General features: G+C 33.6%; 2 protein-coding genes across 13 annotated transcripts in view; both read right to left on the bottom strand.

Moving 5' to 3' along the window:
- LOC143229963 (uncharacterized) overlaps window positions 1-232 on the bottom strand; it is a 26,099-nt gene extending 25,867 nt beyond the window's left edge. For 2 of the 9 annotated variants that reach the window (XM_076463525.1, XM_076463349.1), the window contains exon 1: window positions 90-215. The gene's annotated coding sequence lies outside the window, so the exon portion shown is untranslated. Of the gene's footprint in view, window positions 1-66 lie in introns of all 9 variants that reach the window. The other 7 variants (XM_076463194.1, XM_076463272.1, XM_076463121.1 and 4 more) reach the window with 7 other exon arrangements.
- Window positions 233-27,836: 27,604 nt separating this feature from the next.
- Window positions 27,837-71,728, bottom strand: LOC143228504 (uncharacterized). 4 transcript variants are annotated; one of them, XM_076459961.1, is made up of 5 exons: window positions 71,118-71,728; window positions 64,457-64,563; window positions 42,495-42,678; window positions 38,747-38,831; window positions 27,837-33,637 (listed from the first exon to the last, which is right to left on the bottom strand). In XM_076459961.1, exons 3-5 carry the CDS (start codon window positions 42,534-42,536, stop codon window positions 32,535-32,537), a joined length of 1,230 nt encoding a protein of 409 aa, XP_076316076.1. In that variant the 5' UTR covers window positions 42,537-42,678; window positions 64,457-64,563; window positions 71,118-71,728; the 3' UTR covers window positions 27,837-32,534. The 4 variants fall into 4 exon arrangements, with proteins under 4 accessions (XP_076316076.1, XP_076315893.1, XP_076315941.1 ...); XM_076459778.1 differs by lacking the exon at window positions 38,747-38,831 and having other exon boundaries at window positions 71,118-71,723; XM_076459826.1 differs by lacking the exons at window positions 38,747-38,831; window positions 64,457-64,563 and having other exon boundaries at window positions 71,118-71,726.
- Between the last annotated feature and the right edge of the window lie 361 nt (window positions 71,729-72,089).

Below are 72,089 nucleotides of genomic sequence, written 5' to 3'. Positions count from 1 at the left end.
AATATATTATTGTGGTGATTTATAAAAAAATTAATTAACAAGAATCAAATGATTAACGCTAATTACAAATTATATCCTAACTCACGTACCCCGCCTGATCTTCACAACTTTCACCTTTGAATCAGTTTGGCCAATGACAGCCAAGTAGCTTTTGTGACGACTCCACATAGACTACATTTTAAAGAAGCATCAAAAACAAATTAATAAATGTGTTTCTTTTGAATGAACCTATTTGTAAAAACTATGTGATTTGAAAACAATTAATAATTACAGATTGTTTTTTTCATTTCCAAACTGTGATACATGCACATAAACACACAAAATTTAAAGTTTCGATTGTTTCAGAAGGTTTTACGTTAAGCTATTGTTGTTTTGAATTGAGCACAACGCTATCCGTGCTCTACCTCACCAGAAACCCGATTTTTAGCCTGGTTGGTCCGCAGACATACCGCTGAGCCACTGGGGGGCAAAAGCTACATTCCCAAGGTGAGGTTCGAACTCACAACCCTAGCATATCACACGAGCATTGTCTTTTAAGTACTGTACGCTAATTAACTGCGCCATTGGGAATTTATTCACATACTCCTAATCAAATAAGTTTCTACGCATAGCCGTGATGGGAATTCGAACCTGCGACTTTCTTATTACTAGTCAAGCGCCTTAACCACCTGGCCATATCGAGCCGAGAAACTTTATTTACCACTTAAATGTTCTCAATAACACATACATGTAATTGTTTCGTGTATCCTGGAGCGTTCCTTAGGTTGTTACGGTGGGGACACACGACTCCTATAGTTAGTTATTGTTAATAAAAGAACTTATTACATAATTATGTGTTGTTTGTAAAGTCCAGATTTATATACACCTCTTGAAAATCGAACCTTTTTACGTTTATTTATAATAGTGTTGGTTTTCAGTGACTTACAGCTACATTATGGCAGGTTACATGATCTGAGTCTGTGTAGAATGGGGCATTTCCTAGTGGTAATAATGTTTCTTTCTGTAATATGTTCTCACTATGCACAGAAAGTTGGCATTTTTACGTACGTAGATGTTTTTGCAATATGAAAAAAATGACAGATTTTATTGTACAAGAACTCTAAAGTTAAAAAGCGTGTGTGAATACAGCTAAGAAGGAATTGAACGTGGGCTTCGTTTTCTACCTGGTAACAACCTAACGATGACCGAAGAAGGTCGAAACGTTGTTCGCTCTTCTATGTAAAATCGGCCTGGCATGGCCGAGCGCGTAAGGCGTGCGACTCGTAGTCCGAGGGTCGCGGGTTCGCGCCCGCGTCGCGCTAAACATGCTTGCCCTCCCAGCCGTGGGGGCGTTATAATGTTACGGTTAATCCCACTATTCGTTAATTAAAGAGTAGCCCAAGAGTTGGCGGTGGGTGGTGATGACTAGCTGCCTTCCCTCTAGTCTTACACTGCTAAATTAGGGACGGCTAGCACAGATAGCCCTCGAGTAGATTTGTGCGAAATTCCAAAACAAACAAACAATCTATGTAAAATATTTTCTCAACCCAAACGAGCCGTTTTTGCATATAAATTTCTCAACAAGTGGGTTTCTCGACATCACTGATTATGTTGATAATTGCTTACCAGACAAGAATACTTTTTATGAGAAATGAATTTTGCACTGACTTTCTTCACTTGAAGCGTTTTGAATTTTTATTACAAGGTCCATCTAAAAATACGAGTTTATTATATTCAAAGTGACTGTACAGTATCTTGTGTGCTGATGAAGTTGTGTAGGCTCATACATGGCCTGGCATGGCCTAGCGCGTTAAGGCGTGCGCATCATAATCTGAGGGTCGCGGGTTCGCGCTCGAGTCGCGCCAAACATGCTCGCCCTCCCAGCTGTGGGGGCGTTATAATGTGACGGTCAATCCCACTATTTGTTGGTACAAGAGTAGCCCAAGAGTTGGCGGTGGGTGGTGATGACTAGCTGCCTTCCCTCTAGTCTTACACTGCTAAATTAGAGACGGCTAGCACAGATAGCCCTCGAGTAGCTTTGTGCGAAATTCCAAAACAAACGTTAATAATGTACAGAAACAACAGTACAAGTTATTATTTCTTCTCTTTCTTAATTCCAAAACAAACGTTAATAATGTACAGAAACAACAGTACAAGTTATTATTTCTTCTCTTTCTTAATTCCAAAACAAACGTTAATAATGTACAGAAACAACAGTACAAGTTATTATTTCTTCTCTTGTTTAATTCCAAAACAAACGTTAATAATGTACAGAAACAACAGTACAAGTAATTATTTCTTCTTTTCTTAATTCCAAAACAAACGTTAATAATGTACAGAAACAACAGTACAAGTTATTATTTCTTCTCTTCTTAATTCCAAAACAAACGTTAATAATGAACAGAAACAACAGTACAAGTTATTATTTCTTCTCTTTCTTAATTCCAAAACAAACGTTAATAATGTACAGAAACAACAGTACAAGTTATTATTTCTTCCCTTTCTTAATTCCAAAACAAACGTTAATAATGTACAGAAACAACAGTACAAGTTATTATTTCTTCTCTTTCTTAATTCCAAAACAAACGTTAATAATGTACAGAAACAACAGTACAAGTAATTATTTCTTCTCTTTCTTAATTCCAAAACAAACGTTAATAATGTACAGAAACAACAGTACAAGTTATTATTTCTTCTCTTTCTTAATTCCAAAACAAACGTTAATAATGTACAGAAACAACAGTACAAGTTATTATTTCTTCTCTTTCTTAATTCCAAAACAAACGTTAATAATGTACAGAAACAACAGTACAAGTTATTATTTCTTCTCTTGTTTAATTCCAAAACAAACGTTAATAATGTACAGAAACAACAGTACAAGTAATTATTTCTTCTCTTTCTTAATTCCAAAACAAACGTTAATAATGTACAGAAACAACAGTACAAGTTATTATTTCTTCTCTTTCTTAATTCCAAAACAAACGTTAATAATGAACAGAAACAACAGTACAAGTTATTATTTCTTCTCTTTCTTAATTCCAAAACAAACGTTAATAATGTACAGAAACAACAGTACAAGTTATTATTTCTTCCCTTTCTTAATTCCAAAACAAACGTTAATAATGTACAGAAACAACAGTACAAGTTATTATTTCTTCTCTTTCTTAATTCCAAAACAAACGTTAATAATGTACAGAAACAACAGTACAAGTAATTATTTCTTCTCTTTCTTAATTCCAAAACAAACGTTAATAATGTACAGAAACAACAGTACAAGTTATTATTTCTTCTCTTCTTAATTCCAAAACAAACGTTAATAATGTACAGAAACAACAGTACAAGTTATTATTTCTTCTCTTTCTTAATTCCAAAACAAACGTTAATAATGTACAGAAACAACAGTACAAGTAATTATTTCTTCTCTTTCTTAATTCCAAAACAAACGTTAATAATGAACAGAAACAACAGTACAAGTTATTATTTCTTCTCTTTCTTAATTCCAAAACAAACGTTAATAATGTACAGAAACAACAGTACAAGTTATTATTTCTTCTCTTTCTTAATTCCAAAACAAACGTTAATAATGTACAGAAACAACAGTACAAGTTATTATTTCTTCTCATTCTTAACCCCTTCAATACTAAGTATTAAGAGATTTATTATAATTATTTGTTGGAAAATAAACAAACTTCCTCAAGTACCTAATTTTATATATTTTATCAAGCTATATATCAAATATGTATTCTCAAGACGGCTGGTGTGGGTATTAAAACTTTAATTAGAATAAAGTAGAGAGCAACGTTTAGGCCTTCTTGTGTCATTTTCAAGTTAACAAAGAGAATTTACAATTGACCGTTGTCGGGCACACATCTTAGGGATGGAAGTGTATGGGATTGTGTGAAGCGTTCCATTTGAATGTTAGGTTATTAACCAGTATAGATATAAAAGCTTGCATTGCTGCATATCATATGTTCCTGGAATCAGCGAAGAAAAAAACGCAACATTTGAAAAAAACAAACAAACTTATAACTAAACACTATATTCTAGTAAACTTTTTTTTGGAAAAACCAGGTGCATAACTAAAGTCCATACTATTTGAAAACTACAAACACAACACCAACATTATTTATAAAACACAACGTAACAGCAGCCACAACTTCTCTATTGGGAAAAAAAACAGAAAACCTTTCAGTCTATGAGTCACTTGTCTTTATTGTTCTTGCTTTTTATTCTGTAGTGTCTGTTTCTGAACCTTTTTCTTCTTCACTGGGTTGATCTCCCGACTTTTCGTTCAGGGAGCCACCACCTGGGTTCTTAATTAACAGGAAAGAAGGTATATCAATCTCCACAGCGTTTACAGCGAGTTCACGATCTAGTGAGCATGGCTGGATTGGCCACAACCTCTTAAACAAACATACAGAGATTAAATGTGCATCTGAAATATATATATATATCTTAACATAAAAATGAATGCTTTAAAAGGAACTAGTAGAGATAACCTTGTATTCAATTGCAGTTCACTGCCACCTTGCACAAAGTTTTATCATATCTAGGTAACCATTGGTATACTTTAACACGCAGAAATGAAATTATGTATCGGTTTATTCATTATGACACGATAGTCATGAAAAATGACTATGGAAAATAATAGTAAGTCTCCCAAATAATCACTAATACTCTGACATATTCATTTAAATTTATACATTCTGGATGAAAAAGGATACCTTATAAATCTAAATCATAAATGTTCTTACCTTTCATAATTACAATCAGTTTTATAAATTGGTCAATCTAGAAATATCTAAAAAAATATAAACACTGTAGAAACTATTGATACGCTTACAACACTTGGTCTCCTGCTGGTACATTGGTAAGTCTACGGGTTTACAACGCGAAATTCAGGAGTTCGATTCCTCTCGGTGGAGTCAGCAGGTCGCCCAATGTGGCTTTATTATAAGAAAACACAATACTTGTGTATACGAAAGTAGTTTGGAGGTGTTTTTGTCAGTCATCAACTGACTGAAGCATAAAATGTATTTGATTCATTAAGTTGTATCTCACTCGCCAACCAGAAAGTTAGTCTTTATTTACCTTCGTCTCCACACTGACTATATCCTCTTAACTTCAATACAAGAAGATAAAGTTCAAGGAGCTGTATATGTTCTTACAATAAAAATAGCAGAAAAAGAACCTCACTTATCTATGAATGGGCGACATTATGTACGTCATTGTACGAAAACCAATAATGTTAATTCAATAATGAAATTCAAAAACAAACATAGGCTCATACATCAGAAAATAATTATAGTTTTCAGTTTCTCTTTTTAATGCTCAGCTAAGAAAATTTGTAATTCAATAACGTAACTTTATCTTTACGATATAATATTTATTTTGCATGTAAAGTATATCTATTATAAAGAGCAACATAAGCTACAAAATATATAAAACCGAAACTCATGCTTCAGATAATACAGATCATAATGTTATGAAACCAAGCATACATAAAATATTACTGTACATTTCTCTGTAGATCACTAATAATCATGAGGATCAGCAATCTGACTGTGTTGTTTATTAGTAGCAGTTATTTTGATTGTTATTAGTTTTATATTTCTGTGGGTCTTATGATAGGCTTGTTCCCATTCCAAAATATTAGTTCACCTGTTATAGGATACTATATTTGGATTGTATGCATTCCTAAATATTAGCTTGACCAATTGTTGGAAGAGTTAGTTACATGCATGTCACGTGAGATCTTATCAATGCAATAGAGATAGTACTGTACATAGGCTCCACCTTTTAACTGGATTAAACGACTGATCGGAACATAACATATTAATGCTTTAATGCCATCTATTGGTGTGAATCAGTAATAGTAGTCTCTGAAGAAAACTTTAAGGGAAAATATGAATTTTAGTTTACTTTATGATTTTAAAGATTCAGTTAAGCTGTGGATAATTTCTTTAAAGTTTGTCTTGATTTCATTTTTATATTGTTATTGTTAGTGTATTTCTATTCGTTATGCTCGTTCAAGTTGTTTTCAGAAGACACCAATGAAAGTGACTTAGGCGTATTGTCAGTCATCACCATTCAACTTATAATTCACAATAGAAAATGTAAATAGATTGTATTTTAGAAAGTTGCAGACACCTACAAAACTAGGTTATCAACACTCTCCCTGTCCACTTCAGAATATTTAAAATTATTACCACTAACTTATCATTACACCAAGAACTAGAAAAATATATTTTTTAAATTCTTAACACAAAAGCTACAAAAATAGAATAATTAATCACATTAATTAGTTGAATATTACTGTTAAAAACTGTTTCATTCTTTCACATATTATACTTTAAAGCATTCTTCAAAATTAGAACTATAAGTTTGTTGTTCTGGTCAACTGGAATGAGGTCAAAGCAGCTGTTCGATTATAAATACTTGACACTGATGCTCTGACAAATAAATCAGGGTAGTTCTATGACACTTTTGTTAATTCAGAAGGTGGAACAGTGAATAGAGAAAATATATATATATTTTTAAACTTTATATACATAATATGTAAAGCGACATGATATTTCGGTGAGAATACGAGTTATCATTTCCATATTAAATGATAGACATTTAGAAAGGTAGTTACTGTTTGACAGACTTGTAATAATCATCTCTGTCAGAAATATGACCTCCAATGTTGTTCAATAGTTTGTGTATTTCAATCCATTTCAATCAGAAATGTCACTTTCCCTCGTTGGGACAGCGGTAAATTTTCGGATTTAAAAAACTAAAATAAGGGTTTCAGTTCTCCTCGGTGGACACAGCTGATAGCCCGAGGTGTTTTTGCTATAAGAACACACACAGAGAAATGTTATTTACATTTAATAAGGTTAAAATACTGTTATACACTATTTTTCTCCTTCAAACCCCCCAAAGACCGAATAAAAATGTAGTGTTACAAAATACAATAGATCTAATACTAACGTCTTATAACAAGTGTAATTAATTATAATTGTGCTTTGCCAGCTTGAAAACGAAGTTCACATAATAGTAATTGTTAATGTAAAGAGTTTTGTTCTCTTAAAACAAGATAAAGTAAACACTAAATAAAGTTTTAAGTATCAACAGGCTGCTTGGTTTATCACATGTTCTTCAACTTGTATGAAAACTAACTTGCACTTAAATAATATATATATATACACATATATATTAAGTTATAATATTGCCTCTTCATAATCAAATTTTTGTTAACTGTACATTATTAAAATTGTCCATTTTTACTAACCCTTTTTTTTCTTAAAAACAATTTTTATTTACAAAGTCTATATTCATTGTTAAAAAATAAGTTAACTTTGTTGATTAATACAATAAGTTATTATTTTTTGTCACCTTCGGTTTGTGTTTACAATGCATTTTTTAAGAAAGCCGAAATTTTATAGAAGTGAGTCGGACTTAGACACTTCTGTTCGCGTCGAGAAAGAGACAATAAAGTTGAATCACGGAACATAGAAGGTATAAAATAATTATAATAACCTAATTTTATAAGGTTACTATTAAAAGCTTCTGTATTAACTTTGTTTAAAAATACGTTTCAAAATATACATGTGACTTTGTTTTTCTTCCGCTGAATTATGTTTTTCAAAACAGCATGTGTGTTGTGTGATGTTAAACCTAAAGTATTTCATATTATCAGTAGTTTGTTCATCTATATGCATATGATGTTTCATATTTTGTTTTATATTATAAGTTGCATATCAAATGAAACTATGATCACATCGAAACAGACACACGTAAATTAATTCTCTGATTTTGTTTATAAAATGATAAATTGTCTCACTAGATAAAACTATTAATAAAATGTTCAGATCGAAATTACAGATACTTTTAGACCACTATTAATCTTTTAGCTCTAAATATTTGAATATTGACATGTTACTCGTACAGTCGTACTTACTCCTGCATAAGGTCGGGCCGGGTGCGACCTAGAGATTAGCTTGTGCATTGGAAGATCCAAGATTCATGTCACGATATACTACTGAATGCTGAAAACTCCGATTGTGATACGTTTTGATAGAAACATAGAATCCCAATATTCGGTTAAGAGTAACTGAATTTTATTATTGATGCCTCTCGATTCCATGAAGGAACACAGGGCCGCAATCTCTTGCGAATTCATTAACAGGCTGGTTTTTAAGTGAGTAGATTGTTAGCCCACCGCACAAACCCCAACCAGGAGGAGAAACCTTAGCTGTCTTTAATTTTGCAGTGTAAGACGAGAGGGAAGGCAGGTAGTCATCACCACCCATGGGCTACTCTTTTACCAACGAATAGTGGGATTGAACGTCACATTATAACGCCCCCACGGCTGAAAGGGCGAGCATGTTTAGCGCGACTGGGATGCGAACCCGCGACCCTCGGATTACGAGTCGCACGCCTTACGCGCTCGGCCATGCCGGGCACGTACTGAATAGACAGCGGTTACTACTGTCTGGCTGTCCTTCATCTAGTAATCATTTACAAGCCAGTGATAGCTATGGCTAAAGTTTTGGGAATCTGTTCTAGTTCTTTCACCCATATATTGCAAAAGATGTCATCAAAATTGAAAATATCAAATACTTACATAAGTACTTTTATTATCACTTCTTAACTTAACCATAAATTGATGTTTAACCCTACAAAAGTACACATGTATTTACTTATTAACTACATACTAAGACATAACCTTACAACAAAAGTACAGTAAACTCTCGTTGTAACGAAGTCGTAGGGACCAAAGAGAATTGTTCGTTACAAAAGAAGTTCGTTATAAAGGATCTTTTTTTCATTCACTAGCCAAGTCTGGTAATGGTAGGCCCTATAACTGACGGCTGTTGCAGTACCGGTAATTGGATTAAAGACTCAGAAGTCACACGTGTTTAAACACTTAAAACACATTTAATGAAATTCAAAAGGACAATTAACAGCTCTTGTAAAAAAAAAACATGTAAAAAAAATTATATTCATAATATAGACATATGTAATTATAATGTACAGGATACAAATACTAGCAAGAACGTCTAACTGGAGTCACTTGAAATATTGCACAATGCTTTTTTGCGAACTGCTGTCCCTCTGGCACTTGGTCACAAAACGCTCCATCATGTTTAATTGAGAGATAAACTGTCCTGCGTTAGCCTGGTGTTCAAGATATCTCTGAAGTTGCAGGCACATCTCACGAGCTGCAGAATGTGTTGGGATGGGGGGTTCCTCATTGTCGTCATCTTCACTTTCACTGTCATTTTCTGGTGTCTGTTTATTTTGCACCATGGCCACAATATCACTGTCTGTCAGGGGCGCGCTAGTGATCAGATCATTATCAGCAGTCTCGTAGTCCTCTGCTATGCCATCCACCGTAAACCCAGAGTCATTCAGCCGTGTCAAGAGCTGGGCCAATGGTATGTCATCCTCGGGGTCCTCACTGTTTTCTGCTGGCTCTGGAGAGGAGAAGCCACAAGTTCTGAAGCAATTGGCTATGGTTGATTGCTTTACCAATGACCAGGCAGAGCGTAGCAGTCGCATGGCTTCAAGCACAGTCACAGTGAAAACACTTTTATTGTCTATTGAATCAATAAGACGCTGTAGCAGTAGGGTGCGGTAATGATGTTTTAGATTGGTGATGATGCCTTGGTCCATGGGCTGTGTCTTGCTTGTGGTATTGGGAGGCAGGAACACCAGCTTGATGGCCTTAAGTCCAGTGGGGTTGGAGTGGGCGGGGCAGTTGTCAATTATCATAAGGACATTTCTACATGTATAATGAAAAACACAAAGTATTGTGAGAATGACAACATTTTCAACTGTAACGGTGATCAATAAATAATACAATCACAAAACTATAATGAAAAACACAAAGTATTATGAAAATGACAACATATTCAACCGTAACAGTAATCAATAAATAATACAATCACAAAACTATAATGAAAAACACAAAGTATTATGAGAGTGACAACATATTCAACCGTAACAGTAATCAATAAATAATAGAATCACAAAACTAAAATGAAAAACACACAGTATTATGAGAGTGACAACATATTCAACCGTAACAGTAATCAATAAATGATAAATCACAAAACTATAATGAAAAACACAAAGTATTATGAGAGTGACAACATATTCAACCGTAACAGTGATCAATAAATAATACAATCACAAAACTATAATAAAAAACACAAAGTATTGTGAGAATGACAACATTTTCAACCGTAACAGTGATCAATAAATAATACAATCACAACACTAAAATGAAAAACACACAGTATTATGAGAGTGACAACATATTCAACCGTAACAGTAATCAATAAATGATAAATCACAAAACTATAATGAAAACACAAAGTATTATGAGAGTGACAACATATTAAACCGTAACAGTGATCAATAAATAATACAATCACAAAACTATAATAAAAACACAAAGTATTGTGAGAATGACAACATTTTCAACCGTAACAGTGATCAATAAATAATACAATCACAACACTAAAATGAAAAACACACAGTATTATGAGAGTGACAACATATTCAACCGTAACAGTAATCAATAAATAATACAATCACAAAACTATAATGAAAAACACAAAGTATTATGAGAGTGACAACATATTCAACCGTAACAGTGATCAATACATAATACAATCACAAAACTATAATGAAAAACACAAAGTATTATGAGAGTGACAACATATTCAACCGTAACAGTGATCAATAAATAATACAATCACAAAACTATAATGAAAAACACAAAGTATTATGAGAGTGACAACATATTCAACCGTAACAGTGATCAATAAATAATACAATCACAAAACTATAATAAAAAACACAAAGTATTGTGAGAATGACAACATTTTCAACCGTAACAGTGATCAATAAATAATACAATCACAAAACTAAAATGAAAAACACACAGTATTATGAGAGTGACAACATATTCAACCGTAACAGTAATCAATAAATAATAAATCACAAAACTATAATGAAAAACACAAAGTATTATGAGAGTGACAACATTTTCAACCGTAACAGTAATCAATAAATAATACAATCACAAAACTATAATGAAAAACACAAAGTATTATGAGAATGACAACATATTCAACCGTAACAGTGATCAATAAATAATACAATCACAAAACTATAATGAAAAACACAAAGTATTATGAGAATGACAACATATTCAACTGTAACAGTGATCAATTGCCTCCAAAACAAAGATTGAATTGTATTCAGCGTGTTCGAATCGCTGTCACCAATTATGCTCGCCCTTTCAGCCGAGGTGATATTATAACGTTACGGTCAATCCTACTGTTCGTTTCTAAAAGAGTAACCCTAGAGCTGACGGTTGGTGATATTGACTAACTACCTTCTTTCTAGCCTATTACTGCTAAATCAGAAACGACTATCTAGGACATATAATTCTTGGGTTGTTTTTCACGAAATTTCAAACAAACCAAACCCAAAGAGGCAGTTTCACATTATATGCCAAATACGTGAAATTATGGTTCTTGAATGGCAAACTTACCATGCATTTCACGAAAACAAAATTCTTTTAACACATAAATCAGTATTTAAGCAAACGAATATATATATACGTATATAAACAGAAAAAACTGTTTTATATTGAAGTTAATACAAAAATTCAACCAGTTAACCCTTGTCACACTGAACATAGTTGTTGATAAAAATGTTAATAATATGTTCATGTGTGTGAAAAAACAGCAACAATAAAAGTCTAGCTTGTATAAAGTATACAAATAAAAGTATACATGTTAAACACAAAATACATCTAATACGCTTTCTGGGCCATCGTTTATGCCACAATGGTTTAGAAACTAAATATACGAAAAACGTTTTAAATTCCTATATAATTAAATAAGTAATAAAATGTGCATATGACTCCTTTTAACAGTAACTTTTAATTTGTATAGTGTCATCTGGTAGCAGAAACATTTTAATACTAACAACCATCTAATGAAGGCTATTTCAAATAATTATTTCTTTATATATTTAAAATATTTTCGTGGGTAGGTGTAATAAATATAGCCATAAGTAAGTTTAAAGACACCGGAGATGAAAGTTATAGCTTTTTAGACCAGTTCGGCTTGACCTTGGTAGAAAAAAATATTATGATACTGGTAATAAAGTAGGTGATTATTTTACTGTTGTGACCGCCATTAAACATGACATGACGAGTTCTTCTAAATATTTCAACTGACTAAACTCGCTCGTATCATTTAAAAAGTAATGTTCGCACTAAGTTCGTTTATAAAGACATCAGGTTAATTTGTTTGTCTTGATTAATGTGATAATTTTCCACGCGTGCTCTGTCCAGAAACGTATTGATTTCGTTCGGAATTGAGATGGGATTCGTTTTCGTGGTTCACTTCAGGTGTTTCACCAAAGGCATCGAAAACACCTCTTCTGGTGGTCATTGATGTTGTTTGTTAGTCAGCACAAAGTTTCGCAAAGGGTTATCTGTGCTCTGGCCACTATGGGTGTCAAAACCCGATATATCGCTATGCGACCACGGGACTCTTCTGGTGAACTTTATTCATTTGTTAAATGAACGTTACTCCAATGTGAATATGCCCTTGGACTTAAGTATTTTGTACTGGCTAGGTTATTATGCATGCATAATCAGGTTGCGAGTTGGAATCCCACCTATTCTCTAGTTTCACTTCTTCAGAAATATAATACTTTAGGATAGTGTGCAATATTTTAAACATTTCTTCAATTCATATCAAAATCATGTTACACATGTACGTAGTCGATCACAACCTAATTCATTTGATTCAACGGTCACATTGTAATGTCGATTATTAAACTACTGCTCCTAATACCTCTACTACGTCGTTATATTTAAGCCTGTTTTTTAAGCATATGTATTGTTCATTTTACACAAGTCCAAACGTTTGATGTGTCTTTATTATTAATAGTTTATTTTAAAATCGACAAAGATTAATATTATAAACAGCCAATCAATCAAAAAGATTTTTTGTACGTCCACTTCCTTCGAATATTTGGACTGTTATTGACAACAACGAAATACGCGAACATTTTTTTATAACGCCGTATTCTGAAATTGTTGAATGATGGGAGTATTTTTTATGTAAAGCTTAAAAATGATTGGTTCCCGTTTTTCAACAATGTAGTTATTTTATTCGTTATTGCAGTCTTCACGTTGCTTGTATAGGTGTCATTTTTAAGCTACTTAAACATTTCATTTGAGTACTAATCATTTAATCTTCTTAATTTAAGTAGGTTTTATAAATTTCAGTCTTTATGTTACTGAAGTCATAGATTCTTGTACCTCACGTCAGTTCATGAAGATGACGTCATATGCTGCTCTTGTTTATTGGGCTAAATATGATTACGTGACTACCCTTGACGTGTAGTATCGAGCCGTAGGATAAAGCCAAAGGAAGTTCTGTATTGTCTTGTGTCTTTATTTTCATTTAAGCATGCGGCACATTTTAACAAACGTACATTTGTTTCAACAAATGCAACTTTTTCCCTTTGGATAACTTATTACAGCATTAGAAATTCGGCTTCACTGTGTAGGTTGTGGGTTTAAGAAATGATGGAGTTGATATTGTACCTTCCTCTCAATCTTGTAAAATGAATTAAAACTTCATCGTATCAGTCACTATCGAAATTTTGAAGTTCTATCATACCAGATAGACTAATCAAGCATATATATATTGTTTGGTTTTACTTAAAACTTGATTTTATTACCTTACGTTATCTCTCAGAGTTTTGAAACGACTTTCACGAGTTTGTATTGATGATGTGCATAAATAACTTCGTTTTAAGTGATTTTAAGATAATGAACATGTTTAAATAACCCCTTATAGTCGCTGTCAAATGGTGATCACCATATAATCTAGTGATTTTAAGTTAATGAACATGTTTAAATAACCCCTTATAGTCGCTGTCAAATGGTGATCACCATATAATCTAGTGATTTTAAGTTAATGAACATGTTTAAATAACCCCTTATAGTCGCTGTCAAATGGTGATCACCATATAATCTAGTGATTTTAAGTTAATGAACATGTTTAAATAACCCCTTATAGTCGCTGTCAAATGGTGATCACCATATAATCTAGTGATTTTAAGTTAATGAACATGTTTAAATAACCCCTTATAGTCGCTGTCAAATGGTGATCACCATATAATCTAGTGATTTTAAGTTAATGAACATGTTTAAATAACCCCTTATAGTCGCTGTCAAATGGTGATCACCATATAATCTAGTGATTTTAAGTTAATGAACATGTTTAAATAACCCCTTATAGTCGCTGTCAAATGGTGATCACCATATAATCTAGTGATTTTAAGTTAATGAACATGTTTAAATAACCCCTTATAGTCGCTGTCAAATGGTGATCACCATATAATCTAGTGATTTTAAGTTAATGAACATGTTTAAATAACCCCTTATAGTCGCTGTCAAATGGTGATCACCATATAATCTAGTGATTTTAAGTTAATGAACATGTTTAAATAACCCCTTATAGTCGCTGTCAAATGGTGATCACCATATAATCTAGTGATTTTAAGTTAATGAACATGTTTAAATAATCCCTTATAGTCGCTGTCAAATGGTGATCACCATATAGTCTAGTGATTTTAAGATAGTGGTTGCAAATCATCACACTTCATGGATTGTTTTTTTCAGTTGGTGATCAAACCTCAACTCAGTTTTAAATGTTAATATATCCCAACTGTCCCGTTGTTTGTAACATATATTTAAAATGAAGATTTATTAATACATTCAACGTATTAAAATTATATTTTGTAACCTAACTTGGGAATTTCTAGATGATGCATTTCATCAAATTGTACTTAAGGTTCCACGAATTACATTTTCATTGTTTTAAGGATCCCATATTATAAAGAATTTATCTTTGTGGGGCATCTTTTGGATGTTTATGGATATTAAGATTAATATTAATCTTTTAAAATCTATTTTATAGCTTAAGAAGTTTTTGATGAACAAACAATGGACACATTTCTGTCGCTGGTTATGTTCATGGTAGAGTCCCTAGTGCAATAAAGTGAAATTTGTTATACTTGTAATAAGACATTAGTATTATGCCTATTATATTTTAAACATTATATTCATTATTCAGGCCCTCACGGTTTTTCAAGCAGAAATGAAGTGTCCGCCATATCCGTCGCCTGGGCCACAACAAACACATTAATAGTCGGAATATGACTTACATAAATCATTTGTTTCAGTAATGGTTGATATGATATTAACACACTTTGGAAGGTGGCGAAGCATCAATATAATCAATTATACTCACCAAAAGATTAGGGCTGTTATATTTTAACACTGCGTTTTCTTTTCACTCCCTTCGGGTTTTTCAAGAAGAGCGTATAATACGTAGCTACGAATTAATGCATGAAATAAATATAAGTACCTGTGTCGTATTCTCTCACACTTTATTACCACTTCTGAACCTCGTAGCGCATGTTAAACAAACTTAATATCTTATTAGCATAGTTTAGTTTCATTATTAAATTATATGTAGACGAAGTATTTCGTACATCACTTATATAGGAAAGATGGATGGAAATAGTTTATTAGAATACGCTGTTGATCAGAGAGGACTGTTAGTGTAAGCTTACAGAATATGCTGTTGATCAGAGAGGACTGTTAGTGCAAGCTTACAGAATATGTTGTTGATCAGAGAGGACTGTTAGTGTGAGCTTACAGAATATGCTGTTGATCAGAGAGGACTGTTAGTGTGAGCTTACAGAATATGCTGTTGATCAGAGAGGACTGTTAGTGTGAGCTTACAGAATATGTTGTTGATCAGAGAGGACTGTTAGTGTGAGCTTACAGAATCTGGATAGAGAGGAACGGTTATGTTAAACTGTTTTTGAATCATTCCAAAAAAGAATAATTGTATTAAATCATTAATGAATGTGGCTAAAAAAGGACTCACTCTTAAATTTAAATTAATTTTAAATATAATTTACGGACTTATGACGCAGAAACCAGTTTAATTTCTTGTGGTAGACATTGCAGACAGCCCAGTTTGGCTTTGTGCTAAATCACACACTGTCACTGACCTTAAAATGTATGATATTTTGAAATATCCTTTACTCACTCAGTAATCCTATACTTATATATGATTAGTGTGTGAATAAAATACATTTCAAAACACCATGAATATACAATTCCACCACTATAAGAAGCGCAGTTTTATTTTTTACACTTATTGATGATGGGTGAAAATCCACTAAACCTTTGTAACTCAGTAAGAAGTGGAAGATTGAATTTTAGATCATCGCACTTTTCCTTTTTAGTATGTTATTTCAAGCTGTGTTACTGAACTGGGACTGTAACTGATTCAGTAACATTAAACAATGTTACTGAATCAGGCTAAAGAAAGATTTTTATTTGAGACTATTACTAAATTTTGAGAAGGATGTGACTTAACCTGCACCACTTGATGTGGCTAGAGAGAGGATGTTATTTTCAAATTGTTTCACTTAACCTGCACCACTTAATGTGGCTAGAGAGAGGATGTTATTTTCAAATTGTTTCACTTAACCTGCACCACTTAATGTGGCTAGAGAGAGGATGTTATTTTCAAATTGTTTCACTTAACGTGCTCCACTTGATATGGCTAGAGAGAGGATGTTATTTTCAAATTGTTTCACTTAACGTGCACCACTATAATTACCAGAGTTAGTGAGATCTTACCTAAGTCTATAGTTGCCAGAGTTAGTGAGATCTTACCAAAGTCTATAGTTGCCAGAGTTAGTGAGATCTTACCAAAGTCTATAGCTGCCAGAGTTAGTGAGATCTTACCAAAGTCTATAGTTGCCAGAGTTAGTGAGATCTTACCTAACTCTATAATTACCGGAGTTAGTGAGATCTTATCTAAGTCTATAATTACCGGAGTTAATGAGATCTTACCTAAATCTATAATTACCAGAGTTAGTGAGATCTTACCTAAGTCTATAATTACCGGAGTTAGTGAGATCTTACCTAAGTCTATACTTACCGGAGTTAGTGAGATCTTACCTAAGTCTATAATTACCAGAGTTAGTGAGATCTTACCTAAGTCTATACTTACCGGAGTTAGTGAGATCTTACCTAAGTCTATAATTACCAGAGTTAGTGAGATCTTACCTAACTCTATAATTACCAGAGTTAGTGAGATCTTACCTAACTCTATAATTACCAGAGTTAGTGAGATCTTACCAAAGTCTATACTTACCGGAGTTAGTGAGATCCTACCTAAGTCTATAATTACCAGAGTTAGTGAGATCTTACCTAATTCTATACTTACCGGAGTTAGTGAGATCTTACCTAAGTCTTTAATTACCAGAGTTAGTGAGATCTTACCTAAGTCTACACTTACCGGAGTTAGTGAGATCTTACCTAAGTCTTTAATTACCAGAGTTAGTGAGATCTTACCTAAGTCTATATTTACCAGAGTTAGTGAGATCTTACCTAAGTCTATATTTACAGGAGTTAGTGAGATCTGACCTAAGTCTATAATTACCAGAGTTAGTGAGATCTTACGTAAGTCTATAATTACCAGAGTTAGTGAGATCTTACGTAAGTCTATAATTACCAGAGTTAGTGAGATCTTACCTAAGTCTATACTTACCGGAGTTAGTGAGATCTTACCTAAGTCTATAATTACCAGAGTTAGTGAGATCTTACCTAAGTCTATACTTACCGGAGTTAGTGAGATCTTACCTAAGTCTATAATTACCAGAGTTAGTGAGATCTTACCTAAGTCTATAATTACCAGAGTTAGTGAGATCTGACCTAAGTCAATAATTACCAGAGTTAATGGTCGAAATAGTTATCAATAAAACTTCTTGACAAGTGATTACAAATTATAGTTTTATTTCTTGCAATGAATTTCTCACCATTTGGTCGAAAAGAAAAGATGTGTATTAAAGATACTCTTTCACATGAAGGTGTTTAGGAAAGAAATTTTAAAAAAACATATTGCTGTCTTTATTATAACTGAATTTAGTTAACATTATTGGTTTTTGTACAATGACGTACATAATGCCGCCCATTCATAGATAAGTGAGGTCCTTTTTCTGCTATTTTTATTGTAAGTACATATACAGCTCCTTGAACTTTATCTTCTTGTATTGAAGTTAAGAGGATATAGTCAGTGTGGAGACGAAGGTAAATAAAGACTAACTTTCTGGTTGGCGAGTTAGATACAACTTAATGAATCAAATACATTTTATGCTTCAGTCAGTTGATCACTGACAAAAACACCTCCAAACTACTTTCGTATACACAAGTATTGTGTTTTCTTATAATAAAGCCACATTGGGCGACCTGCTGACTTCACCGAGAGGAATTGAACCCCTGAATTTCGCGTTGTAAACCCGTAGACTTACCAATGTACCAGCAGGAGACCAAGTGTTGTAAGCGTATCAATAGTTTCTACAGTGTTTATATTTTTTTAGATATTTCTAGATTGACCAATTTATAAAACTGATTGTAATTATGAAAGGTAAGAACATTTATGATTTAGATTTATAAGGTATCCTTTTTCATCCAGAATGTATAAATTTAAATGAATATGTCAGAGTATTAGTGATTATTTGGGAGACTTACTATTATTTTCCATAGTCATTTTTCATGACTATCGTGTCATAATGAATAAACCGATACATAACTTCATTTCTGCGTGTTAAAGTATACCAATGGTTACCTAGATATGATAAAACTTTGTGCAAGGTGGCAGTGAACTGCAATAGAATACAAGGTTATCTCTACTAGTTCCTTTTAAAGTATTCATTTTTATGTTAAGATATATATATATATATATATATATATTTCAGATACACATTTCATCTCTGTATGTTTGTTTAAGAGGTTGTGGCCAATCCAGCCATGCTCACTAGATCGTGAACTCGCTGTAAACGCTGTGGAGATTGATATACCTTCTTTCCTGTTAATTAAGAACCCAGGTGGTGGCTCCCTGAACGAAAAGTCGGGAGATCAACCCAGTGAAGAAGAAAAAGGTTCAGAAACAGACACTACAGAATAAAAAGCAAGAACAATAAAGACAAGTGACTCATAGACTGAAAGGTTTTCTGTTTTTTTTTCCCCAATAGAGAAGTTGTGGCTGCTGTTACGTTGTATTTTATAAATAATGTTGGTGTTGTGTTTGTAGTTTTCAAATAGTATGGACTTTAGTTATGCACCTGGTTTTCAAAAAAAAAGTTTACTAGAATATAGTGTTTAGTTATAAGTTTGTTTGTTTTTTCAAATGTTGCGCTTTCTTCTTCGCTGATTCCAGGAACATATGATATGCAGCAATGCAAGCTTTTATATCTATACTGGTTAATAACCTAACATTCAAATGGAACGCTTCGCACAATTCCATACACTTCCATCCCTAAGATGTGTGCCCGACAACGGTCAATTGTAAATTCTCTCTGTTAACTTGAAAATGACACAAGAAGGCCTAAACGTTGCTCTCTACTTTATTCTAATTAAAGTTTTAATACCCACACCAGCAGTCTTGAGAATACATATTTGATATATAGCTTGATAAAATATATAAAATTAGGTACTTCAGGAAGTTTGTTTATTTTCCAACAAATAATTATAATAAATCTGTTAATACTTAGTATTGAAGGGGTTAAGAAAGAGAAGAAATAATAACTTGTACTGTTGTTTCTGTTCATTATTAACGTTTGTTTTGGAATTAAGAAAGAGAAGAAATAATAACTTGTACTGTTGTTTCTGTTCATTATAAACGTTTGTTTTGGAATTAAGAAAGAGAAGAAATAATAACTTGTACTGTTGTTTCTGTTCATTATTAACGTTTGTTTTGGAATTAAGAAAGAGAAGAAATAACAACTTGTACTGTTGTTTCTGTTCATTATTAACGTTTGTTTTGAATTAAGAAAGAAAGAAATAATAACTTGTACTGTTGTTTCTGTTCATTATTAACGTTTGTTTTGGAATTAAGAAAGAGAAGAAATAATAACTTGTACTGTTGTTTCTGTACATTATTAACGTTTGTTTTGGAATTAAGAAAGAGAAGAAATAATAACTTGTACTGTTGTTTCTGTACATTATTAACGTTTGTTTTGGAATTAAGAAAGAGAAGAAATAATAACTTGTACTGTTGTTTCTGTTCATTATTAACGTTTGTTTTGAATTAAGAAAGAGAAGAAATAATAACTTGTACTGTTGTTTCTGTACATTATTAACGTTTGTTTTGGAATTAAGAAAGAGAAGAAATAATAACTTGTACTGTTGTTTCTGTACATTATTAACGTTTGTTTTGGAATTAAGAAAGAGAAGAAATAATAACTTGTACTGTTGTTTCTGTACATTATTAACGTTTGTTTTGGAATTAAGAAAGAGAAGAAATAATTACTTGTACTGTTGTTTCTGTACATTATTAACGTTTGTTTTGGAATTAAGAAAGAGAAGAAATAATTACTTGTACTGTTGTTTCTGTACATTATTAACGTTTGTTTTGGAATTAAGAAAGAGAAGAAATAATAACTTGTACTGTTGTTTCTGTTCATTATTAACGTTTGTTTTGGAATTAAGAAAGAGAAGAAATAATAACTTGTACTGTTGTTTCTGTTCATTATTAACGTTTGTTTTGGAATTAAGAAAGAGAAGAAATAATAACTTGTACTGTTGTTTCTGTTCATTATTAACGTTTGTTTTGGAATTAAGAAAGAGAAGAAATAATAACTTGTACTGTTGTTTCTGTACATTATTAACGTTTGTTTTGGAATTAAGAAAGAGAAGAAATAATAACTTGTACTGTTGTTTCTGTACATTATTAACGTTTGTTTTGGAATTAAGAAAGAGAAGAAATAATAACTTGTACTGTTGTTTCTGTTCATTATTAACGTTTGTTTTGGAATTAAGAAAGAGAAGAAATAATAACTTGTACTGTTGTTTCTGTACATTATTAACGTTTGTTTTGGAATTAAGAAAGAGAAGAAATAATAACTTGTACTGTTGTTTCTGTACATTATTAACGTTTGTTTTGGAATTAAGAAAGAGAAGAAATAATAACTTGTACTGTTGTTTCTGTACATTATTAACGTTTGTTTTGGAATTAAGAAAGAGAAGAAATAATTACTTGTACTGTTGTTTCTGTACATTATTAACGTTTGTTTTGGAATTAAGAAAGAGAAGAAATAATTACTTGTACTGTTGTTTCTGTACATTATTAACGTTTGTTTTGGAATTAAGAAAGAGAAGAAATAATAACTTGTACTGTTGTTTCTGTACATTATTAACGTTTGTTTTGGAATTAAGAAAGAGAAGAAATAATAACTTGTACTGTTGTTTCTGTTCATTATTAACGTTTGTTTTGGAATTAAGAAAGAGAAAAATAATAACTTGTACTGTTGTTTCTGTACATTATTAACGTTTGTTATTAACGAATAAAGCAGATGTATTGATATTGTACAAACTATAAAGAATAGTCTAGAAACTAGTACAAAATTGACCCTGATTCCAGTGAAAAGGTGAAACAGAGAAACCACGGGTCTCACGACGCGCTGTAGAAAATGTTCTTTATGATGAGTACAGTATTGCTACTGGGGCCCTTTAAGCTATACTTTGTACATAAGATATTGTTAATGAATTCAAAATAACTGTTGGTTTCAGTCAAGATTGTTTGGTGTGACAAGGATTCGAAACCGCGACCCTCAGATTACGAGTCAAGCGCCTGACCAATCTGGCCATACTGGGCCACTTCCGACATGAGGAACAGACTTCTCTTTCTGAATGCCTTTTAAACCATTACTTTATTCCAATTTTCATAGTTCAAAATCAGGTAACTCTGTGGGCTTTGTCATAGCTTTTTTGGCTCTGCAGTTTCTCATAGTATTTATGTTTGCTGTTCGTTGCAATTTCACTTGCTCAAAAACCATCTAGAAGCTATGCATTACATCAATCGTACAATCTATACTGACTTCACTAGTCTTGGATGGTAAGTTAGTTATTTCTTACCCAGCTTTACTGGATACTTATAAATGACTGGTCCATTTATCTTTATTACCCATATCTGTTCAATTTTTGTTAATTCATAGAAACGAGTTTGTTTATGCTACAATTAAATCTGTTTGCCCTGACGATATCACAGCCTTTCCTGATTCTTATTCAGATTTCAAGCATATTATAAAGAAGAGACTTCACGCCAGTTGACAGTCACGTTAAAATATGTAGAACCACCACAGATTTTCTAAATAAAGGCTACTGTTATTGTTCCACCTTTTAATTTGCATTAAAATTAGAAAATTGTCTTGGCTAGCTTCCACATTGGCCACAGTTTCGTCAAACAATTTGTTTTAAAAAGAACTAATTTACAAATGTGTGGCTTTTGTGACACTTAAATTAATCTCAATTGTCAATGTTTTATTCCGAGTCCATATTTACAAAAAAGAAGAAAATTTTAAAGATATTTTGATTGTTTGTGTTTTAGCTTTTTATGCATTTTAGGTCCTTTTAATTGTTTTTTTCCAAACTTTTTAAAGAACAGAAGTGGTCATTTTTATTTGTAATTATACTTTCTGTACTCTCTTTTTCAATTTTTAAATATTTTATTTGTTCGTTGTTAAGTGTCTTTGCCCACACTAGGCTATCTTCTGTGTCCACTAAGAGTAATTGACTACCAGATTTTAGCATTGTACATCTATAGACTTATCACTGTTCCATTGGGGAACACTGTACTTAATAACAAAGCTACACAACTGGCTGTTTGTGCTGTGCTCACCACGGGTATCAAAACCCTGTTTTTAACGTTGCAAGTCTGCAGACGTACTGCTGTGCAATCAGCTTTGTTTTGTTTTTCTACATTTATGCTTTGCACAGTAAACCTCAACAATACTCTCATTTATATACATCACAATATTTTGGGAAATTTTATCAAATAACCAGAAGCACGTGTTTCAATAAAGAAACGTGTCAATGAATTATCTTCAAACTTAAGGCACCTGAATGACTAAATTTACATCAAGAGTGGAGTTTGCGTCAATCATGTTTGCAGTAACGTTTCAGATTTTTGAAATCAACAAGACCAAGACAATAACTCTTCATATATCTTCTAACAGCACAATAGACAAATACTAACATATACGTTTAATAAATTAACTATTTATGGGAATGGACATAGGAAAATGTGCACAGTGACTACTGGGAACTCAAAACCAGACTGTGAGCATTATAACTCTTTCAGAATAAAAATAAATGCCCCTAAAACACCATTTCTACTAGTCACATAAATCACCAAAGTGAACAAACAGCCCCTAAAACTATTTTTATATGGAACTATTCTCCAGATAGCAATGCCAGTAAAATTGCTTGGCTTAATGTATATCAATCTGAAACATAACTGAATAAAACGTGTCTAGTGTTAAAAATGTATTGACACACTCAATTTCTCATACTTGTCTTTAGAATTATCTCCTGTTTTGAGACCAAAATGCAAATAGATACGAAAATCTGTTTTATGGATGATGCAATACTGATTCATGATGTAATGTGACTCATTTATAGGTAGAATACCAGGTTGAGAAGTTAGAGAGGTTGGTGAGGGAATTATTCATATAGAAAGCATCTGCATAGACCGAAAGTGCACCAAGATAAAATTGAGGGAATAGCACTGCATCCACAATAGACTGTCTGGGTATTGCATCAACCAATGTTTGGCTATTACTGTGTTATTACTCAGAATCAGTTTAGATCCCTATCTGCTACAATGTGCATGTGATGCTATCATGACTAAGGATTATAAATTAACTGTATGGAATAAAAGCAGTTTCTTTGAACAGAGAAGGATTTTCGACGAGGCAGATTGCCAGATTTAAAATTAACGAGTCCACTAAAAGTAGAGATTTAAAGATACTGACTGTGGGAGGTGTGGTCGGGATACAGTAGGAAGAAAGATTACACAGCTCCTGAAGATTGTATTCTGAAATGCATGAATCTGCAAAACCACAACATTAACTATAGAGTGATGCTTTTCAAACCACTGGAATGATGATGAGAAAGTAACCAACACCAAAGTGAACAAACTTTCTCCACACCTGAAGAAGTCTGAAAGGCAACATCCCAGGTTCAGAATGATGATATCTTGTATGTCTTACTCAACCAAAGGAACAGAATTCGCCTGATGTGGAATTATGTAATTCATCCTCACACCCCGAGTGAGTAAGCAACGTTCCACTTGCTGCAAGAAGTATAGAGAGAGCAGGGAACATTGTGCTCAGCCTAGGACCAAAAGTGCTACCACTTCATGTTTAAAATTATGAGACAATGGACCTCTTTTGAAGAACAATATACAAATTCAATACTGATCAAAAGGAAGGACCATGAACATTCCAACTGGATAGCTTAGCATCATGTCTTAACCAGCATTACGAGTAGCCTTTTATGGGTGCTAGTCTCTCTCTTTCCAACATCTCAGAAAAAAATATCCAGGGATCCACATAGGAGTTCTCCCAATTTCGCTCTATTCTCCAAAAGTAAAGGAAAACACTTGAACAAACACTCTGGAGTAAAAGTTCCTACCCACTATCCCCATGACTGGAAACTGAGTGTGGTAAGGATAACATAGCTCTACTTGTAGAATTCGTCCAGAAATAGTGCAATAGGCAAACCAAGTTTCTAAAAGTAAACCAACCCTGATTTATTCAATCTGATGATCAGCAAGGATGGGCAGGATTCCCCTTTAATATTACTCATGATAGTCCCCAAATGGTGGTCTGTAGGTTCAACAGAATATTATAATACCATCTGGTGAATGCCTACACAATCTTATGGAACACCTCAATTCTACAGAGCCTTTTGCAACCAGTAGCAGATAATGAATTGAATTGATAAAAGCACATTTGTCTATGCAATGCCCAGCATAGTGGGATTCAATGGGAAAAAAAAAGATAAAGAATCCCAAAGAGTAGAGAGACAAGGGGAAGACAAAAATACCCATTCCTTATAAAGTAGCATATATTGTTAAAATAGCCATAGGGAGTAGTGAAAAACCTTCAGAAGAAGGAACTTCTACACTGTGTAAAGAATGCGAGATAAAAGTATTCGGAATGGGTAACATACAAGCCTGTATTATGTTCCTCAGCATGTAATTCAAATGGGCAGTTCAAGACCTAGAAAAATGACATGTAATTCTCAGAAGGTTCCTTGCCTGGAAATAAAGCCCAAAATAAGCAACATAAATATTTACAAAGCCACCTCAAAATAACTTTGAATACATTTTGGGAAACTATATGACCTGATTGAACAAAGAGTGAGTTTCATCAACTGGAAAAAGAGTTACTGCACACCGTATAATGCCTCAGAGCTCTAACAGGACATAGCAAATGATCTGTGTCTAGTTGGTCATAGAGGTGCAAAATAGGTTATAAAAAAAATGTTGAGAAAGATCCCTCCTCTCTGGTTGTCACAGACTTAGAACAAATAGGACCTATCAAAGCATAGTGGGGCCAGATTGGAGCAATAAATGATCCTGTGCAGCCTACAACATTCCTATCAACAGAAATACCCATTATGAAAAAGGTGATATATGAGATTAAAGACTTAAATAGATGTTCATAAAAAGCATATAATACCAGAATTAATTAATTGAAAAGGCTGTTTGGGAAGAAGATTTTTATTTTGAATTTCACACAAAGCTACACAAGGGCTATCTGTGCTAGCCATTCCTAATTTAGCAGTGTAAAACTAGAGGAAAGGCAGGAAACTAGTCACCACCATCAACTTTGAAGCTACTCTTTTTACCCACAAATAGTGCAATTGACCATCACATTATAATGCCCCCATGGGTGAAAAGGTGAGCATGTTTGGTACCGACAGGGATTCGAACCCGCGATCCTTGGATTATGAGCTACACTGCTGGCCAAAATCTTAAGGCCAATGAACACAAAGAAAAAATATGCATTTTGCATTGTTAGACTCAGCCACTTATTTGAGTAGAGCTTTGAAAGATGAAAATAAGAAAAATAAAAATAAACTTTTTTAACACTTAATAGGAAAAATGTGAACACTATGAAATTAAACTAAATACCAGCTGGTCAAAAGTAAGACCATACTGAAACGAAGCATTAATCAGTAAACATGTAACAAAATTTAGTCATTTGTGGTCAAGCATTAGTGTTGTCAACATCTCCCATTGACATCTCCTGTATTACATTGGGTAAAAACATGGCAAAGGGTAAAGTTGATAGAGTTGCAACGTGGCAAAATTGTTGAGCTGCAAAAGCAAGGTCTCTCTCAATGTGCCATCACTGGCAAGAATGGGTGTAGTAAAACTGCTGTTGCAAATTTCTTAAAAGACCCTGAGGGATATGGAACAAGAATTTCCAGTGGTCAGCACAACAAAATTTCACCAGCATTGAGCAGGAGGATTTGACAGGTTGTCCAGCAAGACACGAGCCGATTGTCAAACCAGATTAAGGCCTTTACGGATGCAGATTGCAGCTCAAGAACAATAAGATGGCATCTACAAGAGAAAGGCTTTAAAAACTGTAAACATCTTCAAAGGCCATGCCTCTTTCCACACCACGAAACAGCTCAGTTAAACATTGCTGAGAAACACCAAACATGGGATGTAGAAAAGTGGACAAAGATTTTGTTCTTTAATGAGAATTAATTTAACCTGAATGGTCCAGATGGCTTCCAACATTACTGGTAGTAAAATTTCAAATGTGTGTTGAAGGTTTCAAATTTTACAGGCTTTGGTTTCCTGTCATTTTTGACAAGATTTTTCATTAGTTCAATAAGAATTTGCACACAAAAAAGTTATATGAATATTATCTGAATCAAAACTCAATACAATTATGAAAATACTTTCATTCATTTAAAATATAATCAGGTTCAATGATATATAATAATATATTTTGAGCATCTGACTAGTTATGTTATTTATATACTATATTTACTTTGCATTTCATTCCTGTAATAATTAAGAATTTAATAATATATTACATAAAAATATAACATAAAATACATAAAAGTTTGTTTGTTTAATCCTTAATCTCATGAAATTAATTTTTCATTTATCTAAAAATGTATTCATTGCATAATTATATCATTGTTTCTCTTCCAGGTACAGCTTCCAATGGACCTTATTGGCAGAAGGACATTAGTGAATATTTTATTAATAATAATATTAAAATTCCATTGAGGACTAGCCTTCTTGAACAGCCAGGTTCTTCTGCTGTGATACACATTTCCATTGAGAATGAAACAGCGATAATTAATGTCTGAATCATCTCTTGTATCCCACAATTTATCAGACATTGCACATGCAGTAAAGAGTGACCTAACTAAACTTTAAAGAACAGATTTTCAAATTTGTGGAGGCCAAGGAAGAATGTAAAATATATAGATGAAATTTTAAAGCAGCCAAAAAAAAACTTAAAACTTTCAACATTCTTAGCTCCTAGTATTCAAATTGTTGGCCTATAGTGAAATTCTCCCAGGAGGATGGTGTGTCATGCATACTTTTACTCAACAAAGGAAAATAATAGTGCATCTATTTTTGCTACTTCTATTTGCAAAGTACAAACAAGTCTGGTGAGCTGCTACACAAACATGAAGTAAAACTTTGTCATGAAAATGCTATATCAAGGTCTGTAGGCTTTGAGAAGCAGTTTGAAAATCTCTCAGATAAAATTAAAGTGAATTTAACTGAAATAAATCAAATACAAAATGGAAATGGAAAAATTCTTCAAGATTATAAATGCCGTTTGTCTCCATGCCCAACAAGCTATTGCTTTGGAGGGTACCAAAGATGGCAATATAATTGGTTTTGCTAAATCTTCAAGTTTGAACTATTTTATTGATGTTCTATAATTATTGGCTGAAAAATATATTTTTTGAAAAAATATCTTACTTCATGCCCCAAACGTACAATATATATACCACCAATATCCATAATGAAATACTGCAAGATACAGCAGACTTGAAAACAAAATTTGTTTCAGACAACTTAAAGAAGTGTTCCCATTTTTCCATAATGGAAGGTGAAGTTATCTTGTATAAAAATTAAATTGTCTTAATCTGTTTAAGACTTCTTGATTTGAGGAAATCGGGGGAAAAACGTAAAATTCATGAAGTGCTGATTGATTTTGCACCTCTTGAATAAAAGGTGTAGTCATTACTGATAAAAAGAAATATTAATACAGCATTCCACTAATATTGGAATCATAAAGAACATATAAACTTTATTCAACTTCATCCTCAACACACCTGGCTTTTACCAAAATACTAAACACTACAAATTAATTTAACCTTTTCAGCTTGTTTATCTAATGGTTTTTGGTTTTGTTAAAATAAACTGTTCAAATGTGTGAATTACTCTAGCTTTATGTAAATATATAAATACAAAAAAAATACTGAAAATTTTGGTATTGAAGTAGATAGCCTATACATGTAAAAACAGTTTTTGCATGGAAATATTGTTCTTTGTAATTTGTTGTACATCATATAGATCAATTATGTGTTCTTATTACAAACCATGAACATTTAAATAATAATGTTCATTTCATATAATTTAATAATATAATTGTTTTTTAATTTCGCAAAGCTACTTGAGAGCTATCTGCGCTAGCCGTCCCTAATTTAGCATTGTAAGACTGGAGGGAAAGCAGCTAGTCATCACCACCCACCGCCAAATCTTGGGCTACTCTTTTACCAACGAATAGTGGGACTGACCGTCACATTATATAACACCCCCATGGCTGAAAGAGCAGGCATGTTTGACGTGACGGGGATGCGAACCCACGACCCTAGGATTATGAATCACACACCTTAACACGCTTGGGCATGCCAGGCCTTAATAATATAAACTGGCTAAATGCTACTACACTTAGCATTTAGATGCTGCATGTTTTAAATTACATTAAACAACTGAATAGTGTTCTTTCAGGTAGACACTTCAAGAAAACTATCTCTAAAAGGGACACTGGTACATTGATACTCATGTTGCAATGAGATTAACAATGCTTTAACAGGATCTTTATTCAACAACAACAAGATTTCTTCAGAAGGGTGTCATATTGGAGTGCCTTACAAAAAAAGGAAGGAAGGAGTGAGTGTGTGTGTGTCTGTGTATAAATTTTCTTCATATATTACTACTGCATTGGTTGTATTGTGTCTTCTGGAACCTGCTCGACACTCATTTACTATGGTTGTTAGGCCCCTGTCAGTTTCACCAATATAAACTTTACTGCATCCACCACATAGAAGTAGTTTCTTAGACTACTTGGTCTACAGCTATTGATGGACTGACAATAATGCACATAAAGAGTTCAAGTAAAGATTAGTCACCTACTACAAGGTACTGGAACATTCCCAGCACTCTACCATTTCAAAAAGATGTATAACAGTCCTTAAAGACTGAGTAACGATGGCAACCTTCTTCATATCTCAGGCAAATAAAGGTTGAGTAGTCATCATGGACAGTATTGAATATGTGGAGAAAATATACACATTACTGGATGACAACTCCACATACAAAATAAGGAGAAAGGTTTCACAACATCAGAAGCTGGAATATTTGAGAAGAAATGAAGAAGATCCTACAGAAGACAAAGAACAGAAGGAAATTAATGAACCTTTTAAAAGAAACCTTCACACTCTAACCATGAGGGGATGCCAAAGATACACAAACTAAAGATCCCCATGCAGCCCATGGGCAGTACATGACACAAGTTAGCCAAGGCCCTGGCCAAACCATTATCCCAACCTTGGGCTCTATAATCATCTAAGATCTGAACAACTCAACAGACCTCATCAGGAAAGTCCAAAGAGTAAGATTCAAGAACAAGAAGCTTTGACATAAAGTCATTGTTCACAAAGGTACCCACAGAAGCTGTTATCAGGGTCATGACTAGAGTGATACAATCGATGAAAGAAGATTATCTTCTCCTACAAAAGAACATTACATCGAGTTCTTATCATTGTGTGTAAGATATGGCTCATCTAAGCGCACGGGAAAGTGATACAATCAGCACAACAGACTGGCAATGGTGTTACCATTAAGAGTTGTACAAGCTTCCCTAATATTAGAAACTTTGGAAAAAGAACATTACAAAGATATCATGGGCAGATTAATGATGTACTTGAGATATGTAAGCAACATTCTAGCCATAATACCAAGAACAGCAGACATGCAGGCAACATTAACAAAACTGAATGGGATAGTAGAAGACATGTGGATCATGATAGAAGAAGAGCAAGATGGAAATACACAATTCCATGACACTTTGGATTTGGAGAACTAGCAAAGTACCAAGGTTCTTTGTGTATATAAAACAAATGAAAACATACTTTCATACACTTCTTCGTAGCACATAACAAAATAAATGAAGCCTTCAGAAAAGTGCAAAATCCTACAGGCATGCTTATAAAGCTAAAGGATAAAGCAGGGAACACCATGGAAAAGAGCAACTACAGCATACAGAATGAGAGAAATATGAACTTCATAGCTGATCCCAATGTCTGGGATGCAAGTCCTATAAAAAAACTAATGAGATACACAACCACAGAAGTATTAATGAAAACAAGAATAAAAATAGGACAAGAGACATAAACAGTAGCATAGTATACTGCATTCCATGTTGTGGATGTAGTAAAGTGTATATGGGTGAAACTGTCAGGGGCCTGACAATCAGAATAAATGAGCATAAAACAGATGCCAGAAGACACAATACAACCAACGCAATAGCTGCACATGCAGAGGACACAGAGCACCTTCGTAAATGAAAAGGAACTTAATTTGTCAGCACATGTATGGAAAAGCAACAAAGGAATGATACAGAAGCTGCTTACATCTTCTTCAAAAAGAGCACATTACAATGGGAGACTACAAGTAAGAAGAAAGTAATGACTCTAATGAGATGAAAAAGGATCCTGATTGTTTGGGTGTTGGTTGACAGAAAGATAATGAATAAATAAGGGAATAGCACGGTTCAGCGACTGGTAACCTAATCCAGGAAAATTTGTATACATACCCCTTGTAAAGAATTCTGCCAATCCATTGATGAATTGAAACATAACTTTGCTCTTTTCTGGTGTAAATTTAAGACCTGCAACAACACTATAAGCACTATTAATGCTAACATAACTGATAATTAATAATCACACAGCACACTCTGATGAGGAAAAAGCAAATCTGTTTACACACTTCTACGCCTACACTTTCACCACACCTAATCGCTTTACTTTCAACCAATACCTTAATGCTGCCAGTAATTACATTAACAGTAATCACACCACATTTAACCCTTCATTCCCAGTTGACCTCTTCATATTACATGAGCACTGTGACTACTACACATGCACCCATCTCTCTCATAGAAGTAAACATCTTTTAAAATATTCAAATGTACAGTTCCAAGTAAAGATTGCACCAACAACACAACTGAAAACCTTTCTGACAGTGTATGTAATATATCATTATTTTCTGTGTACTTTTTGCAGTATAGAAATCTAAGATAATGAGTCATCCCCAAGAAAGACTTACACCTTAGCCTACCAAGCAGCTATAGACTCATAAGCCTATTGAATATTTTGAGAAAACTTGTGTCTAACAGATTTCTATATCACTAGAAACCAAAATTTCCAAAAATAACCAAATTGAATAGAAACCACAGACAGACAATGCTGAATGCTTCTTTTACATCTAAAATGTCCACAACTGTAGGATGGTTATGATTGGTGTATAGTTTTGATTAATCTTACTAGATAGTCTATTGTCTGCATGTCCAATACATCCTCACTAAAAGCAGAAGTTCCCTAGGACTCCATCCTATGCCAAAAATTATACATTCTCCCTCTAAATGACAGTGCTTTCACAGTTACTATATACACTCATTACTCAATATTTTGACACTGCCAGTGTCATTTTATAAACCTTGCTAGTGTTTATTGAAAATCAATTAGTAACATACACACTTCTAATTTATAAATGATTTAAAAGTCAACATTACTAAATGGATAAAACTGCTTTGTCAGTATTTGATCTGTTTCAAGAAAGTTACATATGCCAGTGCCTGTCCCAGTTTTTACCATAAAAGTATGAAGTGTGATGTAACATAACATATGAATGATGTGGAAAAGCACATTTAGAGTTTAGTCAACCCTAATAAATTATTTATGCAATCAGAAATTTGAAACACAGAATAACAAACCAGTAAACTTATACTTTACTTAAAACTTAAATAGCCATAGTTAGCAGTGGGTGTTCCCAGACAGGAGCCTTCCCTATAATCAACAAGTCAAAACAGACAGCCTAAGTAGTTTTAACATAAGAACAAATATAAGACTTGTGCAACTGACAGGGAGTAAACATTTACAAGACTGAAGTAATAAAGACAAAAAACACGTTTGAGTAATCAAGGGCTATACCAACTGGAAACTCTAGTTTTTATGAATTGATTGTTTTGTGTAATTTTATTCAATCATAATACTGATTAATCAGTTATTTTACATGAAACTAATCACAGGTCAAAGCTAACTAATCTACTTGCCCAGGTGAAGATTCCCCTGTGTGCCTCTTCTCATGTCTCTTGAGGTTACTTTTAATTCCAAATTGTTTACCACATACAACACAACTGTAGGGCTTCTCCCCAGTGTGTATCTGCTCATGAGTTTTTAACTTACTTTTATTCAGAAATTTCTTTCCACATATATCACAACTGTATGGTTTCTCACCAGTGTGTATCTTCTCATGAGTTTTTAAGTTATTTTTACTCATAAATTGTTTACCACAAATTATACAACTGTGTGACTTCTCACCAGTGTGTACATTCTCGTGAATTTTTAGGCCATTGTAACTTAAAAATCCTTTTTCACACACTAAACAACTATATGGTTTCACCCCAGTATGAATCTTCTCATGCAGTTCAAGTTTTCTTTTTGTTTGTAGTTGTTTACCACATATAACACAACTGTATGGCTTTTCCCCAGTGTGTATCTGTTCATGAGTTTTTAAGTTACTTTTACTTACAAATTTTTTACAACATGTCACACAACTGTATGGTTTCTCACCAGTGTGTATCTTCTCATGAATTATTTGACCATTTTTAGTCAAGAATCCTTTGCCACACAGTGCACAACTGTAAGGCTTCTCTCCAGTGTGTTGCTGCTCATGACACTTTATTTTACTTTTAGTTATAAACTGTTTACCACATACAACACAACTATATGGCTTCTCATCACTGTGTATCTTCTCATGAGTATTTAAACTACTTTTACTTACAAATCGTTTACCACAAACTGCACAACCATATGGCTTCTCACCAGTGTGTATTTTTTCATGAATTTGTAAACCATTGTAACTTAAAAATCCTTTGGCACATACTACACAACTATATGGTTTCTCTCCAGCATGAATCTTCTCATGTATTTCAAGTTTGCTTTTACTTGGAAGTTGTCTACCACAAACAACACAACAGTATGGCTTCTTCTCAATGTGTATCTGCTCGTGTATCTTTAAATTACTTTCACTTATAAATTGTATACCACAAACTGTAGAAATGTGTTTTCTATCATCACATATTATATTCTGATCTTCTTTCAGGTCATCTCCACTGAAGCTATTTTCATACATCTTTGTATCTAAAATAAAAATAAATTACATATAATAAGATCATACACACAAAATGACAAACATATAATTAATATGATTTGTTTAATATGTACATAAATTTAGAAGAGAAACAAGATCAGATGCATCTTTCTTATTTTAGTTGTTTACACTCATAGTTGTTTCCTTTTGCATATTTAAAGTTAACGTTTTCTTAAACTGAAAAGTTATTTCTGACAAATACTTACCTCATCTCACAATGAGCTTTCTAGACTAATACTGCCCTCTGTTGGTACACATTTTCCTTTTCTGTTAGCCTTTATATTCCCACTTACCATCACATATGTTAATATGAGATACATGCACACAAACATGTAAATGACTACACAGCAACACTCTACCAATAAGATTGTAACACTACCCATATTGGAACTAGAGGTGTTGCTGTTAACCACTCAGATCACACTGTAACTGGGGAGGATATGAGGAAGATTTAAGTGAAAGTTAACATCTTCCTAAACTGAAATGTATTTATCATAAATATTTGCTTCCACTCATGGTTTTTCTTTGGGTGCTTCATCTTGTCACTGTTTTGCCACATGTTTGAAGAAAAAACAATAACCAGGAAAGACTGTACCTCTAAGCCAAGTACTTTTCCCCATTGATAATGTGTCCCTAAAAGGGCAGAAACATAAGGAACACCATGAGAAGTTACAGAAATGATGGAATCCCCAGCTATGAGGTAGTTAAGGTATAACACACCATAGAGGGAAGTTTGACCTCACTAACATATGGCTTCATCTGGAACTGTACATTAGTTTTACTGAAGGAAGAGAGTCCTCCACTTTTCACCTCCATAACAGGTGCCAGTCAGGAAGAGAGCCTCCACAGTCATGCATTCCAACAAAACTGGCACCAGAACAACTAGGAACAAAAATCCAGTAGACATAAGAAAGGTGGAGGATCCAGCCCAAAACCTAGCAGAATTGGTAACTTATTTTTCTTTCAATCAACAGTAGGAGGAAGATATCAAACCTTACACTTGCAGGAATTCATGCATCTCATTCAGCTACAACCAGTATCAAATCCATCAGAAATGGAAATCCAGCAGATGGTAAGAAGAGGGATGAAAATATGGGATGCATCTCCAACTCAAAACCTAGTAGCATTGGGAATATGTTATCCAGTCTATGATAAGAGGAAAGATAAGCATCCAAACACACATTAGGTCTTGTGTGGTAGTACAGCTCCAACCAATATCAGATGCACTTGGAACTGATATCTGGCAGATAATAGGAAGGAGGGTGCCTCAGCTGAAGAAGCAAACTACAACTGTATGGCAGAGTGCTACATACAACACTTAGTGGCACCCAAAATTTAACATCAGTTCTATGGTAGGAAGAAAGTCAAGTTATTTATGCTAACAGAATGCTGCTGTCCTTCTCTCAGCTGAATGTTAATGTTCACACTCAGGAGGACAGGTCTCCGTGGTCTTCAATATTAACAGCTAGAAACCCCAGCAGTACTGGAGACAGTGGAATGGGTCACCATGATACCCTATTTTGAAAACCAGAGCTATGATATTGATGGAGTGCATCATTCAACACATGGCAGCCACTAGAATTGCACATTAGGTCCACAGATCATCATAGTTATGCAATATGTGTCTGCCTCACTTGTGTTAATCCATGAGTGTACAGTCCAGGACAAGCATACTTATGAAGCAAGAGATCAAGAAATATTGCTACGAGCAGTTCTGCAGATCACCTCAGTGGAAGTAACATGACTTGGTGATGTGTTCCGATTGTGTATTTCAAGAGTGCAGAGAACATACTGATAGAGCCAATCAACCAACACCTGGCAGCATCAGGAATTATACATCATGTACACAATACGATCAGCCTCATTGTCACAGTCATTTAGCAAGATATATGATTACAGGTTTACAGTGCAGATTTAAGACTAAGTGTAACTGGTCAGGCATCACTCACCAAAGAATGGCATTCAAACACATGAGAAAGGCCTATGAAAAAAAGAAAATACATGAGTACTCATCATTCACATAGAAACTGGGGAGTACAAAATGACAACTGGAGGAAGATGAAATTCCTTGGAGAAAGAAATGGCCAGTTAGTGAAAATACTTATAATAAACAATAAAGGTATGAGGAATGGTCCACATACTAATACCAAAGATGAAAAAAATTGAGTAGCCAGGAACCAGATAAAGAGACAAAATCAATTGGAGAAAGAAAAAAATAAGCCAAAGAAATTTACTGGCAAATCTTACCCTAATGGTAGCTGGATAATCATCACAGGGCTAGAAAGGATTACAAGGAATAAAAAATTGTAGTAATCCCCATAGAAGGAAAAGTGCACACCTTATCACACTGGTCAGCTACAATTGGGGTGAGATAATCATCCATGAGATATAAGGAACCTGGAATATAACAAGAATATAAAGGCTGAGGCCCAACACAAGAGAACTGAAGGCCTCCTACCAGAGGTCACTTAACTGAATACCTATTTACCTGAAGATGCACAAGACTAGAGATGAGTTGTCAGGAGACATTGCCATCAAGTGTTCCTACAGGGTTGGAAGAAAGTAAACCATAATTCAATGTTGGGAAGGTGAAAGAGTCTGAGGCCAGCAACCAAACACCTCCCACGTACCTAGAAAATACTCTCAGTCATAAAAGACATTATAGACTTGGAAGAAGAGCACTTGAAATGGTGATGCAATTTAGCCAACCCGACTACGTAAGTTAGGAAGGAAGAATGAAAGAAGAATCCAAGGGATCCCAAATGAGGCTTCATTGGACTATAACATATAAAAGACAAGAGAACATAATCAATAGGGATTAGAAGGGCTTCCTGAGGATCACATTTATTGAAACAAGAGAGAACATTGTGCAAAATGGGAGACAAAGGAGAAGAAGCTACAGATCAGAATCACTGTAGCCCTGAACAAAGATTGGAGAAGACTGGGCCTAACTGAGTAGAAATAAAACAACACCTGAAGATGAACAAGGTATTGTGTGGGCATGAAGGAGAAATATTTCTATCTTCACCAGTCAAATAATCCGAGTCTCTACTCTCAGAAAAATGGCACAATCAGCTTGCGAGAAAACCAGACATCCTTTTCTTGCCATGGTTCAAATGACAGTTCCTGGAAAGGGAAAAGATGGTCAAAAGTGAAGAACATCTGAACTGTAATGATCGAAGGAGAGGTCCAACAGAGGAGTCTGAACTAAAAACACAAATCCTATGGACCCAAAGAAGAAAGAATGCAAGGTAGAAGCTAATGAGGAGGAATGCATTTAACACAACACCCTCACCCTCCACAAATCAGGAAATAAAATCCAACAAAGGGCTAATTACTACTCAATGATTAAATGTAAAAGAGAACGAGTCACAACAAAGAGAATAATGATTGAACACCAGTCCACTGACTTCAAGGGGACAATAAACAAATGGGAATAACAACCCCAAATATAGCAATCTCTCTGGACATTGGCATCTTTGAAAAGCAAATCACAAATCACCTCCTGAAACCTCTGGTAGGAAATGGAAAAGAAAGGAAGAGGAAAATTGAATAAAGGACCAGACCAAATTACTTCAACAACTAAGTGTCTGAGAAATTTGGAAAATCAGTTAAAAACTATTGTAAGTTGTTTTACAGATTAAGAATGTGTATGTAACCATGAATCCTAGTGTTGCAAGTCTATATACACCATTATCCTATCAAGGAGACATAAGACCAACTACTAATGATCTCAAACACCTTGAAAGACTGCCAGTAACCCCATAAACAACATTCCAAGGACCAATGGTGAACTGCTAATATTCAGGAGATCAGAACTGAGAAATGGAGTCAAAGAGATGTGGGATAAGAGGAAGTGAAACAACAGGTCTGAACTAACCTGAGGCTCCCAAAATTTGGGAAGGCCCCCTCCCATAAACAAATCAACTGGTACTAAACAAAAGTGCCATACTAAAACTAAATTAAGGGGTTGCAGTCCCCACCAAGCCACAAACCACAACACACTCAGCAGGCCTCAGGAGGGAAGTCAGAATGATGACATGCTAGAGCAGGATCATCATCAGTACATGGGAGTTGGAGATATGTACCCTTGAATTTACATGATCCCCAAAATACACTTTGGACCCCCAATTAACCAAGAGTTAGAGGAAACACTAAAACTGATAACATGGCTCATCACAGAGAAGGAAAGGAATAGAATGAAAAGAAATGGTAGGTAATAATAAAACATAGCCTAGCTGATTTAATACATCTACTAAAGGGAATGGAAACCTGGATATCCCCAGAAACAGCACACAACTGAGAATCATAGGTAGAAAAAAGAACTGGTCAGCTCAAACCCCCATCATCATGTATCAGTACAAAGTATATGAGGATAATCACAAACTGCTCAGAAGTCAGCAAACTCCCAGCAATCCAGCTGTTACATCCCGAGCTGATAATATGTTTAGATGCTGTTTAAAGGGCAGAGAAATCAGTTGTAGTAGTCACAGCCACTGAGGTAAAAACTACAGAATTGTGTGCATATGATGAGTGGAGTTGATAGGAAATAAAATGTAGCTCTACCACAAATTCTCAAAACCACATAAATTTGAAAAATTTACAGCTTAGAGAAAAAATACACAACCAAATGATAAAACTGTAAACTTTGTAAATTAAACAAAAAATAAGTCTGAAAATATGAGTGAAAAACATAATATCTAGCAGGCTGCCAATCAAATTAATATACAAGTAGTGTCACTTATACTAATTATGGGTTGAGGTATGATCATTTATGTTACTATGGAGATATCTCATGTTAACATATGTGAGGGTAAGTGGGAATAGAGGCTAGTGGGAAGTACAAATTTGTGCCAACAGAGAGCAGTACAAGAAAAAAAATTATTTTTTGAACAGAGATAAGATATATCTCAATGCTTCTTTAAGTTTCAGTTGTATCAAAAGCTCAACAAATTGCAAAATATATCCATATTTTGAACCTAGCATTATCTTAAAAAAAACAAAAATGCTATAAGAATAAAAATAAAAGTAGAAATATAAAGATGCATCCACTAGTATACAACGTATGCTACATTTAGTATGTAAATTACAATACATACACTTAGAATGTGCACCTCCTATGATTCTTAAAATTTCCTTAGAGACACTGGATTTCTTAATCAAGTTTTCCTTCAGACTACAGTTCTTGAATAGGTAAGTAAAAAGACAATACATGTATTACATAGGTTTGTCTCATGAAAATACATTTATTGGCTAGGTTTCTTTAGAAAAACTTCATTTTTATATACGTTATTCTAAGAACATTAATTTTTCATGTAGGTTTCCCTATAAAAACTTATTTCTTGTCCTATAATTTTTATAGTCAAAAACAAAACCTTCCCCACACATTACAATTTTTTTAAACTGAAAATGTATTTATGATAGGCATTTCCTTTTACTGACAAGAATAATTTCCCATTTTGTGCTGCCCCCTATATGCAAACTTTTTTATACTGCACGCTACAAATATTCTGCAACCCCCTTACTGTTACCAAAGATTCCAACATGTCTCTCATGCAAGCCAACATTTATCATTTCTCTACCAATAGGAGAGCACCAACATTACATGACACATGTGACTGCCTCTATGCAGCACTAAAAAATCATCAGTTTGGAAGAAAACGTAAGCACTGGAAGAGTGTTGGGAAGAGGGTGGGAAGCACCCACCCAAAATACATTTTCAGCATAGAAAAATTATACCTTCCACTGTGGTACTTCCCTCCTTTTACGACTAGCTTGAATCCCACACTGAAAAGTAGAAGAGACCAGTGCAGGAGAAGAACAGAATATCCCCCTGCCAAAAGTATCCAAAGGATACCTTTGCATTTGATAGAAACAGATCTGCATCACACCACTTCTGAACCAGCTATCTTCTCACCATAAACAGTAATAAACAAGCATGGCTAGAAAAGGAAGGGAGCATACCTGAGTGGAAGAGGATAAGTAATAAAAGTGATCCCAATAAGATAAATAACCCCTTTTTTATAGAAGAAAAGTGAGTGAACAAGGATATATTCCATGGTGTAGAAAGGCAAGACAGAGTAACCATATTTGGTAAGCCAATTACATACAAAACCTTCTCTCTGGGTACCAACATCTGCACAAGGGTAAGATGAGGATCAACCATTTTCATCTCAAACCTAAAATCATGGATGAGGGAAAAGACTGACACCACAGCAAGTCTCTCACATGCAAGTGAGATTGATTCAAAACATCCAAAAGAATTATATCACCACTGCATAACAAAATGAAGAAATACCCTAGACAGAGAAAGAAACACATTTTACCTCTGTGACTTATGACAGAGAAAGAAAAATTGAGGGAGGAAGGACAACCCTAAAACTGTGTTGGGACTTCCGTTGATAAGTTGACTCAAAATCCAAAATCGGCCTATGAAGTACCAACATCCACAAGAGGTTAGGATTAGGGCACGCAATCAAAGGGTTGAACTACATTGTTGTATATGTCACTAAATCCAAAGAATGATACTTCTATACTAGCAAAACATTAACACCATACTCTGAACTGAATGAAACCTATCCAGCAGGATGTCTCCATGGGTAACCACCCCAGCAGCTTGAAAATAATGTGGTACAGACTCCCATACTCCATTGGAAGAAAGGAGGAGAAAAAAAGTCTGGAAAAATTGCTATACCTCAGACAGTGCAATGGGTGACCACAAAACCCTATTCTGAAACACAAACCATACAAATTTATTCAATTAAGGCATGGGAAGAATGGTCAGTTATCTCCCTCTGCTTTACCCAGCCATCCATGGTCAGTATAGTCCAGGACAGGCCTATATATGAAGCAAATATCACAAGGTTATTGATCCTTCAATGATCTTGTGAAACACCCATCTAAAAACTGAATGGGCAGAGCCATGAAAAGAGTACACAAATCAATACAGAATGCAGTACAGATCTGCATAAAATGAATACTTGCGAGGTCCCACTTGCCAAAGATAGGCATCTCCTGTACAAAAGTCAAAGGCAGAACTGAAACAAAAGAAAGATGTCTGAACTCAAGAACTGCCAAACTTTGAAGTGATGGTTTTGGTAGTAGCACATAGAGGGAGTCACATACATGACATGATGATAGGGCTTTTCTACTGATGGAAAGATAATGCATGTTGATTTGCATGAGAGACATGTTTCAGAGAACTAGCATTTTGTCATATAAAATCACATTTCAATTATTATACATTATGTATATAGATCATTACTATTTAGAAATAAATTACTAAACTTATTTTTCTTAAAATATAGGATAATAAATCAAGATGTAAAGCAAACAATTATCTCTTTCCATTACAACTTTTGTACTGGGTAGATGTTAGACAAAGGTTGATAAGTCTTAAAATTTTTCATGTGGAGGATAAAAAAGTTTGTCTTATATATACAATTGAATAACCAAATAATCATAACTAAACTGATACTACAGAATTCCACTATAATTTATCAAGCTTAGTAACTATGATATTTAGACTTATAAAAAATATGAAACCTCAAGCAGACTAAAGACACAACCTACCTTCTTGAAATCTTGGTTTGAAAAAATGTGGTAGCCTTTTCACAGATTAAAAGGACTGAGAAAACCACTAAGAGGACATTCTAAGCTGTTGATTTGTTATTCACATTATGTATTGTAGTAAGAGTATATAAGAGACCATGCCAAAAAATGTAAGAGTTGAATGGGAACACCTTGTTCGATTCATTACACAAGAACTATCTCAGCAAAATAAAGGTACAAGGTTCTTATTTTATATTACAGCTTGTCTATATTAGTAACATGAGTTCCTAATTTGTACAAAACTAAAGACTTAGTATTTTGACTCACAAACATCTAATTTAAACAGTGATGCTTTCAACATACCACTAGACTCATTAAAATCTATATTTAAATGTGTTATTTGAATATTTACTTTTAAATTAAGAAATTAACTCATATATAACATTAAGGTTTGAATTATAATCTATAATTTCATTTCAAATTTATTGACATAGATGTAGTAAATAGTAGTTCAATTAAATTTTGAATGCAAGTCAACAAACACAATGATCCATTGCAAAAGGGTTAATTACTTTTTATTAATAGCTTTGTGATAATTTTATTATAGCAAAGAAGCATGTATGTGTTGAAATCTAGTAGACATAAAAGGAACATCTTCACTATTCAATTAATAACACAGTCATTCCAATACAGAACCTCTTGAGAACATTCAAATAGTTCATTCTAGTTCTAATGGAGAAGACCCTAGATACGTAGATAGCATACCAGACTTTCTAGAATCAACTTCTGGTTCCATTAACACAGTAAATTTGCAGCTAAAATGTAGTATTAAGCAACTTAGTAAATATTGTCTATAAATAATTAAAAACAGTAACTAATTTATAATTAAACATAGGCAATTGTACAGGGTGTTCGGAAAGTCACTGTGCAGTTTTGTAATCATATTTTATTCTGTCTATTTCAAGCCAGCAACTGACAGCAGTGTTTAGAAACAAAAAAAGAAGAATCCAGGCCTGTATTGATGCCAATGGGGATCACTTTCAACATTGTTTATAATTGTCATTCATATTTACCTCCTGTATTGTATATTGAAACACGTCTGTTAATAAATATATAAGTGCACAGTGACTTTCCAAACACCCTGTATGAGCAAATAATCATAATAATCTAGGGATATACAACTGTCATAACTTACTTAAATACTTCAACTTATAACTAACATTTAACTAAATGTTACACTATTTCATCTTAGCCAGTAATAATGATTTGATGTTATTTTGTAGATGTTTTATTTACCAGGAAACATTTCTGACCCACAGCCAACTTGTTGACAATCATCTTGTGTTTCCTTTCCTTTTATCACACACAAAATTTCCTCTTTAGAGTCAATATTATCACCATCATTCTCACTAAATCCAGAAATAATCTCATCTTGTTGTGTATCACCAGATTCATCTGACTGTACCCTGACATGTGTGTTCTGAAATCAAAAGGTTAATGAAAAATATGTAATCACCACAGTACATCCATATAAAGCTGCTACAGTTTACTAGCTTGAAAACATTATTTCAAATCTGTGAACTTACAATAAAGTTGTATCTTCAGTAGGAGAGATATTTCATTAATAAAAAGTTAATGTTAGTAGAAAATATGTAAAAATCAAAACTTCTGTACTTACAAATTGCATATTAGTTATATATCAACCAAGAAATTAGTATAGCTAACACATTTTCCTGACATTTCTGGTTATAAAGAAAAGTTAGGTGCATTAGCTGATAACAGTATTTTCACTCATCACCAACAATCTCCGAAAAACTAATTCTGATGAGAATTAGGCTTGTCCTAAATATGTATATGGAGTTAATGCAAATTAATGTTCATAATGAAAGCATATTACCATAAATTCAATTTAAAACTAATAATGTTCAGTACATTAAACAGATTAACCAATTATATTTAAAGTAACAATAGATAAATATTATAACTTACTCATGGAACATAGAAAACTAGCTGTTAGTTTGAATACCTGTGATATAATCTAGGTGTTAGCTTGAATATCTGTTATATAATCTAGGTGTTAGCTTGAATATCTGTGATATAATCTAGCTGTTAGCTTGAATACCTGTGATATAATCTAGGTGTTAGCTTGAATATCTGTGATATAATCTAGGTGTTAGCTTGAATATCTGTGATATAATCTAGCTGTTAGCTTGAATATCTGTGATATAATCTAGCTGTTAGCTTGAATATCTGTGATATAATCTAGCTGTTAGCTTGAATATCTGTTATATAATCTAGGTGTTAGCTTGAATATCTGTGATATAATCTAGCTGTTAGCTTGAATACCTGTGATATAATCTAGCTGTTAGCTTGAATATCTGTGATATAATCTAGCTGTTAGCTTGAATACCTGTGATATAATCTAGCTGTTAGCTTAATTTGTCTGAATTCTTCATATTCTCCCTAACTCATCTTTTAGCCAGTGAAAACTCACAAAACCACTCTTAAGTGTAACTTTACAGAAAGATGACATGTGACAGATTTATGATGACACACACTACTGTTTATCATGGGTTAAGATAGTTAACCCACCTAGTGTAATTTATGTACACTAAAGTGAAAAATCAAAAGCTTAACTGTCCACAAATATGTAGCAATGTTAAATATAGTACAAACAAAACAAGAAAATATGAAATTCAATAATAAGACAGAGAGGAATGTTATGCATCAAAATTGAAGAGAAAGCAACAAGCAGTAACTTACATAACTAAAATAATGGCATACAGTATACAAAACTATGAAATATTTATATATAGTATTAACTAAATATAATGACAGTTTAAAATAGCAGGAAACCAATACACTGAAGGAACTAAAGCTAAAAAGTGAAAATTTTTAAAAGGTTGTAATATTTCCTGAGATCTATTAACATGTAACTACCACTGTTTGTTTAAAATACACAATAAGAAATATTATTTGTGAAAAAATAATATGAGCTTATGAATCCACAAACCTTTCTGCACATAGCTAAGAAAGAAGGTTTGTGGATTCACAAGATACATCTTTAGTTTATCAACTCTATTCATATAATACTGTTGAATTTTCCACGGAATTGAATGAACCATTTATTTAAAATATAGAATATGAAATATTATCTGAAAAAGGTCAATATAAGTTTATAATCATTGTTGGTAAAACACTGTAAAGTTGAACAACGTATTAAACTGAGCTGTAAACATTGTAACATAACTTGTTTGGAAACAAAGTATGTTAATAAAGAGGTAACATAGAAGTAACTTATGAAATGTAACAGATTTAAGAAAAATGTAATACATGAAGAAAATGAAATGGGCATGTTTGATTCTTTGTTCTAAAGCAGAGCTACACAACAGAATACCTATGCTCTACTCACTATAGATACTGAACCCTGATATTTAGTACTGAAAGCCTTCAATTTATTACTAAGTCACCAGGAGGCAATAACAAATTCGAAAAACTTAAAAAATCACTGTGAAGAAGAAACAAGCAAGATAGAGAGCAGTAGAAATATTTTTAGTTACCTGTATTTGTAAAACACGAGTAAAGAGATAAAGATCAACAGTGCAATACATTAGAGGTAAACTGATTTATACCAGTACAACTTGAAACCTATTAGTTGATGTCTTCTAACTGCACCAGGGTTATCTACACCAAACAATCTGTTGATAAAACTAGTGAAAAACAGTTAAGAAGGTAGAAAATAAAAATACAAGATAAAATTACTTTTTTTGAAACAAGGTTAAAAATTTAATTGAAAAGAAATCTAACCTACAAAAACACAATCACTACTGTGAAATCACAAGTTAAAATATACTTAAAACAATTCTACTACTATGGTCAACTTAAAGAGAGCCAATTACACTATCAACTTTGAAATTCAAACCATGTGGTAAAATGTTGAAAATACTGCTGCTCTGATGACATGTAAATAAATAATGGGAAATTGTGACTTGAATGTCACAGAACCCATGGACTGGTTAAACAGCTCCTTGTCAGAGAAAAGTCCACAGAACTTTATTTTAGTAAACATGGCAATTAGCACCCCATCCAGAGCTAAAGATGAGTGTGCAATCTCTGCTAGTAGCAAAATGGGATGCACACAGGTTTAGAAGTATATCACTTGTTTGATATCTGACAGGAAATCTGAGAGTTGCTAACACAGATACTGTTTAAAACTGTACAAAAAAGTATTTGAACACACTGTCTAGAGTGAAGGATTTGAATAATGTTGATCCAACATGGATTAGGAATATTCTCTCAAATACGAATGGATAATTGGCCATGCATCTCATAAGAGACCAAACATCCATGTGAAGTTATAACCTCAAGATACAAACAGATTGAAACACATTGCTCTCTCTTAAGGAAGGATTCTTGTCTGCAGAAAGCACACTAGCTAGGTGAGAGATGGTTGTTGAATTCAAAGAACCAAAGACGTCAAGTATTACATCTTGCTCACACTTTTATAGACAGTTAGTTGAATACTATCATACAATTGCATATGTTAAAAACAACTGACAGTGGGACATTTATGCCCTATCTGCTATAGGAAATCAAATCCCATATTTTAGTATCTTAAGACAATGAACACACAGCCAATCCACTTATAAATATGCTCAAGAATAAACTGAATATATACATGGCTACAGTTAACCTTACAGATTTTTTAAACTGAGGTCCTTCCTATTTGTTATTAATAAATTGGAGAACATATGAGAGGTAGGACAAAGTTGAATGTCAAGAAATGCATCCGAAACATTGACTACTGTTATTCACAGCACCAGAGACATCAACTTGATGATAATAAAATCATTCTTCTTTAACCAAGGGATGACAAATTGCTGCAAGAACAAGATAACAATTACAGATTACTAACTGGTAGTCTTTGTGGGAATTATAAGTAATAGGAGTAGAGTTCAAAAGCATGCATTCATAAGCAGAATAAAATTTACAACCTTCAAAGTACCAAATACACAAGGGATCTGAGAGAAAAAAAAAAAAAAGGAAAGACCAAAAGAATGTACGTATATCATTCTCCAGTCTTCTGCAAAAGGAGTTCAAAGGTGTGCAAATTGGAAGAGAAAAGCTCCCTGAAGACCAGAGTTGATGGGTGGCTGCAGAAACAAGGTGCCTCTGAGATCCATAACACCAGCCCTCCTCAAAATGTTCAAAATACATCAGCACCACATGCAACACTTCTGATTCTTTACCCAAGCAACATTGCACATTAAGATAAACAATATACAACTTTCACAGACAATCACTGATGGCAATTATGTGAGTAGATGTTTGTATCTCAGGAAAGATAAAGGCTGAACTTTCCTTCTATATCATAATGTCACAGTTTGAATAAAGACACATCAAGGAATAAGTGCATCATAGATAACAAGAAACTATAGAAAAGACAGAGGTCCCAAAACAGACAAATACTGAAAACCTGCAAAGTATCAAAGACTAAGGACTTCAATGTTCCCTATTTCAGTTTAGCAATTGTAATTTTTTCTAACAGTATTAATCATCAAGATAAAATCCCATAATAGTTTCTTGTCAACAAATCAGCAATAACCCTAACAATAATATTAGATAAATAAGTGTAAGTCATCTAAATATTTTGCCATCACCTACCATTCTCTCTAACCATAAATTAGCTTACCTGTCATGTTAAAGAAGAAAATTTCTATGAGAATTCTTCAGGAATAAAATGAACACTGAAGTCTAACATACTTTTCTAAGATTTCAAAACCTTCCACTATTCACCATTACAGTAGTACCAGGTAGTCACTAGTTTGATATAATGTTTAAAGCACTTACCAAGTCTACAAAATGACACACACTCTTCTATCCAATTACATTAAGCTGTTGACTCTATATTCCAACTGGGTTTAATTGGTAACATCATAAAAGGAAACAATGAAGGATTATAGTAATAAAACAACTAACAGAGATGTTATTGTTATGTTTGGAATAAAACTACACTGGGAAATGAATTAACAGTGAAGAAAAACCATAGAAGAAACAAGACATGACTTTTGCATTTAAGATTTTATAGCTTCTACACAATTATAAACCATTATTCAATGTACTGTGTAGTAAGTAAAAATTTTTCAAAGTAGTAAACAAATGGATTGTTTTCAGGCAATACTCCACGATGTTTCTTTATCAATTACACTAAACAGATGTTAAAACAAGTTCTAAAACAGTTCATGAGTTTAAAATAGTTTTGATTATTAAAGACTAACAGGTGTATCCATCCAATGCTAGATAACAGGTTTATACAAGTTTTCTTTGGAAATATGCCAGTGGGAACATAAAAATTGAAAGTATGTAAGAATAAAACTATTCACATTCACTTGGCTTCATAATTTATATCACATTTTCTGTTTTAGTTTTTACCAAAAGTCAATAAATGACATAAAACATGAAAACATCCTACTTATTATCACTGTGTATATTTTGAAAGTATGTATAAAAAAATTATGAAAAAAGAAATCCCTCAAATGAGTGATGGGATTGGGAAATATAATTGTAAAATTTGTGTTTTACCAATTATAAATAGAAATACTTTCTGTTTTTGTCCTGTAAATATAAAGATAGTATATATGGTCCATGTCATGAAAGAAGAAACTACACAAGTCCCATCAGTACCTCAAGTGACCACCCCCACTTACAGATCCATATGTAGCCACTAGTGGAATAATGAAATCCACGCACTTTAAAAGAAAAATAACTTCTTGATACACCCCAAATTATTCTTAGTCAGTTAAATCATATCTGACAGGTCCAAATGCAAAATTCAGGAGGTATCAAAGAACAAACAAACTTCTTCCAAATTGTAGTAGGACATTTACATTTTGAAATGTGATACATAGGATGGTGGTCAATTTTCATGTTAATGTTAACACGTTAACAATGTTTATGTTCACCAGCCATGATAAGGTTAACACGTTAACAATGTTTACGTTCACCAGCCACGATAAGGTTAACACGTTAACAATGTTTACGGTCACCAGCCACGATAAGGTTAACACGTTAACAATGTTTACGGTCACCAGCGACGATAAGGTTAACACGTTAGCAATGTTTACGTTCTCCAGTCACGATAAGGCTAACACGTTAACAATGTTTACGTTCACCCTCCATGATACGGTTAACACGTTAACAATGTTCATGTTCACCCTCCATGATAAGGTTAATACGTTAACAGTGTTTATATTCACCAGCCACGAAAAGAAGTTGACTGAGTGACATAAAGAAGACTCTACATAGGATGGAGTTAGAAGAAATCAGCCATCCATGAAATGATTGAAACTGAGTTCATGAGAATAACAAAATCAGGCAAATGGACTCAACAATGTTATGGAAAGAGTATGATCTTAATGACATTCTAAAAGAATGTTTTTGATAAATGTGATCTTTGTGGATGAAGTATAGAAATGATATGAAGTTTGAGCAATAAGGATGTGAAGATAAGAACTGAATACCTCAAATCTCAGTATCTAAATTCCTGGGAAAAATATCTACTGGAGAAACAGGATTCCATGGTCAACAATGCCTTCTCAAATGCTTTCTTTCTTTACATTTGGGTAATCATTTTCTGCACAAAATATCTTTTTTTCACAAAAGAAGAATGGCTTTTTAATTGCATATTTTTTACACTTTCTGGTGCCACTCTGGTACATAGTGATATGTTAATAAATTTGTATTTAAATGAAATTTCCATTTCATTTGATTTCATTTCATTAAATGAAATGGCAATTTCATTTAAATACAAAATTATTAGCCTAATATTAATAACCTTTCAAGTTGCTCTGGGGCCTATTAGGCCCCACTTTTCGTAAGAGTGTTAATTCCAGCTCCTTGACATCAACCATTATAATTCCAAGATTGAGATCTGTTGAACTGACTTCTGCCCAAGAACTTAGCAACCAAATGCATGCAACTTTTGAGACAGCTGTCAGTAACTAACTTATCTACTTTTCTGACAAGATAATCTACAGCATCCACGATTGGATGAGGTCTGGGGAACAGTAGTTTATTTTCCAACTACACTGCAAGATTGAGTTCAACAATTATATTACGAGACCAATTTATAGGGAAGAAAGGCTAAATGTTTTAGCAGGTAGCATTTTCCTACATTGAAAATGCATCTCCAATAGACACTTTCCTCAACTAGTACTGCTCTTTATTGGCACATTTTGAATGCACACTAGCAGCCTTCTACTACCCACTTTTGCATATCCATTTGCAAATTAGTTACCATACAGCAGTTCTCTACTAATAAGGTGCAACACTACTTCTATTACAATCAGTGCTTTCTTCAGAACTGCACTCATTACTCACTTGGAAAATGACAGAAGACCTTCACCATATATCACTGGAAGTGGATAGTCTTGGTGGGAAATGTGAGAAGGAAGGCTAATATCTATCAAAAATACATTTTCAGTGTAGATAACAAACCATAGTGGTAGTTTGACCTTCTCCAACACCATGCGGTATCACGACTGGTCCATCAGATCTGCAGTAGGCAGAGGGCCACCTACCTCTTTACCTCAAAAGAGGAATTGGTAAGGGAAGACAGGCTACTGTACCAAATTCCATCCCTACTTGTGCACATTTCTAACAAAACCAACATGAGATCCCTTAAGGACCAACATCTAGTAGATGGTAAGATGGAAAACCTAGCAGGATGACATCTTTAGTCCAAAATCTAATGGCAATGTAAAATATCCAGCTGCATATGAAAGGGAAAATGTGCTGTATCCAGCTAAAACCTACAACAGATCTGCCAGGCATGGACATATAGTAAATGATAGGAAGAGAGACAGTAAATCTGGGTTTCACCTCCAATCTAAAACTTGTTGGTAATGACCATTTGTTATCCAGTCCACAGTAGAAGGAGGGATGCTGGCAAGCACACATGTTAAAGCTTACTTAGCTGGACCACATCTCATCAACATTGGACCCACTGGAAATGTCCATCCCAAGGATGGTAGGCAGGAGAAATGTTCCAGCCTGAGGAGTAAATATAGTAACTGCAATAATAAGTGTGTGTGTGTGTGTGTGTGTGTGTGTGTGACATGGCAGAGTGCTTTAACAAAATTCTTGCTATTCTCAAATGAGTCGCTGTATGATTCATCACTCAGGAGGACATGCCTCCATGGTCCACCACCCAATAGTTAAAATCTAGTAAGTGGTAAGGACTCTTGTACTCCACTAAAAGAAAGGGGAGAAAAAACATCTTGGAGAGTTCAGAGGACTGCAAAAACTGGAGCCAGTACAACAAGTGACCAAAATACCTTATTTTGAAATGCAGAGTTACCACAATGACAGAGTTAATCTAACAAATCTTAGCAGCATCTGGAGTTGTACATTAGGTCCACAGTAGAAAGAATTTTAATGTCAAGGAGCATCAGAGATGAACAGCAAGCTCTATCTGCTTCACTTATGTTAACCCATAAATATATAGTCCAGAACAACGAGCAGTTTTATAAAAATACCCCATCTCTACAGTGTGCATAACCCAAACCTGTGACATAATAGTTTATTCATAGATGACAATAAAAAGAAGACACACAATCAAAACCTTATAGGATATGGAATTGTACATTAGGTCTGCTATAGGAAGGACTAAAACATAACTGACATTGGGCATGGGTGCAGGATGGACAGTGTAGATTTACAAAACAAAAAAGGATGGCTGCCATTATAAACTAGCAAAAAGACCCCTGAAAAATACAAAATGTTTGGGGAAATTTTTTTTTTCACAACACCAAAACATGAAACTCGAATAAATAGTAAAAAATACAAACCAGCATTATAACTGAAAACATAATAAATATTTAAGCAACAACCAGCACATCTATATAGTAGTACTATCAATCAAGAAGTGATTAACAAGCACAGGTGTGGTGAAAGCACTGGTTATGACAGAAATGGTGTCATTTTTTTGCCAATATGCAGAAATAGAAGGTGAAAGACAAGTGGTGTGCATTGAAAATTTGCACCAATAGTGGGCAGTGCTACTTGAGAAGAGCTATTTTGGGAAAGGGGGTGAGATACCATGTTGGAAAACTGGTAACTTACCATGCCCAAGTTAATGCAAAATAAATGTTTTTTGCAGAGAAAAATTAACTACAAAACATAAACTAAAATCTTAAACACATTTTCAATGAATCATAACATTTATTTTGATTTTGCTGTAACATCCTCATGAATTGGTTGGGCTTTAGTCACATATATCTGTATAATGAAACAAAAGCAAATAAAGCATAAATTGACCACTACAGGCATGGAAGAAATGATGAGTAAATTGTCACTCAAACAATATACATGATTTTGATTTACTCTCTCTCAAAAATAATATATATATACATAAATACATATATGTATATAACTGTGTTTATGTGTTGAATATATGAATTTTGTTCAGGTTGCATAACAAACGATGAGCATTCAGCACGTTGAAAAACAAAAAGTTAAAAGCTGTAAGAGGAAAGAGCATTTATTCAGTTCACTTCCCATCTAAAACTGAAAATATAATAATTTCTAATATATATCAATAGGCATAGCATTCACCATAAATTCCAAATATTTCAGAAAATGTTATTGTAGCACAGCTTAAATGAGTAGAACACTGAAACACAATGACAACATAAATATATACACAGATAACAAATCAGATGTGTGTTCACTATTTTTTCAGATGCTCTAAGAAACATTTTTATCATACCTGCAGTGTTCACTGTTTTGTAATGACTTCATTTTTTATCACTGGTCACAATATACATTTTTACTACCTGAAAAAATTAGTAGCAACGAAACATTACGCTCTTTTATATTTAACACATTGAAAGAGAAAAAACATTTAAGAAAAATTTATTCTTTTTATGTCATTTTGACAAATAGGAAATTTCCTGAAAATTACATCTTCTGTAATTGATTCAGTTCAGTTGTATTTATCAGGTCTTCCCATAAGTAATGTCCGAAAATTTAATACAGAAAGTGAATCATCATTTCTATCTTTGTAGAAGGTTTTAATGAATAAAATATGTCGTAGGACATGTATAAAAATATTCAGAAAAATAAAAGAAACTCACCCAACTCTACATTTTCAGATCATTAGTCAAATAAACCCTTATGAAGATGGATGTGTCTGAGGAGCATATTAGGTATATAATGCTTTATGAGTTTAAAAAAGGCAATAGTGCAGCAGAAACTACACTAAACATTCAAGGTGTTTATAATACAAAATATCTTAATGAAAGAAAATGTTGAAGGTGGTTTAAGAACTTCAGATCAGGTGATTACAGCTTAAGCAATGCACCACATTCAGGTCGTCCTGTTGAGTTTAATGATGACTTGCTGCTGGCTGCACTTGATGAAGATTGCGCTGTAACAGTTGAAGAACTAGCACAGAAGCTTAATTCAACCCATTCAATAGCTTGAAAAGGTGTCAAAACTTGGAAAATGGATACCTCATGATTTCACAGGAGCCAACCTTAGAGCAAGAGTGGACATTTACACTTTCTTAAATGTAACTCACCTTTTTTGGACAGGTTAGTGACTTGAGATAAAAAATGGATATATTATAAAAATGTTAAGCACTGCTGACAATGGCTCAGTGCAGGTAAACTGATTAAAGCTCAACCCAAAATGGACCTCCACCGCAGGAAAGTATTGTTAAGTATTTGGTGAGATTCTGTCGGTGTTATCCACTTTGAGTTGCTGCCACTCAATGTAACAATTACATCAGACTTCTACTGTCAACAGTTAAAGCGCTTGAATGTCTCACTGAAATAAAAGAGGCCAGCTTTGATGAATCGCAAAGGTGTTGTGTTACACCAGGATAATGCATGGTCCTATACAGCAAGGATCACATCTACAAAGATTGAATAGCTAGACTGGGAGAAACTTTCACATCCTCCTTATTCTCCAGACCTTGCTACATCTGATTATCATCTATTACAAAGTTTGCAGAACTATCTTGATGGAAAAGCACTTAGAACACATAAAGATGTCAAAACTACCCTTTCTACATTCTTTTCCTCCAAACTCCAATAATTTTATATATAGAAATGGCATTCAAAAGCTTGTAAACCAGTGATAGGAAATGATTAATATTAATGAAACATACATTATTGATTAAATAGCATTAAAAGCAGTTAAAATCCTTTCTCTTTTTTTGAACCTAAAATTGGACATTACTTAAGGGATTACCTGATACTAGTAAAACAAACACTTATATGCCACTTAGAGAATTGTAAATTATTATGTAATATCTGTCATCTAGTGACAATTTGTAAAATAACATTCACCATGTGACAAGTTCATATTCTGACAAATGTCACTACTTCCACGACTTCTATTAAATTTATAAGGATTACAGAGTTATCCGTTTATAATAACATATCATTATCAGATCTATAATTACTATATATAAATGTTATAATTTTGCTACACTGAAATTTATTTGCAATAGGTACTAACCTCCTTTCACATAATTCAATGCTGCCCTATATGTGCAAAAAAACTTTTTCTTCCATGCTGCAAGCCTTGAGATCCAACATACTTTACAACCAACTTATTCAAATGCATCTCACACACAAATCATCATGCAACAACACTCCACCAATAAGAGTGTGACACTCCCAAAATGCACTTTGAGCTTGGGCAGAAAATGGAAGCACTGGTTTCAATGAGAAAGAAAGATGGAAAGTGCAAGATAAGTACCACCCAGCATATATTTTAAATATAAAAAAATTATAACTTCCAATAATAGTAAATTATCTCCACTCACATAAATAGCTAAAAACCAACAATGAATAGGTGGAGAAACTGGTGCAAGGGAAAAAAGGGAGCATCTTTCAAAAGTGTTGAAAAGGATAGATCCTCACACTAGAGGGAGATAGCACCAGGCATACTTTTCACCCAGCATGGAAAGAAAGAAAGAGGTATCACAGACATGAGCAAAAACCAGGAGAAGCACATCCAAAAGGGAGAGAACAATGATTGGATAGAGATCTGAACCACATAATACTGGAATTTCAACCCCATAGAGTACATCAATAAGGATGAAAGTAAAAGGATGAACCTCCAATGTAAAGTGGCTAGGATGTGATAAACCATACACAACAAATCAGCTACATCAAAAACCCAGGCCTCAAGGAACTAATATCCATGTAGGGGTAGGATAAGTATTATACCATCAGTAAATTAATTACAATCCACAATTGGGAACTGATATCCATCCAGCAATAGGAAACAGTATCATACTGACAACACGTTAACTATAATCCAAAACCCAGCCAACTGGTGGGAGTTGGAAAGAAAATCATACCATGTTCACCTTAAGGTCGTCAGACTGGAAGGGACCTCACACCTTCCAATCTATGAACCCTCAGTATAATAAAATCATTGATAAATAGTGTAAGAGGAAGAACCATATTAATCTGGAAGTACCTCTATCATGGCTCACAACACAGATAGAAGAACAAGTATATATACACACACACAATATGGTATATTACCTAATCATAGTCTCACCAAGATTGAAAGATGGTAACAGGTGAATGATGGTATCCCAAAAACAAAGAAACAGCTACCCAACATAAAGAATAGGAGATGAATGTACAAGGTTTTGTCCCAGTGCTTGTAAGAGGAAGTACTTCCAACATACAACAAGGCTGAAATGCAGGAAGGAAGGTGCATTCTCAGAGTAAAATCTGGAGAAGAGAAATAGAGTGATCTAAAGCACATTAGACTGGCAGAAGTGCCAGAGTATTAAAGTAATAAGACTTATTTGTAGAATTGTCCTGAAATCTCCTACTGATCAAATCACACCCCCAATGTTACAGATTAGCATCAGATAAGAGAAACAATCCAAAAGAAGAAAAATGTAAAAAATACAATGGAAATTCCAAAGAAACCCTAGCAAAGGACCACGAATCATGCAGCATCTGAAAAGATCACAAATGTTCTAAATCCATTGGGAAATCTATCTCCATATAAATTAAATTCCCCACCTGTGTTAGAATCTCACTAGCTGCAAGACAATGAACTATAATGGCATGGATAACAGAAAACTCCCTTACATGCATTCAAGGAGGAGAATAGATGGAGTTAAAAATACATTACCCAAAGAAACTAGAATATGAGGTATGGAACAAGAAAAACTTCTACAATTGGAAAAGCCAACTACTTGTGGTAACTGTGGAAAGAATAAATGAATATGTTAAGATTACTTTTCTAAAGTTTTAAATTTTATCTAAAACTTATTATTTTATAATTTGATTATATCTGATTCTAAGATAAATGAAATTTATAAAATATTTTTTTTATATTTAAGAATGGATCATAGGCTTATAAAAGGGAGATTAGAAGACATGCTTTCTCAACCCACAGCTACACTGTATACGTGTAAAGATGCTAAAAAAGATGAAACTGACATATCAGAAAGTTATCTGGTTCATGGAAGGGAGGAATCTTCTCCAAAGAAACTGGGCAAAGCTATAAATGAGAAACAAAAAATACGATAAAAGCTATCCTTCCCTTGGCTTTATAGATGTTAATAATTCACCTTATTGTGTCTTATGCAACAGAAAATTTTCAAATAGTATTATGGTGCCAGTTAAGTTGCAGCATTATTTTGAGACCAATCATTCAGAGTTCAAAGAAAGAGGAACTGAATATTTTAAACATCTGTAGAATTGTACTTTTGCCTTACAAATGGATAAATCTACAGTCATGGCTAGACTTGCTGTTTTGTTTGAATTTGTCCAGTATCAGCACCAACTAACCATTGGAGATCTTTTATGTAAATTCTTGCCAACAAACACAACTCGTGCTGAAATATTCAAAGTGTTAAATAACATTTTTTTTATCTCATGGTTTATCCTGGAACAACTGTGTTGAAGTTTGCACAGATGGTGCAAAAGCAATGGTGGATAAAACTGCTGGCACCTTAGCATGAATCAAGGCAGTGACACCAAACTGTACTAGCAGTCATTGTATTCTTCACTGCCACACACAATAAAAAATAAAATGCCAGTTTTACTTAAGAATATCCTTGATGAAGCAGTAAAAATTATTTATTTTATTAAATCTTGACTCTTAAGTACACATCATTTTAATATTCTGTGTGGTGAAATGGGAAGTTTGGAAAAGCATTAGTGCTGTATACAGAAGTATGATGGTTGTCTCAAGGAAAAGCACTCGTGTGATTGAGTTGCAAGCTGAACCAGCTGCTTTCTTTACTTGAAAGAACAACTGACAGACAAACTATGGTTATTCTGACTTACGTATTTGGCAGACATTTTGTTGAAAATGAACAAAGTGAGCCTGTCACTTCAAAGAAAACAGCTAACAGTATTTATTGCCAATGATAAATCCAAGCCTTTAAGCAAAAATTAGAATTTTAGACAACTTATATCCACCATTATGAGCTTGACAGCTTCATAATACTTAAAGGCTTTTTTGAGACTGGTGGTGATATTAATGAATGTTTTTTTTTTTATATTGTATTATGAAATTTGTCAACATTTAGAAGATCTGCATAATTCAGTGAACCAATATTTTCCACCATTATATCCACCATTATGAGCTTGACAGCTTCATAATACTTAAAGGCTTTTTTGACGAGACTGGTGGTGATATTAATGAATGATTTTTTTTTATATTGTATTATGAAATTTGTCAACATTTAGAAGATCTGCATAATTCAGTGAACCAATATTTTCCAAATGACCAATGCATGGTATTACAAAATCATAAATAGGTAAATGATCCACTTAAAGTGTAAGATAGACCAATGGATTTTAATGTAACATAATAAGAAAAGTTCATTGACATGGTTTCCACATTGCAACTAACCTTTGAGAAACTACCACTTCTTGAGTTTTGGTGTATTATGAAAGAAAATATCCACAATTATCTGAAAAAGCTGTTAAAATACAACTACATATATGTGTGTGCGAGGCTGGATTTTCCTAACATACTTCAACCAAAACAACATATTGCAACAGAATGAATGCAAAAGCAGATATGAGAATCCAATTAAGCCAAATATTAAAGAAATTTGCAAAAATGTAAAACAATGCCACTTCTCACTAAAAATGTTTTTAGTCTTGGAAAATAAAGTTATTTTTCATAAAAAAAATGTTATGTTTAACATGTAATGGGTTTATTGTTATTTTTAAATGAATTAATAAATATTTTTAAAAGTTCTCAGTTATAATTTCTTATATAGTAAATATCAATATACAGGGTGTTCAGAAAGTCACTGTGCACTTACATATTTATTAACATACAAAACTGCACAGAGACTTTCTGGACACCCTGTATATAACCTCATATATAAAAGCTCTTTGGGGGTCCTCAATCATTTTTAGAAGTGTAGAGAGTCCTCAGACCAAAAAGTATGAGAACAGCTGGTCTAATGTGACAAACATAGAGCTAGTTAGGATAAACAAATATATTCTCACATTACAATTTATTCTCAAAAGAAAAAAGTAATTTAGATTTATTTCAATATTGTTTGGTGGTTGCTGGGTTGGTCAAATTCACTGACCCAATTTTGAGTTAGGGTAAAGAAAATAACAGTTAAAAACATGCATTCAAGAGGTTTAAAGGATTACACAAAGGAAAGTTTTATTTTTTTTTTATATGAGGAAAAGTATTTTTAATAATAACATGAATATTACTTTACACAAGGACCATTCAAAACAAATACTCAATATATTTACAGACAAATCTTTATGTTATTTTATTACAAATATTATACCATAGGTTTGTCCATTCACCATGAATTCTTGGATGTTGATTAGTTATGGATTGATCAGTTCCACCACAGAACAGAAAAGTGCCAGACATGTAAAATAAATAAAGATAATGTTTCAAAATTAAATTTCAAAAAAAAGAGCAAACAAAAACTGAACATAGCATCACAGATACCCCACATGAAGACAAAAAAAACTGAACATAGCCTCACAAATACCCCACGTGAAGACAAATAACTGAACTCAGCATCACAGATACCCCACGTGAAGACAAATAACTGAACTCAGCATCACAGATACCCCACGTGAAGACAAATAACTGAACATGGCATCACAGATACAACTGAACATGGCATCACAGATACCCCACGGAAGACAAATAACTGAACATAACTGAACATAACTAAACATCACAGATACCCCACGTGAAGACAGATAACTGAACATAGCATCACAGATACCCCACGGAAGACAGATAACTGAACATAGCATCACAGATACCCCAACATGGAAGACAAATAACTGAACATGGCATCACAGATACCCCACGTGAAGACAAATAACTGAACATGGCATCACAGATACCCCAAAGACAAATAACTGAACATGGCATCACAGATACCCCACGTGAAGACAAATAACTGAACATAGCATCACAGATACCCCACGTGAAGACAAATAACTGAACATAGCATCACAGATACCCCATGGAAGACAAATAACTGAACATGGCATCACAGATACCCCACGTGAAGACAAATAACTGAACACATCACAGATACCCCACGTGAAGACAAATAACTGAACATGGCATCACAGATACCCCACGTGAAGACAAATAACTGAACATGGCATCACAGATACCCCACGTGAAGACAAATAACTGAACATGGCATCACAGATACCCCACGTGAAGACAAATAACTGAACATGGCATCACAGATACCCCACGTGAAGACAAATAACTGAACATGGCATCACAGATACCCCACGTGAAGACAAATAACTGAACATGGCATCACAGATACCCCAATGAAGACAAATAACTGAACATGGCATCACAGATACCCCATGCGAAGACAAATAACTGAACATGGCATCACAGATACCCCACGTGAAGACAGATAACTGAACATAGCATCACAGATACCCCACGTGAAGACAAATAACTGAACATGGCATCACAGATACCCCACGTGAAGACAGATAACTGAACATAGCATTACAGATACCCCATGAAGACAAATAACTGAACACATCACAGATACCCCATGAAGACAAATAACTGAACATGGCATCACAGATACCCCACGTGAAGACAAATAACTGAACATGGCATCAAAGATACCCCACGTGAAGACAAATAACTGAACATGGCATCACAGATACCCCACGAAGACAAATAACTGAACATGGCATCACAGATACCCCACGTGAAGACAAATAACTGAACATGGCATCACAGATACCCCACGTGAAGACAAATAACTGAACATGGCATCACAGATACCCCACGTGAAGACAAATAACTGAACATGGCATCACAGATACCCCATGTGAAGACAGATAACTGAACATAGCATCACAGATACCCCACGTGAAGACAAATAACTGAACACATCACAGATACCCCGTGAAGACAAATAACTGAACATGGCATCACAGATACCCCATGGAAGACAAATAACTGAACATGGCATCACAGATACCCCAATGAAGACAAATAACTGAACATGGCATCACAGATACCCCACGTGAAGACAAATAACTGAACATGGCATCACAGATACCCCATGAAGACAAATAACTGAACACATCACAGATACCCCACGTGAAGACAAATAACTGAACACATCACAGATACCCCGTGAAGACAAATAACTGAACATGGCATCACAGATACCCCATGCGAAGACAAATAACTGAACATGGCATCACAGATACCCCACGTGAAGACAAATAACTGAACATGGCATCACAGATACCCCACGTGAAGACAAATAACTGAACATGGCATCACAGATACCCCACGTGAAGACAAATAACTGAACATGGCATCACAGATACCCCACGTGAAGACAAATAACTGAACATGGCATCACAGATACCCCACGTGAAGACAGATAACTGAACATAGCATCACAGATACCCCACGTGAAGACAAATAACTGAACATGGCATCACAGATACCCCACGTGAAGACAGATAACTGAACATAGCATCACAGATACCCCACGTGAAGACAAATAACTGAACACATCACAGATACCCCACGTGAAGACAAATAACTGAACATGGCATCACAGATACCCCACGTGAAGACAAATAACTGAACATGGCATCAAAGATACCCCACGTGAAGACAAATAACTGAACATGGCATCAAAGATACCCCACGTGAAGACAAATAACTGAACATGGCATCAAAGATACCCCACGTGAAGACAAATAACTGAACATGGCATCACAGATACCCCACGTGAAGACAAATAACTGAACATGGCATCACAGATACCCCGTGAAGACAAATAACTGAACATGGCATCACAGATACCCCACGTGAAGACAGATAACTGAACATAGCATCACAGATACCCCACGTGAAGACAAATAACTGAACACATCACAGATACCCCACGGAAGACAAATAACTGAACATGGCATCACAGATACCCCACGTGAAGACAAATAACTGAACATGGCATCACAGATACCCCACGTGAAGACAAATAACTGAACATGGCATCAAAGATACCCCACGTGAAGACAAATAACTGAACATGGCATCAAAGATACCCCACGTGAAGACAAATAACTGAACATGGCATCAAAGATACCCCACGTGAAGACAAATAACTGAACATGGCATCAAAGATACCCCACGTGAAGACAAATAACTGAGCATGGCATCACAGATACCCCACGTGAAGACAAATAACTGAACATGGCATCACAGATACCCCACGTGAAGACAGATAACTGAACATAGCATCACAGATACCCCATGTGAAGACAAATAACTGAACATGGCATCAAAGATACCCCACGTGAAGACAAATAACTGAACATGGCATCAAAGATACCCCACGTGAAGACAAATAACTGAACATGGCATCAAAGATACCCCACGAAGACAAATAACTGAACATGGCATCACAGATACCCCACGTGAAGACAAATAACTGAACATGGCATCACAGATACCCCACGTGAAGACAGATAACTGAACATAGCATCACAGATACCCCATGTGAAGACAAATAACTGATCATAAGTCCTTATTAGAGGTGGATGATCAATTTATAGCATTCCACCCTAGGAGATCTCAGAAACAAAGAAACCACATGTGGAGGGAGAAAACTGAAGATGACAAATGGCCCCACATGGAGGGAAGAAAGTATCCCACAACAATCCTGAAATATAAGTGGAATGCATAAAAAGAGAGGTGGAAGGTAAACATTACCTGTAAGAATCAATAGTTACATGTTCAAAGCTCAAAAACTAGGTAGAGAGTAAAATGGATTGTATGCTAAGCTAAAGGAAAACAAAACCTGTGTAGAGCAAAGCTTGCAAGTATCCACTCTTAAAAGAAAGACAAAAATGATCATCATGAAACAATGTCAGGAAAATATCCTGTGAAACATGTCTAAAAGAAACAACTGAGATAGGCATAGCAGATTCTGCAGCAGAGACCTGGGTGGGTGGGTGCATTTGGCATTTTATGACACAAAGCAACCATGTTATCTGCACCCAGAGGCTTGAAAAGACAGTCCATCATAAAGTGGAGACAAATTGACAAAATCTAGGTCATCTGAAATGGATTCAGTCATTGTAGGAGGAATACCAACAGGATCCCTACCCCAAGGGACCCTCACAGCTTAAATTGATAATAACAAATATAAATTATAAAATAAATTAATTGTAAGTACGAATTATAAACAATGACAAAAATAAAATACTGAAGATACTGTTAATGTTAAGAAATTGAGTATTTCAATAAACAAGTGTATTAGATGTTATGTGTTGAAGAAAACAAAATATTTAAACTAATTGTCAATTAACACACAAACAGAATCATGGTGCACCAAAAACTAACACGTCTTAAGCCTAATCAAACAGTACAGGGCAAAGGACATCACTGAACTCTTAATTAAAAACCCTAATCTAACAAAAAGTATGAATAATATTGGGAGAAGTTTCTGTAGACCCCATCTCAAATACAAACCAAGTTCATATGAAGAACTATAAATGATAAATAATAACAAAATAAAATAGACGTTATTTTGTAAAATTAAGTGTGTACAAACAATAACTTATGTACAAGATATAATGTATGAAAGATAAACAATACAGTTGAACTAATGACTGATATCCCAGTGAGGTGAATTAAAGGTAATCCTAAAATAACAAAGACCCATGTTAAGCCTAAGCAAAGGGCATGAGACAAAGATACAACTAAGCCTAATGTCAAAGCTGAACTTCACTATAAGTATTGACTAGTTTATCACAGTTATGTTTTGGAACCCAAGTAACTAAAGATAATAATATTAATAATAAAATTATTCCAAAATCAAAAGAGTAGAATATACTATCATTCCAAAGTCGGTGGACTGTATTTCAAAACGTGTGTGGTCCTCCAAACATGAGTTGGGGCCTGACGAAGATCAGGTTATTGAATAATCGGTCTCCTGATAAAATAAAACTGATAATTTCCCCATAGAGTACTGTCACCTGAAGCCCTTGTAAATGTGCTGACAGAGTGTATAACCAGCAAAAGTAGTAACTTAAAATTTATAATTCAAAACAAATAACCACACATAACTGTGTTGGCAGAATGAAATATAAAATGATTCCCCTTTGAAATAATGCATTATGTTATAATTATAACTACTGTGTAATAAATATTAAACTTGTTGAGGGAAACTGAAACAAAGACACGGAAAAAAAAAAAGTCACAAACTAAATATAACCACATGAGTACCAGCAAACAAGAAATGATTGTTCAGTAGAATAAACTGGAGAGTTTGTCAACACTCTTATTGGTGGAGAACTACTGCATAATGTTTTGCATGTGAGGCACATCTGAATCAGTTGAATGTAAGGTACATGGAAGCACAAGGCTTGTAATATGAGAAAAATGTTTTTTTTAATTTAAAGACAACCACAATGAATGTGAACAGCCATTTATGTGAGATGAGGTGACCATATCAAAATTTACAAAAATGTTATTTCATTTGCCAATAAAGTATTGTACTTTAAAATTATGACTTTTCAAAACAAATTTTCAAAACTTTGTAATATATCAGTTCTATCATATTAAAATCATATAATTTTTTCCAGAGAAGGTATATGCCAAATCTTATAACTGTACATCATTCCATATGGAAATGAAAATGAAAGTACAAGTATTACTTTTATACACATTAGGACTCTCTCAGGGCATTTGAATTGTAATTATATCATTCAATAATTAATTCATAACATTTAATACTCCATCAAACTATATATGATGTATTATATATGGTGTATAATATTCATAAAACAGCTTTAACAAGAGTTCACTCTCATGGAGTCATACCCTTAATAAATAAATTATACCAGTTTTTCTAAAGATACATTAGAAAGCTCAGAATTACTATACACACACACTGTTACACCTGCACCTTTTCCGAGATGGGCTCATGTATTTTACAGTTTCACTGTTAAAGGGTAAATATTTCTCTTACAAATTATGATATTAAAACTTATATAATATAAAAACTTGAATTATAATGTATTTTATCAATTGTTAAAATACATCATTAATGAAGTAGCTTAAATGTTAAGCATGTCTGTTAAAAATATTCAAATATCTACATTTTGAACCTGATCAGTTCCATATTTACTGCAGTACTACTCTGTAATATATCTAAACTTCTTAACAATTTGTTACTGTCAATCTATACATATCTACTTAATGCTTGAAATGTGTTTACAAACTATGATGCAGATGAAACTTTATATGTTTAAACTTTTACCTAATATGTGCCTTACAAATTTGTCTTTAACTTAAAACCCAGTTACTGACAACAATAAACAAAATATATGAATATGATAGTAATATTTCTTAATTATAGCACAAGACTACATTAGTCATAGTAATAAAACGTACATGTTAAATAAATACTTGTTAATTGTGCCAAAATTGTTCAGATTATTTGAGTGCATACAATTATAATACAATGTATCATCTGAGATTGATGTCCAGGAATCAAACATTGAATATGATACATTCATTACACCACAGCTGATTTAACAGAATTATTCAACTTGTACTATATTCATTCTTGTAGATTAGTCTACAAATTTGTAATGAATTTCTTCAGGTTGATCTTCACAAAAGAGATTGTTAGAACTAGTTAATAATTTTTATAAAAAATCTATAACCTTTTATAATTTACAAATTACCTCAGTCTTCTCTGATATTTCATTGTAATTATCTCTACATTCTTCTTTAGTGACACCAAAGTCACAAATTATCTGTGAAAAACTTTCTTCTGAGGAAACAGCTGCTCCTGTAGGTAAAAATATAACTGAATACACTTTATGTATCACTACAGTAGTAGTGTCTACACATTAAAATAGTAGAATAACAATAAATTATGTATTAATTCCACTAAGTTTTTAAAGTACATGAGGGTTAGGTTCCAGATAGAACACATTAGTAACAACTTCTACTGTTATGTTACCACATTGGTATTGATTTTAATTTAATTAACAAATCTGTACCTCATAGAAGTAACCGTTTTACATCAAATAAGTTATAATATTTAATACTTTCAGCTTATTACATGATACAGATTTCACTGAATATAAGATTCATTAAATAGAGCTCATAAAGTCATTTTCATTTTTCACAAATATGATTACTCATTATGCAGGGGAACTGAACAACATTAATTATGTTATGACATTTCAGAAAACACCAAAAGCTTTCACATGTAAAATAAATTCATCTGGGTGTTGCTTGTGGTAATTATGAACTATTTTACTGACTTATCACCACTGGTTTTAACTGTCTCCACCTTAATCTAATGTAATGCGTTATGGTCAATTCAGTTATGCATATTTTTACTCTTACCTTTCTCAGCCATATTAACTGTTGTAAATTTCTTTTGTAATAACTTTCTTGAAGGCTTACACCCTGTACCTTTCTGTTTCACACAAAATTTAACTTATTACTTTCTAAAGACAACTCTAGGTGTTTAAATGTTGGAGATTACAGTGAGAATGGTTGTGTTACACAAACTTTAACTGATTGTAAGTATTCTTTTTAGTTTCTCATACTTCAAATTATATTATCTTCTTATTTATTATTCTACAGGGTGTTCAGAAAGACACTTTGCAGTTTTGTAACCAATACTTGATTCAGTCTATTTCAAGCCAGCAACTGATAGCAGTGTTTAGAAACAAAATAAGAAGGATCCAAGTCTTTATTGATGCCAACAGGGGTAACTTTCAACATTGTTTATAATTGTCATTCATATTTACCTCTTGTATTCTATACTGAAACATGTCTGTTAATAAATATACAAGTGCACAGTGACTTTTCGAACAACCCGTACAACTCCATATATATTGTTGTTTGCTATTGCACACATTAACATGTAATATGTCATAGATATCATACTTCTGTATACCATTAGCCAACCTTCACTGGGTAAACAACTTACAGGAAGTTGAAACAATTAAGGTATATTAATGTTACATTTTTCAAAGATATTCATTTTCACAAAAATTGTTCAATTAAAAATGTTTGTGTTCCCTAACTAGAATATTCTCTAATATTTCTTTATTGTTTCTTTCATTAACAGCAGTTACTATTGAACTCTCTGTAGATGACATTGGTCAGTTTAACCAACTCTGTAACCATGAAACTATAATACTTCAATTGAAAATGAACAAAATGTAACTTTACAAAACTTAGCAATTTATTATTAACTATTATAACTGTGTAATATATATGTGAAATTAAATTTTTAATAGAAGTATTTTTATTGAACATTGCTCCATCAATGTTTGCAAGCTTTACTGAGTCAGTCTAAGTGGATAAATTGATTTTTGGGGCTCCAGATCTATGTGCATCAAATCATTATATTTTATCAAAAAAACTAACTGAAAAAGAAAGTTGAAATAGATTGGTAAAAATAAAAATATATATTTAGAATGATGCATGTGTTGAGAAATATAGATAAAAACATTTATTCTCATTCAAAAAACTATAGCCTGTCAAAAGCTAAACATAACAAACCTGAACATTATAACCATTGACAATTTTTGGTGTCAAAATTAACCTTAAAGGTAAAATATGTCTAAAATGATATCACCACTGGTGGGCCTAACAACAGCATGAGAACAGAATGTAGCCTGTTGTGGCTTGCAGTTAATAATGTCCACAATTTTGTTGATCAGGCCCTTCAAAAGATATCAATGTGTAAGGAAACTGGGACCAATGTGATGTTTTATGAAGCCAGCTTCCTCTCTACAGTTACTATGGAAACTAGACAGCCAGACAACTGTGAACAAGTTCATACTGATGATTCTCACTACAAACCAACTGTGAAATGAAGCCTTTCTTTGATTACAAGCTTGAAATTCAAATCAAGAATAAATATGGCTGTTGCATTTCCAATATACTGTGATTTTGTTATAACTTGAGCAAGCTCATTCTCTGGACATACCAACATGGCTGGAGATATAAAAAAAAAACTATATGGAAATGACTGAAAGAGTCTTTTCTAACTATCCATAAAAACTGGGTGAGAACTGACAATAAAAAAATCCAGAGCCTTAGAACAACTAGCAAGTCAGTATATATTGTCAAATTAGCATATTAGTTATCTTCTTTATGATCTGAAGCAAGTGAAATGGTAGATAACTCAGCAGTGACCAAAAATCTATATAAAGCATCATGTGAAAAATGATTTTGAATCACCCATTAAAGTGAGAAGAAAAATGGCTCAAAACATTTTCTGAAATTAAATGTTGGAACTTCCATTTGGAAATATACAACTTCTTTGAATGACTCAAATAATGATTATGTGATAATAGCCATGATGGAATGGACTGATTATCCAACTCTACATTACTATCAGACTTACAGCAGACAACTGTGCTTGGAGATAAGAGTGTCTATTTGCAAAAAGCAAAGCCCACAGTGACAAAGAAATGAAGCTTCAAGACATATAAAAAGCAAGTTTCAAATATCTAACAAGGAGGTTCATAAGACTCAGTGTGGACTATACTAAAGCCTGTGATGATGAACAGGGTCCAAAATCTTCAAGGCTGAGTCACAGCTCAACTGAGAACATGATCACTAAACAGCTATTCAGTCTTGAAAAGTGTATATTTAGTATTCTTGTCTCTAACTTGTGTAGTAAACATCAGCTAATGGTGGAATAAAACTCACCAGAAGTTTGTCTCAAGAATATAGGAATTATAGCACCACCTTGTGTACGGTTTCATGTCAAAATGCTTGCAGTTTCAGATAAACAAAATTCTTTGTTGTTATTCATTCAGATAAACCATATTATGTACCTCATGTCTGTGATTGAAAGAAACTGTAAAAGCTACTGATAAAAAGGTTGTTTGTAACTAAGTTGGTAATATTAATCTTAAAAATGAAGAATGTATCCCTCAAGACATTGCCCTGCAGGATTACAAATTCCTGTGTGTGAAATATAGAATAATGTTGATACTCTACAGCCTGGAAAAGATCACTGAGCTAAAAATATAAATATGAATAAAAATAGCTAAACTGCCATGCAACCCATATGAAATGAGGTTTTGTAACATGCCAAATCTCCACATCGTGTCTCAAGTTTTCTCTAGTTCAAACAAAAATGAAATAAGGCATTTCTTCTCAAGGAACTCTTCCCTAATGTATCTTTCAAGTCCAATCAGGTGGTTGATAGTGTCTGTAAAACCCATGCTGGGTGGAAAAATTTGTTTGATTTAAGGTATCAAACAAGATGAAAGTTAACAATCCCTTCTTAAACTTTTCAAAGACAGCTGGTCAAAAGCGTATAATTATAATGCATTTTGGAATCCTTCCCAGGCTTAGAAATAGGAATCATAACAACTTTATCCCGAACAACTGAAAAAATCCTCTCCCAGGATATCCATTTATAAACAGCAAGAAAATCAAGACAGTCAGAAAAGAGATAGTGTAGCATCACATAATGAATGTTAACTAGTTCATCTGATGTACAGCCAGATTAAATTAGAACAATGTTAAATTCCATCAGAGTAAATGTTAATTACAGTCATACAGACTGTCTTTTTGTAAAGGTGGTGGCATTCTTTGGCCAGTGTCCTTATGGCAAAAAAGAAGGAAGGGGAAGAAATGGATGTGTTGGAACAGTGAAAAAAGTACCTCACAAGAGTGTTGTAAACCAACATTTCCTTGGCCACTGTACTGCAAGACTTAAAAAAGACTGGGAAGTATGTTTCCTATTCACCTGTCAAATCTTGTCTCAAATGACCTTAAAACTAGTGATGAAAGAAACAAAGAAAGTGAATTTAATCTATGAATCTTTAAGGCAGAACATGTCTGACATGCTGCAAATGAAACTACTAGAGAGCCATGTGGTTGGAAAGAACAGATATCTGGCAAACATCTTTTCTGGTATCATACTAGCAGCTACCTGGAAAACAATCAGTTACTGCTTCCAATCTATACAGAGTGATGGTAAAATGACCACTGCTTTGTGAATCATTGTACACCTTCTAAGAGAAAATGCAAAATGCAGAATAAATGGATAAATCTAGTATAATAAATGATTGAGTTGTGGCAAGAAAGTAACTATGATGTTATGACATATTATACGTTATCTCAGATGAGTCTCGGATTTATTATATTATGTTGACATCTCCTGTACACATTGTGTAAGGATAATGACTCAATATTCTCTTCACTAGCTAACAGTTCAACACAAACATGACATTGGTACATACAAATAACTACAAAATGTATATTTTTCAAATTAAGTCCATCTTTTTTTTTTTTTTTATGAGATAAAACTTTCAGAACTTTAAACTTTTTGAACAAATAGTGAAACTGGTCTTTTACTTCCTATTAAAAATTTTAAATATCGATATACTCTTGTATGTAAGTTACAAAAGAATAATACTTCCAGTCAAAATGTCCCAGGTTAAGGAAGTTATTTTATTTTTAACAATTTTACAAGAAATATGTATTTTACTGATTGTTACTTAACATAAATGGCCTTATATTTACCTCTGACCCTTACTTTGTCCTTGAAATATGAACACAGGTTCACTTAAGAGGAAAACAGTACAATTCAATCAACACAAGTTAACTTTTATTGTACAATTTTGTAAACAGACAACAGAAACACAACAAAGGCCCACCAAGAGCTTCCTTGTATAGTGTTTATTTTTATAGCCCTCATGGATTTTTTCAAAGGAAAGGCATTGCAACATGGAATTCTGACAAACAAACACTCACAATCCTACACACACATTAGAGTGACCTTATGTTGTATTACTGTTACACAAGATTGTGCCAGATAGTCTGATTTCATAGGCATCTGCAGAGAGTGGGGGTAAGAGGGGCACTTGCCCTGGAAAATGAGAAACATAATTCTTTCTCTATTCATTTAGCATGTGTGTGTGTGTGTGTATGAAATTTTTTTTTCAATTCACAATTTCCAATTACAACCCCCTCTCCATGTCTGGTTGATATATAACAAACTAAATAAATTCATAAGAAAAATTGCTTTAACAGGTCATGGAAAATTAATTTACTCTATATAAATCAAACAAATATACTACTGCCTTTAGGTGTATAAATTTAAAGTTTTTTTTTTAATACCAAACTGTTTAAGGAAATTTATACATATTATTTAGGATAAAATCTCAAACAAGCTGAAATTACAATTAAAGGCATTTCATGGGTGATTTGTTCTTTAACATTTCCTAAACACTAAACTATTAAAACTACTGAATTTGTTATTAACAAAATGTAACTTGGTTTTCTGTTCCTTAGTTACTTTAACAATGAAATAAGAATGCTATCTCTTGTTTGATGTTTAGAGCATGACAAATCTAAACAAATGACTGAAGTAATCCTACTCTACATTCCCTGTGAGAGTGAGATCAAACCCGAGACTTCTAATACACTGAACATTGTATCAACTGAACAGCCACTGGTAATGTTGTAGTTGTTGCTATTCACTTTTTAACAAACCAACCTGTCACAATAAATGTGTTAAAAATAAATAAAAAAATTAAAGTTTTGGTTATTTAATCTTTTCTGTCTAAAATCTTAATATCTGTCATATAAAAATTTTGTGAAATTTCTGCATTTATATTTCTTATATGTTGATAAGGCCAAATTAGGCAGAAAGGGAATACACCTGGGATGCAGGTCCAGAGGGGATCTATAGCTTACTGGTACAAAAACATCCAATGAAATATATTTCAGGATATCAATGCATGCACGGCCCTCAATGTGTCCCTGTATCTTGATAATATGTTACATGCATTAATATATATTTTTATTTCCATCAGGTTCATCTTTGTTTATTCAAAATAACATGGAATAATCTATGAAACATCCACATATAACACAGTTTCTTCACTTTGACAGTAATATGTTTCAGTGAATTGTGAAAAGGATTTTCAACATTTTGCTTTCAGTTTTTACATGTTTGTAAAAATACATATTTCACACAACTGTCTGTAAAGCCTAAAAAATTAAGCAGTATAACTATGAGAAATTTAAAAGCATACAGAATTGGGTTTCTACAGTTTTTAGGCGAGTTTGCTCAATAAATGCAACATAAATGTAAACAGTGTCTTCACAGTTTGTTGTTGTTGTTCTTGTACTGTGTAATTAAAAATAACACGTAAATAGGACAGAGATTCTACTGTTAGTGTTAAGGTATCTATGAAACAGGTTTTCAAATAATTATGAAAAAACTCTGGTGCGTGGCTAAGCCTAAATTAAAGTTATAAACAAAACACGTAACTCACACTATGTTTAAAGACAAAACAAACACCGGAAAAATTACAATATTTTAAAATTATAAACAAGTATTCATACCACTGAATAATGCAAAATTTTCTTCTTCATTTTTCACTAGCTTGATATCAAACAAATCATCCTCCTCAACAGAACATATTTCAGATTTAATCGTAAAAACTTCCATGGTTAAATCACGATAAGAATTCGCTTTGTTCGCCTTAATCGTAGTCAATCAAATAAGTACGTATTTTACGTCACAGGAGCAATGTGAGGAGAGGGGGAGAAACCTACAAGGAATTTTCCAAACTTTTAAAACGCTAAATCGTTGAATTAAATATTTAACTGAAATTAATTTCCTAACATACTTCAGATGTCACAAGGTACATCTATGTAAACTAACACTAGATTTAAGCTCTGCTGTGGCTGAACGTTGTTAAGTCTGAGGGTTGTAAGTTAGCACGTGTTTTGTTACTAATGGCAGACACAACGCAGTGGCTGTCTGACGATACAATATTTTCAAAGATTGACTTGTATTTGCCTGACCTTTGAAGCAAGACACCAAATTCATTTATCCTCTGGATAGAATCTCGAAAACATTCACAAGCTTCAACTGCATGTTGCATTATTAAATTAGCCTTGTGTGCTCCGCAGTGATAAAAAAAGCTGACGATTGCTTCTCTTTTATTTTTGCCTGGCATCCACTGTACGAGGGCTGTTCAAAAAATACGCGGACTGACGTCATAAAACAAAATATACTTTATTTAGAAGTTACAAGTCTGGGACCCCTTCAAAGTACTCTCCTCCCCAACGCACACACTTATCCCAACGGTGTTTCCACTTGTTGAAACAGTCCTGGTACGCTTCTTTTGTAATGTCCTCCAGCTCCTTCGTCGCATTTGCCTTAATCTCGGGAATCGTCTCAAATCTTCTTCCTTTCAAGGGTCTTTTGAGTTTGGGGAACAAGAAAATATCTCAAGGAGCATGGTCAGGTGAGTAGGGGGGTGGGGAAGAACAGTGATCGAGTGTTTGGCCAAAAAATCACGAGTTCTG

This window comes from Tachypleus tridentatus, chromosome 1 (assembly GCF_004210375.1).
Source record: "Tachypleus tridentatus isolate NWPU-2018 chromosome 1, ASM421037v1, whole genome shotgun sequence".
Classification (NCBI taxonomy): Eukaryota; Metazoa; Arthropoda; class Merostomata; order Xiphosura; family Limulidae; genus Tachypleus; species Tachypleus tridentatus.
Note: the sequence above shows the minus strand (reverse complement) of the source record. Positions and strands in the feature narration are given on the sequence as shown.

Coding starts and splice junctions, on each gene's coding strand:
- LOC143228504 (XM_076459778.1), bottom strand. CDS start 71,223: ATGGAAGTTTTTACGATTAAATCTGAAATATGTTCTGTTGAGGAGGAT. Junction 42,679..64,456: donor AAATATCAGAGAAGACTGAG/GTAATTTGTAAA, acceptor TTTTGATTTCAG/AACACACATGTCAGGGTACA. Junction 33,638..42,494: donor TGGGTCAGAAATGTTTCCTG/GTAAATAAAACA, acceptor TTTTTATTTTAG/ATACAAAGATGTATGAAAAT.